Raw genomic sequence first — 71,420 nt, 5'->3', positions numbered from 1 at the left:
ACAGGGTCACCAGGAGCTCCCACCTGCCCCAGGTAGGCTGTCTGCTCTGTCCTGGGGAGGCCTCCATGGTGTCAGGTGGAAGACACAAGAGGTACTTGTGGGGTCTCCCTCACGCAGCACAGTGGCCAGCACCCACCTATTGACCTCATCACTCTAGATGGACAGGGGTTCAGGGGGTCCGTGGCATCTCCTGGTTCTCATTTCACCCCAGCACAGCCCACAGGGAAGTTGCTAAGCAACTCTGTGCCGGCTGCACAGAGAGGATGCGCATACACACGCCCCCCCCCCCCCCCAGCAGCCCACGGGGCTCTCTCGTGGTCAGGCCCCTCCCCGGGTATGGAGCTCACCTGGGCAGGCACCCAGCAGCTCACGGGGCTCTTGTGGTCAGGCCCCTCCCCGGGTATGGAGGTCACCTGGGCAGGCACCCAGCAGCCCACGGGGCTCTCGTGGTCAGGCCCCTACCAGGGTATGGAGGTCACCTGGGCAGGCACCCAGCAAGGCTGGACACACAGGAACCGTGCACATAGCCCTCATTGCAGAGCACCCCCAGCCCACCTGTTGGCCAGAACTGATACAAAGCACCTCAGAGCAGGACCTGAACTAACAAACAGCAGCTCCGGGACAGGTCTGTGACCCTGGGCTTCACTCTGCGGCCTCCTTCCACCGGGTCTTCCAGAGGCTTCCACTGCAGCTGGGGCACCAGGCCTCTGTCTCCACCCACCACCCCTGCTCTCCCTTACTCCTGGCTTCTTCTCATTAGGAGAGGGTCTTCTTGAAGTTGTCTCCCACTCATGGACCAGACAAAATGTTGAGAAAACAAGCAGAGTCGCAGCCCTGTGTCTATCCTGACCCTCAGGACCCCATACCTGTTCCTTGGAGCTGGCCGGTGCAGCAAGGCCCATTTTCTGCAACTCTGAGTCCCTGAGGGGCGAGGATTGGCTGACCTGGGCAGCCTGACCCGGCTGGCCCGCCCTCCCCAGGTGTGCCTGGGTTGAGGTCTATATAAACACCGCTCCAGGCAGCAAGAGTACCTGCAGCTGTGGCTGACGCCATATTCTCTGCCCCGTCAGCAGTGTCGGGGCTGGGCTGGTAGGTGGGAGTGAGGGGCTACGGCTCTGTGGGTGGCCCGGTGTGAGTGGGGCTCTGCTGGACTTTCTGCAGGAGTTGCCAGGCTGCCACCTGCTAAAGAAGAGGATGTGTCACCCATACCTGCCGCTGGAATTTCTCCCTGGGCAGAGGTGAGGAAGGAAAAAAGCAGTGGGGGCCGGGACAGGAGGGGTACCTCAGGCAGGGAAATAGAAAGCTTCCAGAAGAGTGCCCGGGGCCAGGACAATCCTGGCTGGCCTGCAGGCACCAAGTCAGACGGCGTGCTGTTGCTGGGGTGGCTCCAGGGCCCTTCCTCTAGGCTTTCAAGTCCTTGTACATATTCAGGTGTTTTACCTGGGAAGGGTGGGAAAAGTTCAGCAGCAGCTGGCCTGGAGCTCAGCTCACGTTTACTCAGAGACGTCTCGGCATGGTCCCCCAGCTTGGCAATGAGGACGCTCCTTGCGGGGGGCGGGGGGGGGCGGGCTGCTGGCTGCATGGGAGACGATTCCCCACCTCTGACCAACTTCAGAATTGTTTACCACTGGAGCAAGTGTTATGATAGGGGTTTTCATCTGTGTAACTAGTGGGTTCTTAATTAGCAATGTGAACGGTGACATCAGAAGTCCTGATTCAGGATGGAAATACTTACCCCCAACAGGTACAGGCATAAAAACCTGGGGACGCCGTGTGCAGCCGGCACCCTTAGGAATGGGCTTCCGACTGACCCCTCAATATTCTGGTGTCCAGCCACTGCTTTAGGATTTCTGGGGCCCAGTGCTGACTCTAAGGGTTCTGCAATCCAGCCTCTGTCAGCCTTTAATGAGACCCACACTTCCAGGATCCTACAGAGTAGGGTCTGTGTGACCGTTCTGTGGCTTCTGTAACAAATGACCACAAGTTGGGTGGTTTAAATCAACAGGAATTCATCCTCCCCCAGTCCTGGAGACCAGACATCTGAGATCAAGGTGTTGCAGGACGGAAGTCTCTCCGCAGGCTCCAGGAAAGGGTTCTTCCTGCCTTTTCCAGCTTCTGGGGGCTTCAGGCGTCCCCAGGCTTAAGGCTTCATCCCTACCATCTCTGCCTCTCTCTTCACGTGGCTTCTCCCCTATGTCTGTGTTTCTCCTCTTTTGTCTCTCATAAGGACTCTCTCAATTGGATTGAGGGCCACCCTAACCTAAGATGACCTCACTTCTAGTCTTTAACTACATATACAGAGACCCTTTTCCCAGATATGGTCCTGTTCACGTGTGCTGGGGGGGCACATCTTTTGGGGCCAGCATTCAACCCATTACCTGTGTATAAAATAACCCTGATTTTAGGAGATTACCAAGGTCCCATATAGACTGGCACAGACAGCAGCCACGTGGGTGAGGGTCTGGGGAGAATGAGGATCCTGGAATCACCTAGAAAGGATGAAGTCCTGGCTGCATTAGGTGAGCTCTTACACCACGGGGCCTGTGGAAACAACCACTCCACTCTGTCCGTGGAAGGGGACCCAGTGCCGAGTCCAGAAATGGTTATGTTGCAAAGCTGGCTCTTCTGGGATTTCATCATCGACAGCATCATGTAACCAATAACTGCGGGCTTGGAGGAGTCACTCTCTGGCACGTGATGACAGCACCGTCCCTTTAGGCTCATCCAGCCTAGAATAGGAATGTTTGAAGGAGAAGAGTTTGGGAGATTGCGAAGCTTGGTTGTCAAGGAAACTGAGCAGGTTTGTCAAGGAGACTTCTCCCTTACACTGAAGGCAGGGCTGGGAGAGCTGAACTCCAGGGATCTTTTAAAGTCGCTGCTCTGAAGCACCGTCACCTGAGAGGTGGCCTCAGCGTGAGCTGGGGTTTGTGAAAAGTGTGATGAGCTGAAGCCTGACTTTCTGTGACAGCTGGGGAGGGCTTTGTAAAGCACCTTGGCTTTTAAGGCAAAGTTTGTTGCTGGAACAGAGTCTCCCAAAACTGGGTTGAAGCTCAAGATGTCTCTGTCCCCTTCTTGTGAGAGTCCAGGGCAGGTGAGTGTCAGGTCCTGGGCTCTGCCCCCCTTGTTTCTCCTCCTTGCTGGTGGGGTGACCAGCTGGGCTTCATGCCCTCCATCCTAGGATGCAGGCTGGCCAAGGCCCTCACCACCTCCACCCTTTCCCCTTGGTAACACGAGAAACTGCACCCCAGCTGTAAGGGGTGGGAAGGCTGGGAGGTGCAGGGTAGCCATGAACAGGCAAAAGGGAAATGGTTTCTGACGGGCAGCTGAGCGGCTCTGCTGTGAGGGTCACCTGGACGCTAGCGCACAGACTCTGGGTCCTATGAAGCTTCGATGCTTTGTGGTTCTGGAAATCCTATAGGAGATGGTCCACAGCAGGTGAAGCTAATGCTCTCAGTGGAGCTGGTGAAGCCCAAGATCTGCAGTTCAGACTCAAGGTGCCAATGTACATACAGGACAAAACCATCTCGTGTGATTGGACTTCAGGCACGTTTAACATGAATGCAGTCATGTTAATGCCTAGCGTCTTCTGTCTTGTGCCTCCCATCAGGGACCCCCTCCTCAGTTCCTGGGGCTCCTGTAACTCAGGTACAGGGGGATGGAGAGTGGGCTCTGTCCCGTGTGAGCCCTGAGTTACCCTGCATGTGAGTCTGCTCAGGACCGCTGTAACAAATACCACAGACTGGGCAGCTTGAATAACAGACCTATCTCCCAGTCCTGGATGCTGTCTGAGATCAAGGTGTCTGCAGGCTGGCTTCTCCTGAGGCCTCTCTCCTTGGTGCTTAGACAGCCATCTTCTCCCCAGGTCCTCACATGGTCTCCCCCTGTGCCTATCTGTGTCCTAATCTCTCCTTGTAGGACATCAATCCTATTGGATTAGGATCCACCCTGAGTGACCTCATTTTTACCGTAATCACTTCTTTAAAAACCCCATCTCCAAATACAGCCACATCCTGGGGCCCTGGGGGTTAGGGATTCAGCATGTGAATTTGGGGGGACGCGACTGAGCCCACACCATCCTGCTTAGGAACTAACGTGTGCCTCGGTCCTTCCTTCCCTCCAGTCACACGAGGCGATGTAATGGCTCAAGGAGAGGCCACTCGTGCAGAGTTTGTGTCCCAGCCGGGGACCCCTCCTCTGCTCTCTCTGATCAGGTGTGACAGTGCCTGCCCCGTCCTGAGGTGAGCAGTTCTGGGCTTTCCTGCCATGTCTCCTGGCCTGCTGAGGTGCCCATTGTCAGGGAACCCAGGAGCCAGCAGCCTAGTGGGGATGCCGGGGACTCTCAGGGCCTTGGCAGATGTCTCTCCCGGCAGATGCCCTAGTGAAAGTGGGGAAACATTTGGGGGATTACAGGTGGGAGAGAGTCAGTCTCGTTTATGCTTCAGAAAGACCAGGTTGGGGTGGGATGTGAGACGCACCATGCGGGCAGGGAGCTATGTCAGGCCTGATGGAGGAACCAGGCACAAGATCGGGCTTGGGCCAGGGCTGTGGTCGTAGAGGGAATTAGTGTGGGAACTGGCCACAGGCTGTTGTCGAAATATCGGCTTCCCTGTGCGCCGAGGCCGAACAGAAATACGGAGACAGGGATTTTGGAGGAAGAGAGAGATGGCTTTATTTTTCTGCCAGGCAGCAGGGAAGACATAGCCAGCTAGCACCTCAAGAACTGGGCACCCCTCCTTGAGAATCAGGGAAGATTTTATATGTGGGGCTCTCGCAGTCCGGGGTATAGGATGAGGATCAAAGTAGTGAAGGTCTTGCATTCCTCCTTTACTTTGCATTATTTCAAAACAGTCATAGTTGGCGTCAGGCTGCCTGGTAATTGGGGTCCCGCAGTCTGGTAATTGCATCCGTTTGCCTCTGGTTTATCGGCCGGTGACCTTGTTTCTGAAATGAAAAACTATAGGGGGTGATTTGTTATGAGGGGCGTATAGAATTTAAGTGCTGGACATAATAAGGTTAGGGAGTGAGAGGCAGGGGATGTAACTCCCACAGAGTTAGGGGTGATGGGTGCCAAAGGTAAATTACGTAGTGTCAGGGAGTGAGGTTAGTTTTGTAAAGTACAAATCTAGTTACTACAAATGAGCGATAAAGTAAAACAAGGAGTGATGAACGCTTTCAGGCCAGGTTATGTTTCTTCTCTAGCCTGTTCGCTGTTCCTTTTGTTTTCCTTGTTCTCAGGGGAGGGAAAACTTCATTTCTATTTTTGCTGCAACAAGACTGGAGGAGCAGATGACAGTCAGTGGGGCACAAGGCGAGTGGGAGCCTGGGAAACCCCAGTGTTACTGAACAAAACTTGGGTCCGCTTACCCGAGTGCAGTAAAGCCAGTCTACTGACACCGGGTGAGGTGAAGGGAAGTGCAACTTTAATTGTACAAGTGCCAATACAAGGAGGCCAGGTGGCCTGTGCTCTAAAACCCCAAACTCCCTGAAGGATTTCAGCAAAGCAGTTTTAAAGGCCAGGTGAAGGAGGGGCGTCGCAGGGTATGTGATCAGCTGGTGCACAATATCTGGTTGATGGTGAGGTAACAGGCGGTTAACGTTGTAAATTCTTAGGTGCCAGAAGCTCTGGGACTACCTGTTCACGATCATCAAGTAGTTAATTTCTTCCACTGGGTGGTGGAGGAAGCATGCATCAGATACTGTTATCCAGGTACTCCAGAGAGGACCTACAGCAGAGGATATGGGGGAGGTGTCTGTCCTGGGAAGGCCCCATAGGGTCCTGCTCGGTTACAACCGGTGCCTGGGCTCAGCAACCTGGGAAGCTGGGGCTGCTCCTGGGTGTGGGGAGCTGTGGGATCCCAGTCCTCTGAGGGGCCTGTTAGCCCCCAAGGGAGACGGGGATGCAGTGGCTGGACAGAGGCGTCTGGCCTGGGAGAGGAGTCCAGGCTGGGAATGTCACTGGAATCATCGCAGGGAGGGAGAGGAAAGGCACAGTGGGGGCAGATGGGTCACAGCAGACTACGTGCAGGTGACTGCGGTCCTGTTGGAAGCAACTCAGAGCCAGAAAGGAGTGGCCGTCAGGGGCTCAGCTCCATTCTCTTGTTCCTTTGTAAAACCACTGTGTCAGAGTTTGAGACACCGCCAAGAGACGTCTGGGCCCAGTGCTGCTGTGGCTTCATCAAAGGGGCCCAGGGGGCACACAGAACCACTGCAGGCCCCACCCATGTCCTCAATGGGAATGAATCCCATCGGGGCTCCTGGGCTCACAGACTTGAGGGAACCTCTGTCCTCAGGACTGGTCTTCCTCCTTCCTCTCACCTGCTGGTCAGAGGCCCAGGAACCCCCAACCTGGCTCCACACCCAGGGCCTGGATTCAGAGGCCCAGGAACCCCCATCCTGGCTTCACCCCCAGGGCCTGGATTCTGGCACAGCTTAGGGGTAAGCAAGACCCTCATGCTCCTTTATCTGCTTGGGGGTGAGAATGTCTTAAATGCTGCAATTGACTGATTACGGAGGGCTGAGTGTTTCCAGCAGGTATGGGTGGAAAGATGGGGTGTGAAGTTCCTATGTCTGCAGGGTCTTTCCAGTGTGAAGATCTGCGCGTTTCCCCCGGCCAGTCAGCGTCCTCCCAGGAAGCCCAGATCCAGAATTATGAGAGCAGAGGCTCTCCCCTTCCTTACTTGTAACTTCCCACTCCCACAACAAGGAGCCTGGCTTCCACCATCTGCCATTTATCTGCATTGCTCCTTTCCAGGTTACATGTGCAGAGGTTTCAGAATTGTTAGCTACTACACCCTGGAAAGAACTTTGTAAAATAAAGCCCACTGTTTATATACGGTCCATTTTGCCTTTAGTCTACAGATTCCATTCATTTCCAAAGGTAACTTAGGTCAGCACCTTTTACCCCATCCCCTACAGTGAGTTGTTTCCATATATTTCTAATACAGTTAGATTCTGTCACATTATGTATTCCATCCTGCAACACTCCTACATCCTAAATAACTAAATTTGAATAGATTATGATTGGCCCCTTGGGCTATACACATCTGTTGGCTTAGACAAATGCATAGTGACAGGTATCCACCCTAGAGTATCACATGGACTACTTCACACCCCCCACCCCATGATCTGCTTATCACCTATGTAGCTTTGCCTTTCCCGGAATGTCATCAGTGGGGTCATACTGTGTGCAGCCTCCGCAGACTGGAGTCTTTCACTTAGCAGTATATACTGAGGATTTATCCATGTCTTTCCATAGGTTGATGGTGCATTCCTTTCTGCTGACTAGTATTCCACTGCATGTGGATGGGAGGAAAAACAATTTTCCCTCTACTTTTCTAGGGTCTTGGTTGAGGCCCCCCTGCCCCTGTAATAAATGACAGATTACCAGGAGAAAAGCAGAAGTTTAATAACATGTATACCTTCTGAATACAGGGGGGATACCACAGAAAACTGAGTCACTCCCTGAAATGACCAAAACCATCCCCTTAAATACCATCTTCAGCTAAAAACAGAAGAAAGATGCTGGGGAAGGGGGGAAGACCGGTTATGGCAGGTTATCATGCAAAGCACAGTAAACAAGGGTATGACTGTTTGCACATTTAAGTCAGGACTTCTCCATTGAAAAGAGTTACTTAAGATTTAATTATCCTTCTATTTTTGGTGCAAAGAGGGACATACCCTCATAAATGGAGATTTCTCTATTGTAAATGTCCTTCACAAAACGGCAATCTCAGTTTTCTGAGATTTTTAAAAACATAAATTTATTATTTTATTTTTGGCTACATTGGGTCTTCTTTGCTGCCTGCAGGCTTTTCTCTGGTTGGGGCGAGCAGGGGCTACTCTTCATTGCAGTGCGTGGGCTTCTCATTGTGGTGGCTTTTCTTGTCGCGGAGCACAGGCTCTAGGTGTGCAAGCTTCAGTAGTTGTGGCACATGGGCTCAGTAGTTGTGGCTCGCGGGCTCTAAAGCACAGGCTCAGTAGTTGTGATACACAGGCTTAGTTGCTCTGTGGCATGTGGGATCTTCCCAGACAAGGGCTCGAACCCGTGTTCCCTGCATTGGCAGGCGGACTCTTAACCACTGAGCCACCAGAGAAGCGCCCCCCCCCTTTTGTTTTTTAAAGCACACCAATAATTCTTATGCCAGAGAGACATATTTTGGGGTGGTATATTCTCGCCTTGACATGGATGTACCCCAATTTGCGTATGCATTCATCTTTTGAAGGATATCCTGATTTCTTCAAGTTTTTAGCCATTATGAAAGTGCTGCTGTGCGTAATTGCATCCTTGTTTGCATTTGGACACAGATTTTCAAAGCAGTTGCCTAAATACTGTAAGCATGATTGTTGGATCCCAACATGAGACTTGCTTACCTTTGGAAAAAACTGCCATATTGTCTTACAGAGTGGCTGCACATGCATTCCCCCAGCTATGAGGGAGAGTTCCTTTTGTTCCTCACCCTCTAGCAATTGGTATTGTCATATTTTTGGAGCTTAGCAGTCCTAATAGGTGTGCTGTGATATCTCATGGTTTTAATTTGTAATTCCCTAATGGTATATGATGTTGAGCTTGTTTCTGTATGATTTTTACTATCTGTGTATCTTTTTTGGCAGGTTGTCTGTTCAGATCATGCTGTTCATGTTCATGCTGAGAGGAGCCCTGTCTCCTCAGGACCTGTTGGGGCTTTGGCTTCTGGAACACGCAGGGCTGAGTCCGCGCTGATGGCCGGGCTTTGGGACAACCCGGGGTCAAGTCCACACTAACAGAAGCCGGGTCTCCTCAGGACCCACTGGGGCTTCAGTTTTGGGACACCGAGGGGTCCAGTTCACGCTGACGGGAGCCTGGTCTCCTCAGGACCTGCCGGGAGGTGATGCCGCTGAGGGAGAAGGTGAGGAAAAGTGGGGAGAAGGTTCCTGTGTGTGGCTGACTGCTGAGGGTGTCTGTTTTCAGAGGACCCAGGAGAGGAAGGGCTTGATGTGGAAAACTGGGTTTTTGGCCCCTTTTGTGTGTGGTGTAGACAGAGTGTAGTGTTGTTCTTTGGCGTGTGGCATCCGGTTTTCCCAGCACCGTTTATTGAGGGGACTATCCTTTCCCTGGTGTATGTTCTTGGCTCCTTTCTTGTGAATTAACTGATCACATACCTGTAGGTTGATTCCTGGGCTCTCTGCTCTGGTCCGCATGCCTGTTTTTGTGCCAATTCCACACTTTTTTGGGACTGTAGCTTCATAATGAAGTGTGAAGTCAGGGAGGGAGACGCCTCCAGCCCGTTCTCCTTCCTCAGGGTCGCTTTGGCTCTTCTGGGTCCTTTTCGGTTCCCCACACACCTTAAGATTGTTCTGTTTCTATGGAGAATGTCATTGGACTTTTGGTAGGGATTGCGTTGAATGTGTGCATTAATTTGGCTAAAATGCATATTTTTTTAATTAAAAAAAATTTGGGGGCCACACCATGTGGCATGCAGGATGCGGGATCTTAGGTCCCCAACCAGGGATGGAACCTGCACCCACTGCAGTGGGAGCGCAGAGTCCCAACCCCTGGGCCGCCAGGGAAGTCCCACCTTAGAATGCATATTTTCACAATATTCTTTTTACCCATGAGCACGGGGTATCTTTCCATTTATTTTTGTCTGTTCAGTTTCCTTTATCAGTGTCTTCCAGTTTTCAGTGTGCAGGTCCTTCACGTCCTTGGTTAAATTTACTCCTAGTTATCTTTCTGGATGCAACTGTAAGTGGGATTTTTTAAAAACTTCTTTTTCTGATGGTTCATTATCAGTGTATAGAATCACAAATGATTTTTGTGTATGATTTTTCTTTTTTTTTGTATCCTGTAGTGAATTCATTTTTTAGTTGTAACAGTTTTTGGTGGTTGAATGTGGAAAACTAGAATTCAGAAATCCCACTGTTTCAACTACATCCAGGTCATCCACAGCACCCAAGACATAGTGGCTCCCTATATAATCTTCCCACGGTTCCTCTTGTATGTGGACTCCTACAAGGGTGGTTAGCATCACCACTGTGGGTGAACTGAATCTGGGTAGGGCTTGGCCTCTATAACAAAGCTTGATGTCTGTATTTCTGGCTTGGTATGACATGGTTGTTGTTTTTGTTTGTTTGTTTTGTTTTTTATGCGGTACACAGGCCTCTTACTGTTGTGGCCTCCCCCGTTGTGGAGCACAGGCTCCGGGCGCGCAGGCCCAGCGGCCATGGCTCCCGGGCCCAGGCGCTCTGCGGCATGTGGGATCTTCCCGGAACGGGGCATGAACTCGTGTCCCCTGCATCGGCAGGTGGACTCCCAGCCACTGCGCCACCAGGGAAGCCCGACATGGTTGTTTTGATAAGTACTTTATTTTCTAGTAAATTTCAAGTGTATAAAAAACTTTAAATAGCAGTATAAAGTTTTCCACATTCACAAAATACTCCAGTTTGTTTTACCCTGTGAGAGTGGGAGGGCCACTCTCTGAGGGAACCAGCACATAACCCCCAAATTAGGAATAATGATGGTTTCCACATTATAATCCTATCCACAGACCTGCTTCAACTCTCACCAGCTGCCCCAGCTTTGTGGAAATGTATTTTTCCATTCGAATCCAGTTTTCTTTTCTTGGAACCGTCACTGGGGCTTTTCCTCACTTTAAAAACCTTGCTGGATTGAAAGTGTGCAAGATGAGCCTGATCTGGGTGGCTTTTCTGTGTGGCTTCTTTCACTTAGGATGTTTTCACTGTTCATCCGCATTGTAACATTGATCATTATTTCATTCATTGTTTCCATTGTGATTAAAAACTCATAACATTTACCATTTAAACCATTTTTAAAGCTTTTTTTAAAAATTATTTTTTTGCCTGTGTCGGGTCTTTGTTGCTGTGTGCAGGCTTTCTCTACTCGCGGCGAGCGGGGGCTACTCTTCCTTGCCGCGTGCAGCTCCTCATTGCGGTGGCTTCTCTTGTTGCGGAGCACGGGCTCTAGGCGCACGGGCTTCAGTAGCTGTGGCTTGCAGGCTCTAGAGCGCAGGCTCAGTAGTTGTGGCACACGAACTTAGTTGCTCCACGGCATACGGGATCTTCCAGGACCAGCGCTTGAACCCGTGTCCCCTGTATTGGTGGGCGGATTCTTAACCACTGTGCCACGAGGGAAGCCCCATGTAAACCATTTTTAAGTTCCATGGCATTAACTACATTCACATTGTTGTAAAAATATCCTCACCGTCCATCTCCAGAACTTTATTTTCCCCATGTGAAGCCGTAGCCATTTAACACGAACTCCCCTCACCCCCTGGCAACCTTATTCCACTTTGTCTTTGGATTTGACTTATCTGCATACCTCATACTAGTGGAATCATAGAACGTTTGTCCTTTTTGTGTCTGGCTGGTTTCACTTAGCATAATGACTTCAAGGTTCATCCACCTTGTAGCCTGTGTGAGAGTTACCTTACTTTTAAAGGTTGGATCATACTCCATTGCGTATATACTACGCTGTACCTATCCATTCATCTGTTGAAGGATGTGTTGTGTTGCTTCCACCTTTTGGCTATTGTGAATAATGTTGCTATGAATATGGGGTACAAATGTCTGTTCCAGTCCTTGCTTTATAATATTTTGGGTGTACACCCTAGAGCAGAATCAAGGGATGATACATTTTCCATGTTTTTGAGGAGCCACCATACAGTTTTCCACAGCGGCTGTATAATTTTACTTTATTCCTTTATATGACAGAATAATGCAACTTATGGATCTACCTTATTTTGCTTATCCACTTACCTGCTGATGGACATTTAAATCTTTTCTACCTTGGGCTCTTGGGAACAGTGCTGCTATGAATAATTGGTGTACAAGTTTTTGTTTGAGCACCTGTTTTTCATTTTTTGGGTATATATCTAGGAGTGGAGCTGTTGAACCACACGGTAATTATATTTTATATTTTTGAGTAAATGCTAAAGTTTTGTACACATAGACTGCACCATTGTACATCTCCACAAGTAACTTTTAAGGGTTCCAATTTCTCTACATTGTGGCCAACCTTTGTTATTTTTGTATTTTAAAATTTAGTTTAAAATTTATATTTATTCTAGTGTGTGTGAAGGGGCATCACATTGTGGCTTTAATTTACATTTTCATCATAACTACTGATGTTTGACATCTTTTCATGTCCTTGTTGACCTTTTTTTTTTTTCATTTTAACATCTTTATTGGAGTACAATTGCTTTACAATGGTGTGTTAGTTTCAGCTTCACAACAAAATGAATCAGTTATATATATACATATGTTCCCATATCTCTTCCCTCTTGCGTCTCCCTCCCTCCACCCTCCCTATCCCAGCCCTCCAGGCGGTCACAGAGCACTGAGCTGATCTCCCTGTGCTATGCGGCTGCTTCCCACTAGCTATCTACCTTACATTTGGTAGTGTATATATGTCCATGCCTCTCTCTCACTTTGTCACAGTTTACCCTTCCCCCTCCCCATAGCCTCAAGTCCATTCTCTAGTAAGTCTGTGTCTTTATTCCTGTTTCACCCCTAGGTTTTTCATGACATTTTTTTTCTTAAATTCCATATATATGTGTTAGCATACGGTATTTGCCTCTCTCTTTCTGACTTACTTCACTCTGTATGACAGACTCTAGGTCTATCCACCTCATTACAAATAGCTCAATTTCGTTTCTTTCTATGGCTGAGTAATATTCCATTGTATATATGTGCCACATCTTCTTTATCCATTCATCCGATGATGGACACTTAGGTTGTTTCCATCTCTGGGCTATTGTAAATAGAGCTGCAATGAACATTTTGGTACATGACTCTTTTTGAATTATGGTTTTCTCAGGGTATATGCCCAGTAGTGGGACTGCTGGGTCATATGGTAGTTCTATTTGTAGTTTTTTAAGGAACCTCCATACTGTTCTACACAATGGCTGTATCAATTTACATTCCCACCAACAGTGTAGGAGGGTTCCCTTTTCTCCACACCCTCTCCAGCATTTATTGTTTCCAGATTTTTTGATGATGGCCATTCTGACTGGTGTGAGATGATATCTCATTGTAGTTTTGATTTGCATTTCTCTAATGATTAGTGATGTTGAGCATTCTTTCATGTGTTTGTTGGCAATCTGTATATCTTCGGAGAAATGTCTATTTAGGTCTTCTGCCCATTTTTGGATTGGGTTGTTTGTTTTTTTCTTATTAAGCTGCATGAGCTGCTTATAAATTTTGGAGATTAATCCTTTGTCAGTTGCTTCATTTGCAAATATTTTCTCCCATTCTGAGGGTTGTCTTTTGGTCTTGTTTACGGTTTCCTTTGCTGCGCAAAAGCTTTTAAGTTTCATTAGGTCCCATTTGTTTATTTTTGTTTTTATTTCCATTTCCATTTCTCTAGGAGGTGGGTCAAAAAGGACCTTGCTGTGATTTATGTCATAGAGTGTCCTGCCTATGTTTTCCTCTAAGAGTTTGATAGTTTCTGGCCTTACATTTAGGTCTTTTATCCATTTTGAGCTTATTTTTGTGTATGGTGTTAGGGAGTGATCTAATCTCATACTTTTACATGTAGCTGTCCAGTTTTCCCAGCACCACTTATTGAAGAGGCTGTCCTTTCTCCACTGTACATTCCTGCCTCCTTTATCAAAGATAAGGTGACCATACGTGCATGGGTTTATCTCTGGGCTTTCTATCCTGTTCCATTGATCTATATTTCTGTTTTTGTGCCAGTACCATACTGTAGCTTTGTAGTATAGTCTGAAGTCAGGAAGCCTGATTCCTCCAGCTCCGTTTTTCATTCTCAAGATTGCTTTGGCTATTCGGGGTCTTTTGTGTTTCCATACAAATTGTGAAATTTTTTTGTTCTAGTTCTGTGAAAAATGCCAGTGGTAGTTTGATAGGGATTGCATTGAATGTGTAGATTGCTTTGGGTAGTAGAGTCATTTTCACAATGTTGATTCTTCCAATCCAAGAACATGGTATATCTCTCCATCTATTTGTATCATCTTTAATTTCTTTCATCAGTGTCTTATAATTTTCTGCATACAGGTGTTTTGTCTCCTTAGGTAGGTTTATTCCTAGATATTTTATTCTTTTTGTTGCAATGGTAAATGGGAGTGTTTTCTTGATTTCACTTTCAGATTTTTCATCCTTAGTGTATAGGAATGCCAGAGATTTCTGTGCATTAATTTTGTATCCTGCTACTTTACCAAATTCATTGATTAGCTCTAGTAGTTTTCTGGTAGCATCTTTAGGATTCTCTATGTATAGTATCATGTCATCTGCAAACAGTGACAGCTTTACTTCTTCTTTTCCAATTTGGATTCCTTTTATTTCCTTTTCTTCTCTGATTGCTGTGGCTAAAACTTCCAAAACTATGTTGAATAAGAGTGGTGAGGGTGGGCAACTTTGTCTTGTTCCTGATCTTAGTGGAAATGCTTTCAGTTTTTCACCATTGAGGACGATGTTGGCTGTGGATTTGTCATATATGGCCTTTATTATGTTGAGGAAAGTTCCCTCTATGCCTACTTTCTGCAGGGTTTTTATCATAAATGGGTGTTGAATTTTGTCAAAAGCTTTCTCTGCATCGATTGAGATGATCATATGGTTTTTCTCCTTCAGTTTGTTAATATGGTGTATCACGTTGATTGATTTGCGTATATTGAAGAATCCTTGCATTCCTGGAATAAACCCCACTTGATCATGGTGTATGATCCGTTTAATGTGCTGTTGGATTCTGTTTGAGAGTATTTTGTTGAGGATTTTTGCATCTATGTTCATCAGTGATATTGGCCTGTAGTTTTCTTTCTTTGTGACATCCTTGTCTGGTTTTGGTATCAGGGTGATGGTGGCCTCGTAGAATGAGTTGTGGAGTGTTCCTCCCTCTGCTATATTTTGGAAGAGTTTGAGAAGGATAGGTGATAGCTCTTCTCTGAATGTTTGATAGAATTCGCCTGTGAAGCCATCTGGTCCTGGGCTTTTGCTTGTTGGAAGATTTTTAATCACAGTTTCAATTTCAGTGCTTGTGATTGGTCTGTTCATATTTTCTATTTCTTCCTGATTCAGTCTTGGCAGGTTGTGCCTTTCTAAGAATTTGTCCATTTCTTCCAGGTTGTCCATTTTATTGGCATAGAGTTGCTTGTAGTAATCTCTCATGATCTTTTGTATTTCTGCAGTGTTAGTTGTTACTTGTCCTTTTTCATTTCTAATTCTATGGATTTCAGTCTTCTCCCTTTTTTTCTTGATGAGTCTGGCTAATGGTTTATCAATTTTGTTTATCCTTTCAAATAACCAGCTTTTAGTTTTATTGATCTCTGTTATCGTTTCCATCATTTCTTTTTCATTTATTTCTGATCTGATTTTTATGATTTCTTTCCTTCTGCTAACTTTGAGGTTTTTTTGTTCTTCTCTAATTGCTTTAGGTGCAAGGTTAGGTTGTTTATTCGAGATGTTTCCTGTTTCTTAAGGTAGGATTGTATTGCTATAAACTTCCCTCTTAGAACTGCTTTTTCTGCATCCCATAGATTTTGAGTCGTCGTGTCTCCATTGTCATTTGTTTCTAGGTATTTTTTGATTTCCTCTTTGATTTCTTCAGTGATCACTTTGTTATTAAGTAGTGTATTGTTTAGCCTCCATGTGTTTGTATTTTTTACAGATCTTTTCCTGTAATTGATAGTCTCATAGCGTTGTGGTCAGAAAAGATACTTGATACAATTTCAATTTTCTTAAATTTACCAAGGCTTGATTTGTGACCCAAGATATGGTCCATCCTGGAGAATGTTCCATGAGCACTTGAGAAAAATGTGTATTCTGTTGTTTTGGGATGGAATGTCCTATAAATATCAATTAAGTCCATCTTGTTTAATGTATCATTTAAAGCTTGTGTTTCCTTATTTATTTTCATTTTGGATGATCTGTCCATTGGTGAAAGTGGGGTGTTAAAGTCCCCTACTATGAATGTGTTACTGTCGATCTCCCCTTTTATGGCTGTTAGTATTTGCCTTATGTATTGAGGTGCTCCTATGTTGTGTGCATAAATATTTACAATTGTTATATCTTCTTCTTGGATCGATCCCTTGATCATTATGTAGTGTCCTTCTTTGTCTCTTCAAATAGTCTTTATTTTAAAGCCTATTTTGTCTGATATGAGAATTGCTACTCCAGCTTTCTTTTGGTTTCCATTTGCATGAAATACCTTTTTCCATCCCCTTACTTTCAGTCTGTATGTGTCTCTAGGTCTGAAGTGGGTCTCTTGTAGACAGCAAATATATGCCTCTTGTTTTTGTATCCATTCAGCCAATCTGTGTCTTTTGGTGGGAGCATTTAGACCATTTACATTTAAGGTAATTATCAATATGTATGTTCCCATTCCCATTTTCTTAATTGTTTTGGGTTCGTTATTGTAGGTCTTTTCCTTCTTTTGTGTTTCTTGCCTAGAGAAGTTCCTTTAGCAGTTGTTGTAGAGCTGGTTTGGTGGTGCTGAACTCTCTCAGCTTTTTCTTGTCTGTAAAGGTTTTAATTTCTCCATCAAATCTGAATGAGATCCTTGCTGGGTAGAGTAATCTTGGTTGCAGGTTTTTCTCCTTCAACACTTTCAATATGTCCTGCCACTCCCTTCTGGCTTGCAGAGTTTCTGCTGAAAGATCAGCTGTTAACCTTATGGGGATTCCCTTGTGTGTTATTTGTTGTTTTTCCCTTGCTGCTTTTAATATGCTTTCTTTGTATTTAATTTTTGACAGTTTGATTAATATGTGTCTTGGCGTATTTCTCCTTGGATTTATCCTGTATGGGACTCTCTGTGCTTCCTGGACTTGATTAACTATTTCCTTTCCCATATTAGGGAAGTTTTCAACTATAATCTCTTCAAATATTTTCTTAGTCCCTTTCTTTTTCTCTTCTTCTTCTGCAACCCCTATAATTCGATTGTTGGTGTGTTTAATGTTGTCCCAGAGGTCTCTGAGACTGTCCTCAGTTCTTTTCATTCTTTTTTCTTTATTCTGCTCTGCAGTAGTTATTTCCACTATTTTATCTTCCAGGTCATTTATCCATTCTTCTGCCTCAGTTATTCTGCTATTGATCCCATCTAGAGTATTTTTCATTTCATTTATTGTGTTGTTCATCATTGTTTGTTTCATCTTTAGTTCTTCTAGGTCCCTGTTAACTGTTTCTTGCATTTTGTCTATTCTATTTCCAAGATTTTGGATCATCTTTACTATCATTATTCTGAATTCTTTTTCAGGTAGACTGCCTAATTCCTCTTCATTTGTTAGGTCTGGTGGGTTTTTATCTTGCTCCTTCATCTGCTGTGTGTTTTTCTGTCTTTTCATTTTGCTTATCTTACTGTGTTTGGGGTCTCCTTTTTGCAGGCTGAAGGATCGTAGTTCCTGTTGTTTTTAGTGTCTGTCCCCAGTGGCTAAGGTTGGTTCAGTGGGTTGTGTAGGCTTCCTGCTAGAGGGGACTAGTGCCTGTGTTCTGGTGGATGAGGCTGGATCTTGTCTTTCTGGTGGGCAGGTCCACGTCTGGTGGTGTGTTTTGGGGTGTCTGTAGACTTATTATGATTTTGGGCCGCCTCTCTGCTAATGGGTGGGGTTGTGTTCCTGTCTTGCTAGTTGTTTGGCATAGGATGTCCAGCACTGTAGCTTGCTGGTCGTTGAGTGAAGCTGGCTGCTGGCGTTGAGATGGAGATCTCTAGATTTTCGCTGTTTGATATTATGTGCAGCTGGGAGGCCTCTTGTGGACCAGTGTCCTGAAGTTGGCTCTCCCACCTCAGAGGCACAGCACTAACTCCTGGCTGCAGCACCAAGAGCCTTTCATCCACACGGCTCCTTAATTTGGGATGATTCGTTGTCTGTTCATGTATTCCACAGATGCAGGTACATCAAGTTGATTGTGGAGCTTTAATCCACTGCTTCTGAGGCTGCTGGGAGAGATTTCCCTTTCTCTTCTTTGTTCTCACAGCTCCCAGAGGCTCAGCTTTGGATTTGGCCTCGCCTGTGCGTGTAGGTCGCCGGAGGGCGTCTGTTCTTTGCTCAGACAGGATGGGGTTAAAGGAGCCGCTGATTCGGAGGCTCCGGCTCACTCAGGCCGGGGGTAGGGAGGGTCACGGAGTGCGGGGCGGGCCTGCGGCAGCAGAGGCCGACCTGACGTTGCCAGCCTGAGGCACACCGTGCGTTCTCCTGGGGGAGTTGTCACTGGATCCCGGGACCCTGGCAGTGGCGGGCTGCACAGGCTCCCGGAAGGAGGGTGTGGATAGTGACCTGTGTTCGCACACAGGCTTCTTGTTGGCATCAGCAGCGGCCTTAGCGTCTCATGCCCGTCTCTGGGGTCCGCCCTTTTAGCCGCGGCTCACGCCCATCTCTGGAGCTCCTTTAAGCAGCGCTCTTAATCCCCTCTCCTCGCGCACCAGGAAATAAAGAGGGAAGAAAAAGTCTCTTGCCTCTTCGGCAGGTCCAGACTTTTCCCCGGACTCCCTCCCGGCTAGCCGCGGTGCACTAACCCCCTCCCTGCAGGCTGTGTTCACGCCGCCAACCCCAGTCCTCTCCCTGTGCTCCGACTGAAGCCGGAGCCTCAGCTCCCAGCCCCTGCCCACCCCGGCAGGTGAGCAGATAAGCCTCTCGGCTGGTGAGTGCTGGTCGGCCCTGATCCTCTGCGCTGGAATCTCTCTGCTTTGCCCTCCGCACCCCTGTTGCTGTGCTCTCCTCCGCGGCTCCAAAGCTCCCCCAATCCGCCACCCACAGTCTCTGCCCGCAAAGGGGCTTCCTAGTGTGTGGAAAGCTTTCCTCCTTCACAGCTCCCTCCCGCTGGTGCAGGACCCGTCCCTATCCTTTTGTCTCTGTTTATGTTTTTCTTTTGCCCTAACTAGGTACGTGGGGGGTTTCTTGCCTTTTCGGAGGTCTGAGGTCTTCTGCCAGCGTTCAGTAGGTGCTCTGTAGTTGTTCCACGTGTAGATGTATTTCTGGTGTATCTGTGGGGAGGAAGGTGATCTCCGCGTCTTATTCTTCCGCCATCTTCCCGGAAGTCTCCTTGTTGACCTTTTGTATGTCTTGCCTGGAGAGCAGTCCATGCAAGTCATTTGTCTGTTTCAAAATTTTTATTGTTTGTCTTTTTGTTGATGAAGTGTAAAAGTCCTGGGTATATTCTAGGTAAAGAGTCTTATCATATATAAAATGTGCCAATATTGTCTTCCATTCTGTGGGCTGTCTTTTTACTTTCTCAATAGCCTCTTTTGATGCACAAAGGTTTGTAATTTTGAAGAAATCCAATTTATCTATTTTTTTCTTTCATTTCTTATGCTTTACTGTCAAATCTAAGAAACCATTGCTAAATTCATGGTCAGGAAGATGTAATTCCTTGGTTTATTTGAGAGTTCATTCAGTCATCCCTCAGCGACCACTAGGCCACGCTTTAGGCCTGAGGTTGAGTCAGTGTGAGGGTTCAGCGGTCACAGTCTAGGGTTATGGGTCATTGTTGGAGAGTCATGGTAGAGGGTTGTAGATAAAGGGTCAGGGTCGGGGATTAGAGTTTAGGGGTCAGGGGTGAGGGTCTAGGGGTCTGGGGCTAGGGTTGTTAGGGGGTTATGGTTAGAGGTTAGGGTTCTTAGGGTAAAGGTTAGAGTTAGGTTTGTTTAAGCACAACTGGCCCTCATTGCCCTCCCCTCTCCTTCTCTCTGAAGCCTCCAGAATGGATAGGACTTGCCCAGGATTAAACAGGAGTCAGGAAGCTGAGGTCAATAACTGTTTTTCTGGCCTCCCTTCCCCTAGTCCTGGGCTCTGAGAGAAGAATGAACTGTCTGTTCTTGTCTAGGACTGTTTCTTATCCAACTCACCCTCTGTCAAGGATTGGGGAGGGTGTCAGAAGCCATGCATGGTTTCCTTCTGCCCTCCTACCCGGGAAGGGTGATGCTGGCCCTACTGTGCCTGGGCAGCCCCAGGTTCCAGCACAGCCCAGACAGGAGGGCACTCAGTGGACATGTGTGGATTTATACAGGACTGGGTGCAGTGACCTGCCAGCCCCCAGATGCTGCCTTCTTAAGGGCTGGTGGGGCCCTCCTGGCACTGGAGGCATCCTTTGTCCCATCTGAGTAGGCATGAATAGATGATCAAGTCTCAGGCAGATCATCAAAAAATCTAGAAACAATAAATGCTGGAGAGGGTGTGGAGAAAAGGGGACACTCTTGCACTGCTGGTGGGAATGTGAATTGGTTCAGCCACTGTGGAGAACAGTATGGAGGTTCCTTAAAAAACTACAAATAGAATTACCATATGACCCAGCAATCCCACTACTTGGCATATACCCTGAGAAAACCAAAATTCAAAAAGAGTCATGTACCAAAATGTTCATTGCAGCTCTATTTACAATAGCCAGGACATGGAAACAACCTAAGCGCCCATCATCGGATGAATGGATAAAGAAGATGTGGCACATATACACAATGGAATATTACTCAGCCTTAAAAAGAAATGAAATTGAGCTATTTGTAATGAGATGGATAGACCTAGAGTCTGTCATACAGAGTGAAGTAAGTCAGAAAGAAAAAGACAAATACCGTATGCTAACACATATATATGGAATTTAAGGGAAAAAAATGTCATGAAGAACCTAGGGGTAAGATAGGAATAAAGACGCAGACCTACTGGAGAACGGACTTGAGGGTATGGGGAGGGGGAGGGGTGAGTTTTGACAGGGCGAGAGAGAGTCATGGACATATACACACTAACAAACGTAGTAAGGTAGATAGCTGGGGGGAAGCAGCCACAAGGCACAGGGATATTAGCTCGGTGCTTTGTGACAGCCTGGAAGGGTGGGATGGGGAGAGTGGGAGGGAGGGAGACGCAAGAGGGAAGACATATGGGAACATATGTATATGTATAGCTGATTCACTTTGTTATAAAGCAGAAACTAACACACCATTGTAAAGCAATTATACCCCAATAAAGATGTTAAAAAAAATAAATAAATAAATAAAATAAAAAATAAAAAGAAGGATAATTAAAAAAATAAATAAAATAAATAAATAAAATTAAAAAAAAAAAAAAAAAGTCTCAGGCAGGACAGCCCTTGACCTCTGACTATCCAGGCAGGCATCTGTGGTCCTCTAGCTCAGTCCAGCCTGGGCATTGTCAGGCCCTCATGTATAGTTACAGAGCTGACCATGATGCTGGGAAATTCAAGAGCTACCTGGGAAGTGTAGACATTCCTTTGAGAAGTTTCAACTACCAACATCCATGTGGTTGAGAAAAAGGCCTCCCCCTCACAGCCTCATAGGCTGCCAAGAGAAGTAATAATCCTCTAAACATTGGAGTGTGTCCCTGACACAACAACCATACAGCAGACCATGTCCCTGCAATTCTTTGTCCTTTCAGTCATTAGAAACTTTTGACATTCATATTCATTAAGAATCAAAGATATGGGAACAACTGGACCTCCCAATGGGAGGTTTACACTGACGCTGCATTGTCTTGGAGAGCCATATGCAACCGTGTGGCCTCTGGAAAGCCTGCCAATTATGGGTTCCATGGCATGGAATAATTCTTGAGCCTCCCATTACTTCATTGCACAAGAGTTTTCTTACCACCCTAGCATTTGGTTTCTTCACTTAGTAAAGGAGAGAGAAGAAACTGGAAAAGGAGCAGTATTGTTTTTCAGGGATGGGCAATTAATATGGCCAGGGAGATGGCATAACTCAAGGGCTCCTACCTCTCAGGGGCAGGAATGAGGTCTATGTGTCTTCTGAGGGCACATGGGCTGTTCTAGGCCAACCTCTGAGATGTGAGGACCTGATGCCCAAGGAAAGAGACTTGAGTTTACCACCACCAATGATCCTGACTTTTCAGCAAGTGAAAGAATTTCTTGCAGTCTTGGGAGGGACAGTAAGAGCACTGGATGAGTAGCTGCAGCCCCTGACCCTAAGTGAACCCCTTTCTTCCTTTTGTGTCAGATTCTATGCTGTGCAGTGAGCTGTCATTGACTTAGAATCTGTGGCTTTCTCCCAGCCAGCATCTGTTCTCATGCCCAAGTGCCTCATTTTCCTTTGGGAATTACATCTCACCGGCTTCCAGTCCAAACAGTTGCAGAAGGATGACCCCATGTTCCACCCAGCTCGAAGATGGGTTTACAACCCACATCTAGCCAGTCCCATTTTCCATCTTCTGGTGATGGGTCAAGGATGAGAATGCCACCCAAGCCAGATCAAAGGCATTTAAAGCCATGATTTTCTTGGAATCCAAGAAAAGGAGAAACTCTTTCTCGGAAAATGGATGGTGAGTGGTTGTCAGCCTAGAATTGCTGTTGGCCCAAGGGCAGTGAGAGAGCCTGTGCCTGTGAATGGGGTCCCCCAAAGGCACTGAGAAGGACAAAGTTTTGGAGAGAAGCAAGGTCACACTGAGATAGTGTGAGCCACTGGACCTGCCAGGTCCAAACCCATTCTTCAACTTGCCACTTGCAAGTATTAATTTATTTCTATCCTTACAATAAATACTAATTTATTTTACTTCAGTAAGTGTGTCCAGTCGCTGGAAAAAGAAAAATTCCTAGTTGATACATCTGAATCAATAATCCCTGATCCTTCATCAGGTGTCCTCACTGGGTAGGCATGGCTGGGGGAGATGAAGACACTGGTTGGGGTCAGATATTAGTGGAGCTGCCCAACAGCTCTGTCCCTGCTCCTTCCCTGTCCTGGGAGAGGGAAACCCTGGAACAGTGATAGGATAACTAGTATGGGGAAGAGGTTCCTCAGTGGTTAATTGGTCTTTTTCTATTTTCCTTAATTTAGTGTTCATTTTGGTAATGTGTTTTTACAAAGAAATCACCCGTTTCCTCTAGATTTCCAGTTTGTTACAGTAGGTTTCTCTAATTTGACGTTTAATTTTTCCTGTCTAATTTTCTACAGAATCATGACAAATAATGAACAAATATTGATACTCTATTATTAACTGAAGTCCCTATACATGTTCCCTTTGTTATACCTTTCCTTGTTCCAGGATCTCAAAGGTCATGGGGTCATCATATCTGTTTAGTCTCTACTGGGCTTTGACAGTTTCTCAGATTCTCCTTGTTTCCATGACCTTGACAATGTGGAGGAGGACTGGTCAGGTATTTTATAGACTGGCGGGCACTGGGATTTGCTTGGTGTTTTTGTTGTGGTTAGACTTGGCTTTGAAAAAGCAGATCACAGAGGTGAAGTGCTTCCTCTTCACTATATATCAAGAGGACAGGCTCTTAAGGGCACTTCTAACTTATATTCTTAACTTTAGTCACCTAGCTGAGGTACTGTTTGTCAAGTTTTCCCACAGTGAGGTTAATTTTTTCCCATGTCCATCCTGTGTGTCTTGTTTAGGAGAAAGTCATAATGCAGAAGCCACACTTGAGGAGAGAGGGGTTGGCTTCACATCCTTGATGGACAGCTGAGTGTCTATATGAATTGTTTAGAAGCTTTCTGCATAGGAGATTTCTATTCAACATCATTCATCAAAAACTATGTAACTTATTTTTACCAGTTTGGACACATGAGTAATTATTGTAAACTTTTGGTCATAAGCCGGCACTACATTATTAGACTGCTTAGTTCATTCTTGCTTTGGCTGTTGAGAGCTTTTTCCATTTGTCCCTGTTTTCATTTTCATAATTTTTCTTTTGTGGTTTTTAAAATTTTTGGTACTTCTTTACTTTCTGATATTTTAAGATTATCCTGTTTCATATATTTACTGTCTCAGTCCTAGCATCAGCCCTTTCTTCAAAGAGCCCTTGTTCCTTTTATTAGAGACTGGTATTAAAAACTTACATGTGGGAGCTAAATATGCTCGGCTGACAGTGCATGGAAATATATGCATGTATCCCAGCCTGTGCATATACACATAATTATAAAGATTTCCATGTGGAGCTATGTGTAGTCTAAAGATAGTTTATACTGATTTCTCCAACTGGATCTGTTATGACATGGATATTGTAACCTTCTCCCTTTGTTTGACTGTAATATTCCACTCCCGTGGTAAGAAACCTGGCTTCCACCATTTGTCATTTATTAAATTCAGTGCTTTATCCATTCGATTACTGAATTAGTAGTTTCAGTACTGTTAGCTACTACCCCTCATGGGAAAGAACATAGAGTCCACTATGTATGTATGGCACATTTTGTCTTTGGCCTACAGAGTTCCAGTCTTTGACACTCCCGTATCCTAAGTAGCTAAGTTTGAATAGATTGTAAATTACTTGTTGGGTTGTAAAAATCTATGGGTGTAGCCAAATGCATAGTGACAGGTATTCACCACTAAAGTATCATATGGACTATTTCAACCACATATTCCATAAACTGTTTACCATGTCAGTTTTGCCTTTTCTAGGATGTCATATAAATGACGTCATACAGTGTGTAGCACTTCAGACTGGATTCTTTCGCTTAGCAATGTAAGTGTTAGATGCATCTATTTTTTTTTTTTTTTTGCGTGGGTTGATGGTCCATTCCTTTATATCTCTGAATACTATTGCATTGCATGTATATGAGAGGAAAAATAATTTTCCCTCTACCCTTCTATGTTCTTTATCGAGATCTCCCTTGTAATGAAAAAGAGACGAACTGGAGAAAACAATCAGAAATTTAATATATACCATGCATACCTCCTGTATACTTGAAAGATACCCAGGAAAACTGAGTCACTCCCTGAAATGGCTCAAGCCATTACCTTAAATGCTATCTTCTGCTGAGAACAAAAGAAAGATGTTAGGGAATGGAGGAAGCCATTTAAGGGATGTTATTAGGCAAAGCACAGTAAACAAGGGTATGGTTGTTACAGAGATTTACATCTTGGCCTATTTCATTGACAAGTTTTTTTTTTTTTAAACATTTATTTGGCTGTGCCGGGTCTTAGTTGCAGCCTGTAGAATCTTTAGTTGTGGCATGCGGGCTCTCAATTGCAGCATGCGGGATCTAGTTCCCTGACCAGTGTTTGAACCCTGGTCCCCTACACTGGGAGCATGGAGTCTTAACCACTGGACCAGCAGGGAAGTCCCAACAAGCTTTTCTTTTTTCCAACAAGCTTTTCTTGATATTTAGTCATCATTCAATTCCTGGTCCAGAGAGGGACATACCCTTACAAATGGAGATATCCTTAATAAATGTAAATTTACCTCATAAAAAAGGGCATTTTCTACTTGGTTTTGAAAGATTCTCCTGGGTCTGCTGTTTCTTAAATTAATCAGTCCAAATAATCCTTTTGTCAAATGAGCATATTTTGGGGTGGTGTATTCTGCTCCCCTTGACATGTATGTGTCCTAATTTGCTTATGAATTCATCTACAGAAGGACATCCTGATACCTTTAACTTTTTAGCCATTATGAATAGAGCTGCTGTGCATTACTTGATGCTGGTTTTTGTTTGAACACAGTTTTTCAAAGCAGTTGTCTAAATACAAGTGGTACACTTCTTGGATCCTAAGGTGATACTTTTTAGATTTGGAAAAAACTGCCAAGCCGTCTTGCAAAGTTGGTTGTACATGCATTCCACCAGCATCTTGAGTATATTCTTGTATGCTTATTTACTGCCTGTTTATCTTCTTGGGCCAGATGTGTGTTTCAATCTTTACCAGATTTTAATGGCGTTGTTGGCATAATTTGAGTACAAATCCTTTATCAGATATGTGTTTTGGAAATAGTTTCTTGCAGTTTGTGGTTTGTCTTTCGGTTTTCTGAATAAGGTCACCAGACACAAAGTCATGTAGATTTTCTTTTTTTTTCTAGGATTTTTATAGTTTGGTAATTTAAGTTTGTCTATGGGAAATTTTGAGTGAATTTTGGTTTAAGTTGTAAAGTTTGTGTCTACATTCATTTCATTACATATGGTTTGTAATTAATTGTTCCTTAACAATCTTTTGAGAAGATACAGTGAGATACTTGGTTCCATTTCAGTTTGGATTTCCAAACTTAGTATACACAGCAGAACTGCCTTCCGGATGAGGCCTCTGAATTTGTGAGTGTGGCACTCCCAGCACTTCTCTGATGTCCCACAGGGGACGCCGAACCCACCTGTCTGACCCTGGGGGCACAGGTGCACCCTGCCCACAGACTTTGCTCTGTAACAAGCAGACAGGAGCTTTGTCTCCTGTCAGGGCTTAGGTTTCTGGACTATGAGGCATTGTCCACACTGACAGGAGCTGGGTTTTCTCAAGAACCACTGGTGAGGAGACTCCACAAGAGGAAAAAATGAGCAAGTGTGGAAAATCTTCCTGTGCAGCTGACTGCTGGGTGGGTGGGGTGCGTCTTCAGGGCACTCAGGAGAGAAAGGGTTTAATGTGGAATACTGTGCGCTTTTAGTTAGTTTTGTGTGCAGTGTAGATGGTGACCAGTGTCGTTCTTTGGAGTCTGGTGTCTAGTTTTCCTGGCACTGTTGTTTGATGGCTTTGGGTAGAATAAACATTTTAAAAATAGTAATTTTTCTGATGCATGAGCATGGAATATTGTTTTCTATTGTGTCTTCAATTTCTTTGTCAATGCTTTATAGTTTTCTGAGTATAGGTCTTTCATGTCCTTGGTTAAATTTATTCCTAAATAGTTTGTTCTTTTTGATGGAATTGTAAATGGGATTGTTTTCTTAATTTTTCTTGCTGGTCGTTCATTATTAGTGTATAGAAACAAAACTGATTTGTGTATATTGATTCCATATTTTGCAACTTTACTGTATTTATTTATTTTTGCGGTACGCAGGCCTCTCGCTGTTGTGGCCTCTCCCGTTGTGGAGCACAGGCTCTGGACGTGCAGTCTCAGCGGCCATGGCTTACGGGCTCCGCGGCATATGGGATCTTCCCGGACGGGGGCACGAACCTGTGTCCCCTGCATCGGCAGGCGGACTCTCAACCACTGTGCCACCAGGGAAGCCCTGAATTTATTCTTTAATATATTTTTTTCAGTAATGTGAAAAATTGCAATACTAAAATCTCACTGTTTCTACTGCATCCCAGGTAATCCACAGGAACCAAGAGATGGTAGCTACTAATATACTCTTCCCACGGTGCCTCTTCATACCATGCGGACTCCTACAAGGGAAATAAGTATCACAACTTTGTTTGAACGTGGTCTGGGTAAGTCTTGGCCTCGATAACAAAATTTGATGTCTGTCTTATCTGATTTTCTGGCATGGTACTGACATGGTTGTCTAGAAAAGTAATTTACTTTCCAGTAATTTAAAATGTACAGAAAAGTTTCAATAATGGCCAAAAGTACTCACATTTGCCACTTCACACAAAATGCTCAGTGTGTTTTGCCCAAGGAACCAGCACATAACCCCTAAATGAGGAAATCCTGATGTCCACATTATAATTTAATACTCAGCCCCACTTCAACTTTCACCTGTTGTCCCAACTGTATGAAAATGTCTTTTTGCATCCTGATCCAGTTTTCTTTTTCTGGAACCATTACTGAGTTTCCCCCTCATTTGGACAACCTTGATGGATTTGAAGCAGACAAGATGAGTATGGGATCTAGGTGGACTTTTCTCTATGGCTTTTTTCATGAAGAATGTTTTTAATGTTCATTTTTTGTAACAAATATCAGCGCTACACTTTTTTTCATTGTCATTAAGAATACAAAACATGACTTTAGCATTTAATTCATTTTACGTATACAGTTTTCTGATATTAACTACCTTCATATAGTTGTACAAACAAGTTAACTAACATGTGTACCTCCTGTGTGCATGGGAGATACCCAGGAAATTGAGTAACACCCTGAAACGGCCCAAGACATCACCTTAAATACCGTCTTCATCTAAAAGGAAAAGAAAGGAAGGCTATAGTTGTTTTTTCTACATTCATTTGATTGTATATGGTTTCCAATTGATGTTGTATAACTAGTTGGAGAGAAGTCATGGGATAGTTGTCTTCATTTCAGTTTGAATTTCCAAATTTAGTGGATTCTGCAGGCTTGATACAACGTTTACAAACTTCATATTGGAACAGGACATCCCATGGTGTAACTGGTATTAATGGTTTGTTCAACAATTAAAATTCTGTGTGATATGAGTTCATCCCGGAGTAATCCAGGTTAGTTTCTGTTATACATTTGTCCCAGGCTGAAAGGACAAGAGAAATAAGGCCTAATTTATAAAAGTGCCTTCAGACTAATTGATACTGAAGTATAGTTGACCTACAATGTTGTGTTAATTTCTGCTGTACAGCAAAATGATTCATATATATATATATACATACATACATATTTTTCATATTCTTTTCCATTATGGTTTATTACAGGGTATTGAATATAGTTCCCTGTGCTGTACAGTAAGACCTTGTTTATCCATTCTACATATAATAATTTGCATCTACTAATCCCAAACTCCCAATCCATCCCTCTCCCCTGTCTTCCCCTTGACAACCACAAGTCTGTTTTGTATATTTGTGAGTCTGTTTTTGTTCTGTAGATAAGTTCATTTGGGTATCATTTTATAATCCACATATAAGCGATATCATATGGTATTTGTCGTTCTCTGTCTGACTTACTTCGCTTTGTATGATAATCTCTAGGTCCATCCATGTAGCTGCAAATGGCATTATTTCATTCTGTTTATGGCTGAGTAATATTCCATTGTATACATGTACCACATCTTCTATATCCATTCATCTGTTGAGGGACATTCAGGTTGCTTCCATGTCTTGGCTATTGTGAAGAGTGCTGCTGTGAATGCTGGGGTGCATGTATCTTTTCGAATTATAGTTTTGTCTGGATATGTGCCCAGGAGTGGGATTGCTGGTTCATATGGTAATTCTATTTTTAGTTTTTGAGGAACCTCCATACTGTTATCCATAGTGGCTGCATCAATTTACATTCCCACCAACAGTGTAGGAGAGTTCCCTTTTCTCCACACCCCTTCCAGCATTTATTTATAGACATTTTAATGATGGCCATTCTGACCACTATGAGGTGATAACTCACTGTAGTTTTGATTTGCATTCTCTAATAATTAGCGATGTGGAGCATCTTTTCATGTGCCTATTGGCCATCGGTATGTCTTTGGAGAAATGTCTATTTAGACCTTCTGCCGCGGTGTACTAACCCCTTCAGGCTGTGTTCACGCCACCAACCCCAGTCCTCATCATTGGGGAGTGGGCATCCTGTGTACGGGTTAGGATTAGGGCACGGGTTAGGGTAAGGCTTCGGGTAAGGGTTAGGTTTAGGGTTAGGGTTAGGGAACAGGGATGGTACGACAACAGTTTAGGGTTAGCGTACGTGTTAGGGTATGGGTTAGTGTTAGTGTATGGGTTAGGATTACGGGATGAGTTTGATTTTTTTTTTCTTTTTTGAGTTGTATGAGCTGTTTGTATATTTTAGAATTCGGCTCTTGTTGGTTGCATCATTTGCAGGTATTTTCTCCCAAAGAGTCACACAGGTTCTAGAACAACTGGATTCCCACATGGAGAAGAATAAAATTTGGACCCTTACCTCCCCCCACCCCATATACAAAATCAACACAAAATGGACCAAAGGCCTAGATGCAAGAACCAAAATTATAAAACTCGTGGAAGAAAATATGAGAGTAAATCTTCATGACCTTGCATTTGTTCATGATTTCTTAGATCTACTACCAAAAGCACAAGCAACAAAAGACAGATGAATTGGACTTCCTCAAAATGAAAAACAGTTGTGTATAAAAGGAGCAAGGAATAAGGTAATCCACCATCCAAAATGGCCCAAGATGTTTGCAAACCATGTATATGATGAGGACTGTAGCCCACCAGCCAAGCCCTTGGTGGTCCAGTGGAGTGTCTGTGTGGCCCCTCCCATCCTCGGTGATCAGGGGATTTCAGGCCCCAGAGCACCCGCGGGGTAGACACCCTCAAGGAGTGAGTGCTGGATGGTTTTGAGCCCAGATTCACTCCCATTACTGCCCTCAAAGGCTGAAGGCTTCAGCATGCCTCCAGAAGGACACAGAGTATTTGCAAGTCTTTGAGAACCAAGAGAACAGTCTTCACTTTTCTGAAAAGGGCATCTTATTATTTCACAGCATGACCATTTTCAATCTGGCTGTCAGGGGTGCCCTCCCACCTTCTTTATTTCTTTATTTCTCTGAGAGTGGCCATGGGGGGTTGGCTGTCCCCAGTCCCCACACCAGGTGACAAGGCCAGTGGGGCCAGACCCTGGTGGTCCTTAGCTTCGTTGGAGACTAACCCAGACTCTCAGCCTGCGATTGAACGTGGACACCCCTGCTTCTCCCCAGCACCGATTCTCATCTCCTCTATCTCTTTTCCTCTTGCTTTTCAGTCTCAGATTTACCTGATGGCCACCACTCACTGTTCCCGCAGAGCCCAGAGATTTCTCCTTGAAGGAAAGGTTCTGGAAAACCAGAGGGATTTATTTAAAGAATGCAGCTGATTCCCGCCTTGTGCTGACACCCAAGAGGGTGCAGAGAGTGAGTGTTTTCTCATTAGAATTTTAAATTCTCCAAGTAATAGATCATTGGGGGGTGGGCATCCGGTGTTTTACAGCTTATTCTAATAATGTCATTCCTAAATTTTAATATGGTAAATAATTTAAATCATTAATATTCTGGGGGGGAGATCCATTAAAAAAATGTTAGAGGCTGCAGCAGCAGCCTTAGCGTCTCATGCCCGTCTCTGGGGTTTGCGCTGATAGCCGCGGCTCTCGCCTGTCTCTGGAGCTCCTTTAAGCGGCATTCTTAATTCCCTCTCCTCGCGCACCAGGAAACAAAGAGGGAAGAAAAAGTCTGTTGCCTCTTTGGCAGGTCCTGACTTTTCCCCGGACTCTCTCCCCGGTAGCCGCGGTGCACTAACACCCTACAGGCTGTGTTCACGCCGCCAACCCCAGTCCTCTCCCTGCGCTCCGACTGAAGCCGGAGCCTCAGCTCCCAACCCTGCCCGCCCCGGCGGGTGAGCAGACAAGCCTCTTGGGCTGGTGAGTGCCGGTCGGCACCAATCCTCCGTGCGGGAATCTCTCCGCTTTGCCCTCCGCACCCCTGTTGCTGTGCTCTCCTCCGTGGCTCTGAAGCTCCCCCACTCTGCCACCCGCAGTCTCCGCCCGCAAAGGGCTTCCTAGTGTGTGGAAACCTTTCCTCCTTCATAGCTCCCTCCCACTGGTGCAGGTCCCCTCCCTATACTTTTGTCTCTGTTTATTCTTTTCTCTTTTGCCCTACCCAGGTACGTGCGGAGTTTCTTGCCTTTTCGGAGGTCTGAGGTCTTCTGCCAGCATTCAGTAGGTGTTCTGTAGGAGTTGTTCCACGTGTAGATGTATTTCTGATGTATCTGTGGGGAGGAAGGTGATCTCCGCGTCTTACTCTTCCGCCATCTTCCCCCTCTCTAGGGACAGTATCATGTCTCAAGTTATGAGTAGTGTCAAGGCCTTAGTTAGGGACCGTTTCAGGGCCTTAGTTAGGATTAGCATCAGAGCGTTGGTTAGGTACAGTGTCAGGGCATGCGTTAGGAATAGTGTCAGGGCCTTAGTTAGGGACAGTGTCAGGGCCTGAGTTAGGTTTAGAGTCATGGCCTTAGGGACAGTGTCAGGGCCTGATTTAGGAGTAGTGTTAAGACCTTAGTTAGGAATAGCATCAGAGCCTTTGTTAGGTATCATGTCAGGGCCTGAGTTATGAGTAATGTCTGAGCCTTAGTTAGGAACAGTATCAGGGCCCGAGTTAGGAATTGTGTCAAGACCTTAGTTTAGGGCCAGTGTTAGGGCCTTAGTTAGGAGTAACATCAGCACGTTTGTTAGTTACAGTGTCAGGGCCTGAGTTAGGTGTAGTGTCAGGGCTTTGGTTATGACAGTATCAGGGCCTGAGTTAGGAGTAGTGTCAAGGCCTTAGTTTAGGGCCAGTGTCAGGGCCTGAGTCAGGACTATCATCAGAGCGTTTGTTAGGTACAGTGTCAGGGCCTGATTTAGGAGTAGTGTCAGGAACTCTGTCAGGGACAGTGTGAGGACCTGAGTTAGGTGTAGTGTCAGGCCCTTATTTAGGGACAGTATCAGGTCTCGAGTTATGAGTAGTGTCAAGGTCGTAGTTAGGGACAGTTTCAGGGCCTTAGTTAGGAGTAGCATCAGAGCTTTTGTTAGGTACAGTGTCAGGGCATGCATTAGGAGTAGTGTCAGTGCTTTAGGGACAGTGTCAGGGCCTGGATTAGGTGTAGTGTCAGGGCCTTAGTTAGGGACAGTATCAGGGCCTGAGATAGGAGTAGCGTCAAGGCCTTAGTTTAGGACCAGTTTCAGGGCCTGAATTAGGAGTGGTGTCAGGGCCTTAGGGACCGTATCAGGGCCCGAGTTATGTATAGTGTCAGGGCCTTAGTTAGGGATAGTATCAGGGCCCGAGTTAGGAATTGTGTCAAGGCCTTAGTTTAGGACCAGTGTCAGGGCCTTAGTTAGGAGTAGCATCAGAGCATTTGTTAGGTACAGTGTCAGGGCATGAGTTAGGAGTACTGTCAGGGCCTTAGTTAGGGACAGTGTCAGGGCCTGAGTTAGGTGTAGTGTCAGGGCCTTAGTTAGGGACAGTATCAGGGCCTGATTTAGGAGTAGTGTCAAGGCCTTAGTTAGGGCCAGTGTCCAGAACTTACTTAGGACTAGCATCAGAGCCTTTGTTAGGTATCGTGTCAGGGCCTGAGTTAGGAGTAGTGTCAGAGCATTAGTTAGAGACAGTGTCAGGGCATTAGTTATGTACAGTATCAGGGTTTTAGTTAGCATAAGAGGCACGACATTAGCTATGGACAGGGTCAAGTTAATATCTAGGGATAGTGTCAGGAAATGACTTAGGTATAGTGTCTAGACATTAGTTATTGAGAGTGTCAGGGCCTTATTTAGGACCAGCATGAGGGCTTCAGGTAGGGACAGCTCCTGGACCCGACTTAGGGAGAGTGACAGGGCCTGAGTGAAGCCTAACCTCAGGGCCTTTGCTAGGGACAGTGTTAGAGCATGATGTAAGAGCTGCATCAGGGTCTTAGTTCAAGACATGATCAGGGCCTGAGTGAGTCACAGCATCAAGGCCTCAGGGATAGCTTCAGGGCCTGTGTTAGGGACAGCCTCAGGGCTTTATTTAGGGACAGCGTTAGGGCTGACTTAGGGACAGTGTCAGGACCTTGGTTAGAGATGGGTCAGGATATTAGCTTAGGATAGTGTCAGGACTTTAGTTATTACCGGCAGCAGGGCCTATATTAGGGACAGCTTCTGGGCCTTAGAGACAGTGTCAGGGCCTTAGGACAAGTCAGGGCCTTAGTTAGGGACAGCATTAGGGCTTCAGGTAGGATAAGAGGCAGGACATTAGCTAGGGACCGAGTCAGGTTACGGGCTAGGGATAATGTCAGGAAATGAGCAAGGGATAATTTGAAGACCTTAGTTATTGAGAGCATCAGGTTCTTATTTAGGACCAGCGTCAGGGCCTTAGCTAGGGACAGTGTCAGGGCAAGGCTTAGGAGCAGCATAAGGGCCTCTGTACGATCAGCATGAGGGTCTTTGTTAAACACATTATCAGGGCCTGTTAGGGACAGCCTCAGGGCGTCACTTAGGGACAGCGTCAAGGCTAACTTAGGGACAGTTTCAGGACCTTAGTAAGAGATGGGTCAGGATATAAGCTCAGGATAGTGTCAGGACTTTAGATATTAATGGCAGCAGGGCCTTAGTTAGGGACAGTGTCAGGGCCTGAGTTAGGAGTAGTGTCAGGGCCTTAGTTAGGGACAGTGTCAGGACCCCACTTTGGGGCCTCACCTTGTGCTTTGCCCAATAACCTTCCTTAACTGGGTACCCCCTTCCCCCAACATCTTTCTTCTGTTTTTAGCTGAAGATGGCACTTAAGGTGATGGCTTGGGCCATTTCAGAGAGTGACTCAGTTTTCCTGGGCATCTCCCAAGTATACAAGAAGTATACACGCTATTAAACTTCTGTTTTTTCTCACTTATTACAGGAGGGCCTAAGCCAAGAACCTAGAAAGGTATAGGGAAAATTATTTTTCATCCTTATCCATGCAGTTGAGTACCATGCAGCAATAGCAAAGAATGGACCATCAACCCACGCAAAGGCATGGATGAATTTTACGTATGCATTGCCAAGTGAAAGAACCCACTCTGAAGAGCCTACACAGTGCGACCAATTTACACAACATTCTGGAAAAGGCAAAACTACACAGATGGTAATCAGTTCATGGGGTGGGGTTGGGGTAGAAGTATTCCATGCAATTCTTTACTGACACACACCACTATGCGTTTGTCAAAACCCAGAGATTTTTTTTCCAGCCCAAAGAATAAGGTAGGACGTCCAGTTGGTGTCAGAGTATCGGTCATTGGTGTGGGAAAAACTGCATGCACACCACACGTGCATTTGTGAGGCTTGAGAAACACCAGCCACAGTTCTCAAAGGTTATTAATCCCCTGCAGAATGTGGAAATGAGAATTAATCAGTGGCCCTTCCTCTCTAGTCAGTGATGGACACCAGGACTCTGCATGTTTGACAAGTGCACCAGGGATCCTTATGAGTGAAACTTGTGAAAGCATGGCTGACAAGATAAGGACCAGTTCTTAACATGGCTCAAATCTCATCAGGTATGGCCAGTGGGGTCATTTCAGTGTTACTCATACTTCCCTTGAAGAGAAGCACCAGCATTTCCTTTATGGGACACATGCTGGTCTGCTTTACTGTCTTGTCCACACATGGCTTTTTTACTGGAACCTTTTCATTCCCAACTTTGCCCTCCTGGACTTTATCTCATTCTATAGGAATCTGCTTACTTAGGCAGTCACCTTCTGAAGAAAAGACTTTTTTTTTTCTAAATTCAATGTATGGCTTGCAAAGTGAAGTAAGCACCAACCGCTATGGGAAATACCCTAAGAGACTTAAGGGCATGAGGCTACCTGGGATCCACAGAACTGTCCCAAGGCCTCTGTCCAACTAAGTGACACTCAGAAAGTGATCAGAGGATGCGTAGAGGTGTCTCACTTAGGGTCCAGGGATTAACTACCAGTCCTCCAAGCTCCCTGTATCTCCCCTTTCCCGTATTATATAGCCTGAGATTCCCACCTCCTAGGTTTGGGGACATGCATCTGTGCATATTATAGGAAAAGACTACCCGGAGCAGCAGAAGAGGGAATGCTGAGAAAAAGAGAAACTGCTCATGGCTGCTTAAACCTGGGAATTCTTGAGCTCTAGTTTTAGGTACAGAGGCATTTACAGAAAGAGCTCTTCAATGTAATTAGAGCGGTAAGCTGAGCTCGGGGGACATGAACTCAGCCCTAGAGACATGGAGGAGCAATGAGCAGAGCTGCTCCCCCTCCTCTATATGAAACCCAGGGTAGTTCCAGTTCTACTGCCTAAGAAAAAGATATCTTCCAAAATTTAAATTGATTTTGGTTCACATGTTAATATGAAATAAATGTTAAACTTGGAGAAGATGGTATTTGTTCTATCAACCAAAAAATAATGCAGGAGGCTGCAAACAACAAAAGAGTTTATTTTGGGGGGTCTTAAGAATTGCAATTCAGGAGACACAGACTTGGTAACCCCAGAGGAGTGTTCAGGAGAACAGCAAGAGTCAGGGGCTTATAAAGACAAAAAGCCACAAAGTTGTTAAAACTTGCCTGGTGAGAATTGTAATTAATGCTGATGAGAGTCAGAAATTATTTGTCCTTGGGAATCACAAGTTGTTTTAGGGTAAGGGTGCAATACGTAGATAGGCTGTTATGAGTTTCTGGCAGATGTTCTGGATGACTTCATCAGGTCAAAAGGTCAGATTCCATCCAGGCTGAGAGATGCATTAGGTCACACTTCCTTAACGGTCTCCTGGCTCCATTTTAGAGAACTCTCTCAGCAATACTGACTCCATTTTGATTTTCCTTTCACAGTTCTGGGAAAATCAGAAGTGTGTCTTCTTTTGGAAAAATCTCTGTAGCGTGAATAGTTGGGATCTGATCTTGCCAAATTCTAGCCAGCATGAACTTCAAATTTTCCAAAATAAATAGATATTAACTTAAAACATTCTTTTTCTATTATTTATTTTATATGTATTAGTGTATATATGTCAATCCCAATCTCCCAATTCATCCCACCCACCACCCCAGTCGCTTTCGCCCCTTGGTATCCATACATTTGTTCTCTACATCTGTGTCTCAATTTCTGCTTTGCAAACCAGTTCTGTACCATTCTTCTAGATTCCACATATATGTGTTAATATACGATATTTTTTTTTCTTTCTGACTTACTTCACTCTGTATGACAGTCACTAGGTCCATCCACGTCTCTACAAATGACCCAATTTCGTTCCTTTTTATGGCTAATATTCCATTGTATATATGTACCACATCTTCTTTATCCATTTGTTGATGGGCATTTAGGTTGCTTCCATGACCTGGCTATTGTAAATAGTGCTGCAATGAACACTGGGGTGCATGTGTCTTTTTGAATTATTGTTTTCTCTGGATATATGCCCAGTAGTGGGATTGCAGAGTCATATGGTAATTCTATTTTTAGTTTTTTAAGGAACATCCGTGCTGTTCTCCATAGTGGCTGTATCAATTTACATTCCCACCAACAGTACAAGAAGGTTCCCTTTTCTCCACACCCTCTCCAGCATTTGTTGTTTGTAGATTTTCTGATGATGCCCATTCTAACTGGTGTGAGGTGATACCTCATTGTAGCTTTGATTTGCATTTCTCTAATGATTAGTGATGTTGAGCAGCTTTTCATGTGCCTCTTGGCCATCTGTATGTCTTCTTTGGAGAAATATCTATTTAGGTCTTCTGTCATTTTTTGATTGGGTTGAAGACAAACATTCTTTGCTTGACCAAACTTCATGCTCCTAAAGCTTCTCTTATGCCCATCTATGCACTTCCTTGTAAAATCCAGTTTTAGCAAGAATGCTGCTAACTCAGTTCAATGAGAATCCACCACCCTCGATATCTGCTCAGGTTTCTCATTCTCTACTATTCCACAGGTGATGTCTGATCACCATGGAGTGTCTTCTGAAAGAAACCTGCTCATCAGTTTAGCCAGAATTCCCCTTACCCATGATGCTTCCTCTTAGTAATTTTCTATCCACTGACCCCGCCCCTGCTCATTGGCTATAAATTCCCACTTCATCCTGTATTTGGAGTTCAGCCCAATCTCTCTCACCCAATACAAAATCCCACTGCAGTGGTTCCTATACCAATTGGGGAGATAGCCCACCCCCAGAATAAAATCTTCCTTACGATGCTTTGTCGAGGAACATTCAATTAACTGTCAAGTTAAGAAGAAAACTTGATAGTTAATTGAATTAAGAAGAAAAAAGGGGATTTTTATTTGAACCAAACTGAGGATTATAAGTCGGGAAGCAGATTCTCAGAAAGCTCTGACTGTTAGAACTCTAGGACATAATCAAGTACATTTTTGAGACAAACGATCATGCATCAAAATGACATACTGATATTTTACAGAAAGTTCACCAAGGATACATAATCCAGGTAAGCCCATACAAAGTGAGCTGCAAGTCATCATTACCCCCTAAAGGGCTGGGAAAGAACATTATTGTTTTAAGAAGTTACATTGCTAGCTTAAGAAGAAAGAAAAAAAAATTGATCTTTATGATTGAGCAGGCACCCCCATCTTTGAGGAGCTCTGGTTAACACGTAATGCATATGCACACAGCACGTTATGGAGGGAGGAGGTCCAAACACAGAAAATTTTATGTTTAATTTTTTTCTTGTCCCGCCTTAAAATATAAATTTATTTCATCAGCTTTAACAAGTATTACTGAAGTTTTTTCTTTAACACTAACATTCTTTCGGATAGCTGTGGGAATATAGATAAGGAAAATGGGAAAATATTTAGAAATTAACAACAAATTATGTGATGCCATCCACGCTTGGCCCCATGAAGTCCCCGATACTGAGCCCAGGGCGGCGTCTCTCCTGAACCGGGAGCAGAAATGGAAATCATGGTCTCTCTGGTTTCCATCGCCAGCACAGACAATTCCAGCCCTTGCTAAACTGAATAACCCAACCCAAGCGCAGGAACCACAGACGTTGTTCGGGATCCCACCACGGACCACTTGGACCCAGCGAGGTCCCCGCCCGAGGCCGAGTCGCGCCCCGAGCACTCGCAGGACACGAGTCTCCAGGCGCGAAAGGGGATTTCGACCTAAACCGTTTTCAACATGTTAACAGGGAAACATCCCAGCATTTACCACGAAAGGGCTCACAGCTCTAAGCTCGTACCTAGAGTTGTCCGAAACACTTAACTTGAAGCCCCGAGGAAGCAGCCCGGCTCCCCGGACACCAGCCGAATCAAACGCACACAAACGCTGAGGCTGGAGGTGTGTCCGGCCGGGGTGGGGCTGACCCGGAAACGGCCGGGAGCTGGGCGGGAAGGCTCAGGCCTCGCCCACGCTCACGCTGCTCCGCCCCGCCTCTCCCTGACTAAGGCCCCGCCCCGCTTGCGTAATTTCCTGCCGACGCGGAAGCGGATTTCGGGAGCGAAGGTCCCGTCGGGTGAGTGAGTCCCTCGGCTCTGAGAATCAGAGCCGCGCTCCACAGCCCCCTCCCGACCGCATCCTTCACACGCAGGTTCTGGGGGTCCCCGTTCTCGCCCCTCCGGCCCGCGTCGCCCTGAGACTCGGGATGCCGGGCGCTCGGCTGCCGGGTCCGAGTCCGCGTCCGTTTCCGGTCAAAATCGCTCCGAGGCCGTCCCCGTCAGGCCTTTCTGCCTTCGGTCTCTTCACCTTCTCCCGGCCCGACCCGCGCCGTGTCAGGTCCCCACTCGCGACGTGGACTCTCGCCCTTCGCGCCCCGCATCGGCCCCTCGGGGCAGCCCGGGACGCCGCGCCCTCCCGCGGCCCTGGGACTCCACAGACCCCAGTGTTCTCCTGAGACCACCTGCCCATCCTGGGCCTCCTGCGGCCTGGCCGTGCCGCTCTCTGCCCTTGGCGGTCACCGCCTCAGAAAGGCCCTAGAGCCCCGGGCTGGGGGCAGGGGATCAGTCCTGTGAAGTGACACCCCGTGTCCTTCTGTCCCAAATCCTATCCGCTGGCGATACCGACCAACGTGTGTCCACGTTCCCGATGTCTCACGGGAAAGTGTGCTCTTCTGGGCAGAGCATCTTTGTTCCACCCCTGTGGATGTCGAGTGGGCGGGGGAGGATGAGACAGAACAAGGAGACCACTTTTTAATTTATTGCTCTGTGAGCTAGTTTCCAACTAAATATATGCTCTTTTCAAATTCCCTTTGTTTTTTTGTTTGTTTTGCAAATATTGAATGATAGGCTGGATGGTTCTAGAACTTTGTTCTCACAGACCTCATTTGTTCATGATGAATACATTATTCAGAGCTATTTCCACAGCTGAACTTTTGTGTTTTCCAATGCCGATAATTAAGTGTTCTTAATGTTATATTTTTTGATATATTCATGGAAATGTATATTTTGGTATTTATTATGGAAAAGAGAAATTAAATGATTTTAATCAGTATGATTAGAAACATGACAGAGAACTTGCTCTTGCTCGGGAGAATTAAATATGATCTGGAATCTTGAGGGGCAGGGGTGAGAATGGTAAGCCTTGCCACTATGCAGTCCAGACCACCCCATGCCTGTGAGGCCAGTAATGGTTACTCTCCCCTGTTCACATCTCTTCCTGCCCCCAAACACACACACATAGTACAAAGGCAGCTGGTAGGGAAAGACCAAGAGTTTTTAAACTAAGCACAGAGCAGTTATTTCTCCAATGAGGAGATGACACTTGGCTCTGGGAAAGGGGCTGGAGGAGAAAGGGCAATGCAGTTTGGATGTTAAGGAATGGAAGAGAGTCTGGGAGGCTCAGGAACAGGAGAAAAGGAGACCTCTGCCCATCCTTACTTGGGGATCCTGTGCTCAGCAGGTACTAGAAGACACTGTGAGGATGGTGACTTGAAAGGTAGGGTCACACTAACTCACATTCCCATATCTGCCATGTGATGTGTGGGCTTTACAGGGTAGAAGGGTGTATGGAGTAAAGGGCAGAGAAACTTAGCTGTTGGTCTCCATGTAGGAGTTTATCGTCCCTGCTCCCTGATAGTTCAGCAGACAGCAGAGGACTATTTTTTCCAAATGTTGAATTTCTCCCTATATATGTGGTTGTGGCCAGGAAGGGGATAAGTTATTTGAAGACCTGAATGGCACATTCTCAACACTCAGGAGTGACATCTTGCCTGAGAGAGACACTCGGAGGAGGAAGAAGATGAGGAGTCAGGAATAAATCTTTATCTGGAAAAGGTCATATTATCTGTTGATTGTTCTGTCCTCTCCTTCCTGAAATGCTGTTTTTAGGATGTGCTAAAATTTGACTCTCAGATATCCTGCCTAACACATTTCCTCACTCACTGATGGCCTCTCCTATCTCCAGACCAATTCTATCTCACTGTCAACCAGTGACATGGAACTTGTGAAGTGGCTCCATTTGGGGAATCGTTATGAGAAATGCTGCATGCCCAGACATTGATTAGAGGCAAGGACTGGGCACCATAGTGTCAGTAAGATTTGCCAGTAGGGATTGCATAGTGACCAGATCTGGATGTACTATAGACCAAGATTAAAGAAACTGCACACATTAGTACTGAATTAATGTCAGGAATACCTAAAAAATCATGGAGAAGAGGAAATTTGTTCTACCTGATTTTGTAATATATCTGAAGCTTAACAAAGTGAATCTGTGTATTTGGCCTCAAAATATTAATGATTTGCAATAGAAGGGAGAGATTAGAAACTTAGCCATGACAAATTAAGGTGGCATTTCATCCACATAATGTAGTATATTTTATTCCGTAATTGTTTAAAAATAGAATCAACCCAAATGTTTAATAGTAAGAGGATTTTAACACTGTTCACATCACATCCGTTCCAGGGAGACTTTGGTGTTCATGGATTTGTAAAGAATTGACTTTTCTACAGATATTTGAGGGTTCCTCCTCTTTGGGTATTTGGGGTTTCATTGCTGGGCCAAGAGATGGTACTTTTCATTTTGTAATAGATTCTGGCACGATTCCCTGTACACACATAATACACAACAAGAAATCCTCATCCATCATCAACTCCTGAGGTTAACCAGGAGTTAACCAGGATTCATTTTAAATGTATTTATTATTTTTTTTAAATTTATTTTTGGCTGCGTTGGGTCTTCATTGCTGTGTGCGGACTTTCTCTAGTTGCGGCGAGCGGGGGTTACTCTTTGTTGCACTGCGCGGGCTTCTCATTGTGGTGGCTTCTCTTGTTGCGGAGCACAGGCTCTAGGAGCACGGGCTTCAGTAGTTGCGGCACGGAGGCTCAGTAGTTGTGGCTTATGGGCTCTAGACGCAGGCTCAGTAGTTGTAGTGCACAGGCTTAGTTGCTCCGCGGCATGTGGGATCTTCCCGGACCAGGACTCCAACCCATGTCCCCTGCATTGGCAGGCGGATTCTTCACCACTGCACCACCAGGGAAGCTCCTCATTTTATATATATATATATATATATATATATATATATATATATTTTTATATACATATATATATAGTTATAGATTTGGATAAAATGACAACTCTGTTTTTAATTTCCATTTTACTAATTACTTAAGAGACTGAATGATTGTTGCTTTTTATAGACATGTATATGTAAAATGAATTTTTCTACTTACTTTCTGCTTATATTTTATAGTTTATAGTTTAATTATACACACACATATATGTGCACACTCTGGTCTGATAACACTGATGAAGTGAAACCAAAATCCTTCCTTCATGTCCTTTGCTTTTTTTTTCTTTCCTTTGCAAGGTGTCACCTATTTCATAGTATAAAATATTATGTTCATTTAGTCATAATATATTGTTTGTTTCAACTATTTAATTTGAATTATTTTAAAGTTTCACATAATATAGGTTCAGATGTAATTTGACCTGTCTCTATTTTTTTTTTCCCTTTTCACAATTATTTTGGCTGTATCCTCATCCCAAATCAAAATTGAGACAAAATTGACTTTTAGGATAATTCTCATTTTTTATGTGAAATATCACATATGACTTTGGGGGTGGTGTATACTTGTTTTACAATGTTGTGTTTCAGATGTACAGCAGAGTGGTTCAGTTGTACATGTACATATATACATTCTTTTTTAGATTCTGCATATGACTTTTAAATCTGAGTTGCACCAAATTTCTGCATTATTGAGAGTTTTTTTGTCACCATGTCCTCTAGTCTAAGAATTTGGTTTGGCAGGCTTTATTCATGTCGTATTTATGTCCTCAAAAGGTTTTAAAATTTCTTTACATGGGTTTGCAAATTTATTTCAAGTGAGAGTCATAATATTTTGCTGTTGTACATAGAGACTGGCTTTTGTGTGTTTACTTAGTTTTTAAATTATTGTTACGAAACAGGAAATATTGATTTCAGTATATTAAGACTGGATTTGTTCTCTTTCAGAAATATTAGGTATGATAGTTAAAATGGATTCCCCAATTCATTTTTTTGTTTAAAATCATATCTTCTGAGAATCACCACAGTTTCAGCTCTTTGATGCTATTTTTTAATTTCCTCTCTCCTCTCTTTTCTTGGCTCTGATTCAAGCACCCAGTGCACTGATTTCTAGGATACTTCCTACTTCTATTTCCTTCTGATAATAAGTTTAGTTCTCTGGTAACCTGTCTTTAGGTTTATATAGAAACACCATATTGTAACTTAATATTTATGTTTATTAAATTAATGCATTAAGTGGAGGCAATAATCATGTCATTGTTTTGCTTTACTGTATGCCCAGCCCGTAGCACTAAGTCTGACTTGTAATTGGTGCCCAACAATATCTGAGAAACAACAAAAAATTGTTTTGTTTATGTTTCCTTTTCTTTTTCTTTCATATCCTTCCACCTCCCCCACCATAATTTCACTACCCACACCCTGTGCCAGACAAACATCATCCAGTTCTTAAAACTCATTAAACCTTTCTGAATTACTTAACTCCATTCTTCAACAAAAGGCTCATTTACAAACACAAGTCTTCCTGTCACTTTCTTGCTTTCAGTTCTCCAGTGGATTCCCATTAGCTTTAGAAGAAGGACCAATCCAATTACAGTGGCCTTTGGGCCCTGAAATCTACTTGCCTGACACCCTCTCCAGGTCTTCCCGTCACTCACCTGCCTTCCAATGTGTTCTCATTTTCTGGGGTACAACACATTCTATGATGTGTCCATGATTTTATACTTGTTCCTAAATCAGAAAGAAAAAACAAACTTCTGAACCTATTTCCATTTCTGCAAAACTGCCTCAAACTTTTTGCCCAACTGAATTTTTAAGGTGTCATAAATAATGTGTGCATTTCTAGAGAGCTTCCCCACCTCCACAAATGAAACACTTTAGTATATGTTCACAGAGTATCCTTGTCATTATTTCTTTTTTTCCCCTTATTTCTTTAATCTGTTCTAAGCTAGTATTTTAACTCCATAAGGACAAGTGATCTCTCTGCTTTATTCATCAGTATGATTTCACTCCCTGCTATGGTCTTGGCTCTGAGTTGACATGAAACATTCATTTGTGGCAAAGGGAGATCATCACTTACCTCAAATATGTTGCAGTAAATGGGCTGAAAAGACATAGACCATCTCAGAAATACATGAAAATCAAATCGTTGATAAAAAGTAATACATACTAAATCCTTTTTTTTTACTGTCAGAAGAGTATAATTTTAAAAAAGAAAATTACAAAGAATTTCTTATGGGATCAAGTATTTCTTATGCCTATATCTAAAATGAAAATATATTGCTTGATTTTCCTTCAGAAATAATATCCTTCTATAAAGTAATGTCTTAAGATTTTTAAGTGTTTAATTTCCTTTTTAATATCAGTTTTTTAAAATATGCTACTTAGATGAGAATTCCTTGGTGGTCTAGTGGTTAGAATTCAGGCTCTCACTGCCATGGTCCGGGTTCAATCCCTGGTCGGGGAACTGAGATCCTGCAAGTCCCACAGCACAGCCCCACCCCCCAAAACAAATCCTATTTAGAGACAGAAAGTAGAATGGTGGTTTCCAGGCATTAGGAGGAGGGGGGAATAGGGAGTAGTTGTTTAATGGGTACAGAGTTTCCGTTTTACAAGATGAAGAGAGTGTTGGAGATGGATGGCAGTGATGGTTGCACGATATTATGAATGTATTTAACACCACTGAACTATACACTTAAAAATGACTAAGATGGTAAATGTTATGTGTATTTTACCACAATAAAAATAATTAAATTCTGTCTACAATAAAATCAGTCCTGAAACTGATCATTTATTCTGGAAATCCTTAATATTATGAGGATTGTAGGGTTTTGCAGTTTTTAGGACATGAGCTAGATCTGACTTGAAGAGACCTAACACTGGATGAGCTTTTTCTCACTTGGTAGTAAAAACGAAAGATATTTTCCTTCGGTAGATATTTATTCAGCACAAACACTTACACTTCTGTAGAGTCACACTTATGTCCACAGCCTGAGAAAATGATGGTAGATTACAAATCCTCCTACAAATAAAAATAAAGAGCAGGAAGGGGTCTCTTGGCTGCAGATTCTCAGTACTGCCCAGAACAACCAAAATCCATAAAACCCTGAAGTCTCTGAGAAAAGGCATGAAGTTTGCTTTTGAGACTTTTAGAAGAAGCAGAATTAAAGGATATAATTTGTTGTCCTTAATTTCATCTACAGGGTTTATCTAAAGAGGCATTTCTTGATACATTTATCTTGATTGGGACCCAAGTTAATCAGATTTGTCCTTTGGATTACAACACTGATGAGGTTGCCAACTGCATTAAAAGAGAGTTCACCATCAAAATGATGCATTTTCTAGAAAGAGAAAGAAGCCCTGAACTCTGGAATGTTGTGTCAGCATCCTCGATAAATATTTGGTTTCACTGGATTTTCCATCTGTTTGGGTTCTGGTGAGTACAGGAGATCATTTTCACCAGGAGGGATAGTCCTCCTTTATTTTGTAAATGATTTTTTGTGAAGAGAAATGTTCATTTTGGTAAGAATTCAGTGACAGGATCTCTGAGGAATTGACATTCAAACAGATTGAAGGAAGTAAGTATGGGGTAGGAAATTGTGTTTGTGGATCTGAGTAGAAATGAAGGTTAATAGTGAACAGTGTAGAAGTAGTAGCAATGCTAAATTGTATTTGTGATGTTCTGAGAGAGCATATAAAATGTCAACCCAGGCTTCCCCAGTGGTGCAGGGCTTCCCTGGTGGCGCAGTGGTTGAGAGTCCGCCTGCCGATGCAGGGGACGCGGGTTCGTGCCCCGGTCCGGGAAGATCCCACATGCCGAGGAGCGGCTCGGCCCGTGAGCCATGGCCGCTGAGCCTATGCGTCCGGAGCCTGTGCTCCACAACAGTAAGAGGCCCACGTACCGCAAAAAAAAAAAAAAAAAAAGTCAACCCTTGGATGTCTGGTGGAGACATTGAAAAGTTTAGAGACTAGATAAAGAGTAATACTTGGGGAAAGTGGGAGATAATGTCCTGAGATCTATTTCCTTTCTAGTGTACGTTAGTTTCAAAAAAAAAAAAAAAAAAAAAGAAGCAAACTCAGAAATGAAATTCAGATATGAGTTTTGTCACTTTCAATTTAGAGAAAGTAATGGAAGAAATTGAAGCAATTGAATAAATATGTGGGCATACCTGGGCAGTGTACGTAAGTAGAGAAGGATGAAGGAGTAGGATGGAGTCTTGAGGTCTTTCAACAATATTGTTTGAGAAGTTCTTGGCAAGTGATAAGGAGTTAGAATGACAAGATTCCTTTGAAGACTGTAGACTGAGATGTTAGAGAAACCTAGGAAAAAGTATATTCCCAAAAAGAGGTCATGTTATACTTTTTATTAAGCTCTAGGTAAAAGCCTGAGGCACATACGTTGGATTTATTTATGCAGATATTATCGGTACGATAAGTCAAGTGGTGACTGGGATGTGAGGATTTGGCAACTGCACCTTCATCTTTTAGTTTGATTGTAAAGGCAAGAAGGGAAAAGTAGGGATGGATTGAGGCACCAGAGGGCTGGAACGGAGCTGGAGAAACTGCTAGTGCACAGAGTAAGAATGATTCAACCTAAGAAGTTCCACAGTGGTTACTAGAGGTGGGGACACATGTGACATGAATCAGGGATCCCTATGGTTCGGAATTCGGAGGGGATTGGACAGTTCTGAACACCAGGGTTTAATTAGCATACAAAACTCAATGGTTTTTCACATTCTGCTCTCTTAATTGAAGGTATTTATATCTTCTTTACTAGCAACAATAGTCATAGCCTTCTTGCATTTGATCCTGGTAGAGGAGAGCTCTAGCCCTATTTCTCTTAGAGCACATTGCATGTTTCTTGTGGTTGTCCAGGGGGCTACTTCCAGGTGAAGCATTGGGGCTTCATGATAAGTGAATATGGAGGTTGTGAACAGCTAGAGTCTAATGACTTTTTTCTTCTTCCTCAGCCTTGCCGCCTGTTGCTTGGACTGTGTGTAAGTGAAAACCCAGAAGTCAGCTGGCAGCTGAGCTAGTTACAATGGAATCACAGGTAAGTAGGAAATTACTCTTTCTACTGGAATTGCATCTCTATTTTCAGTATATGGACATATTTCTCCTACAGGCACACATGTTCTAAGCACACTCGAGAGATTTTTCAAGGATCTGAGCTTCAGTTAAGTTTCCCCAGAATTCTGGAATGGTCATGTTGGATCAAGGACTCATCAAGTGGTAACTCCTTCCCAGCATCACACTAAGATATTCCAGTCTCTACTAATGCTGTGTATTCATAGAAGAGATGAGAGAGGTTTTCTTTTTCTCATCAAGACCATGGCCTAGTTGGCAAAAAAAACAAAAATTAGTCATTAACCACTTTATTAACTGTAATGAACTTAGGATTGAAGTGAATACTGGTGATGAAGATGAGTGAGGAGGAAAACATTACAAACCAATAGAGTCAGATGTTTCCACAGGTGAGGTCAGTCAATCCAGTGTTACAGGTGCTGGGGGAGGTCTCAGAGCCTCTGGCTTGAGCTGCTGAATCAGTTATCCTTTATAATGAACACCTAAGTTTTGTAGAGATAAAAGCCTACACCTGCTGATCCCAAGACCTGTATGAATTCTAGTCAGTTGTGCAGAATCCTGGATGTTGCTTCAGTATTCTCTGCCATTTCATAAATAATAAACTTAAAAGTTATATTTAAGAAATATTTGCTAGATAGTTAGTACTTTACACATTAGCTCATTAGATCTTTCAGAACTCATGAAGATTATTAAACCATTTCACTGATGAAGAAACTGAGATCATAAAGGGGAATAATCTAACCATAGCCATGCTTTTTTTTTTTTTTTTAATATATTTTTGGCTGTGTTGGATCTTAGTTGCTGCACATGGGCTTTCTCTAGTTGCAGCAAGCAGGGGCCACTCTTCATTGTGGTGCGCGGGCTTCTCATTGCAGTGGCTACTCTTGTTGTAGAGCATGGGTTCTAGGTGCACAGGCTTCAGTAGTTGTGGCATACAGGCTCAGTAGTTGTGGCACACGGGCTCTAGAGCACAGGCTCAGTAGTTGTGGCGCACAGGCTAGGTTGCTCCGCAGCATGTGGGATCTTCCCAGACCAGGAATCAAACCTGTGTCCCCTGCATTGGCAAGCAGATTCTTAACCACTGCACCACCAGGGAAATCCCACCATAGTTGTGCTTTAAAAGTGGCATATCGTGGATACTTCATCCCTTGTGAGAAGCCTTTAAAAGATTTACTTGAAATTGGTTGAGAAGACTGTTTTCGATATAAGTTTTCAAGTGGAAATGTTATAATCATGATCTGGAAGCCGTAATCAATTTGTTGGGAAATCTCCAGGGTATATTACACCACACATCATGTGTTATCTCTTTATAATGAAGTTTTATGTATCTAGAGTGTGTATGTATCTGTAGGTATATCTGAAAGTCAGATGTTCATGTCAACACTGAGAATGATGTGATTGGACCCAAAATACCGTTTGAGATTTCTGTACACTCGACCCCCACCTCCTTAGTGCTTGACACCTGTACCATCCTCCCCTGGCAGAGATGGCCCTATCTGAAACAATGTCCATAATATTTTAGGAATCAGTGACCTTCAAGGATGTAGCTGTAGACTTCACCCAGGAAGAGTGGGCCCTACTGGACACATCCCAGAGGAAACTATTCAGAGATGTGATGCTAGAGAACATCAGTCATCTGGTCTCAGTTGGTGAGTCTCTTACTCTTTATTATGTATGTATTCATTCATTCAACAAGTATGCAGAAAAGCTTTCCCATTTCTTACTCTAAACTCTGTCTTGATCCTTTCATAACTCTCACAACTACCTTATCACAGTTTTCTTTACTTCTGACTTACATTTAGTTTGTCAGTCCCACTACAGTATAATCTTCCTAACATAATTTTGTGTCGTTCTTGCTACTCAATCTCTGATGCTCAAACAGTGGTGGAAATTATTTTTGTATGGGTGAGTAAATGTATTGATTTTTTAAAATGTATTTCACAGCAAGGACTGGTTTGATCAGATCACAGTGTTAAAAATAACAGATATATTGTTTTCCACACAGAACTTAGATTTTTGTGGTGTATTTATTGGAAGTTGTATTTATTGGATTGTTTTTGGAGGCTGTATTTTTTGAATTCTTTTTGGATATAATATTAAAACACCGTAGAATGAAAATATTGCAGATTCCACAATCTGTCTTTGAACTTGGGCATGGGCATTAGCTGTGATAGGTTCTTAATGTCCTTGGGAACAAGTTTAAGAGCTATCATTTTGCTGGTCAAAGAGTACACATGTTGTTTTCAACGTACTCTTCTCTGTGCTGACCCTCAGAGGTTATTGTATTCTTCCTCATTAGTCTGCCCTGTACTGATGCACTGTTAATGAGCACAGAACTCAAAATCCATATATCTTTCTCCTACAAACAGGCAATCAGCTCTACAAATTAGATGTGATTTCCCATTTGGAGCAAGGAGAGCAACTTTCAAGAGAAGAGTTAGGTTTTCTGCAAGGCCAGAGTCCAGGTGAGATCCAAGAAGCTGTGCTTCAATAGGAGGAGGAGCCTGGTCAGTGAGTGAATAGGCCCTAAGAAATATCACATGAAGATATCTAAGTTTAGTGATATTTTAAAAATTTAGACAATATCATAGAAAAATTTTTCACATGATGTCATACCTTGCAGGTATCAATTTTCTATTCACATGTTTTTCTGCCTTTGTCTTTGGCTTTAGGCAAGGTGAAATTTATATACTCACTGGAGCTAATAAACATTCACAGAAAGTCCCTTTTCATGGTCCTGTTTTATGAATAGGATCTTCTCTTTTCCTCCTCAACTTGCCATCTTCTTTTTTTTTCTTCCTCTTAAGTGTTTGTTTATTTATTGGCTGCCCTGGGTCTTCGTTGTGGCACATGAGCTCTTCATTGTGGTGTGGGGGATTCTCTAGTTGTGGCACGTGGGCTCAGTAGTTGTGGCTCCCAGGCTCTCTAGTTGTGGTGTGGGCTCTAGAGTGCATGGGCTCAGTAGTTGCAGCACACAGGCTTAGTTGCCCTGTGGCATGTGAGATCTTAGTTCCCCAACCAGGGATCAAACCTGCATCCCCTGCATTGGAAGGCAGATTCTTAACCACTGGACCACGAGGGAAGTCCCCACCATCTTCATTTTATTTTTCTCATGTTTCAGTCCTGAGAATGACAATTGTTATAGTCCTATAATGTGTTTCTTGTCTTTAGAATATTCCATAATTTGATGTGCTTTCGTTTTTTTCTTTTCAGACTATTCCTTAATTTGACATTCTTTGCCATCTGTGTGTCAGTATTTGAAACATACACAAATGGGCATTGGGTCTCTTCACCATTTTAATTCCTAATACCACTATAGAGATTTTAATTTTCCAGTCATTTCAGGTAGAGAAGATGATCTGAGAAAACAGGAAATGATATCCATGCAACATATCTACAAGAAAGACACATCTGTAATCAGTGCAATGGTAAGCTTCACGGGTGTAAACGTGTTCTTCCAAATGAAGACCTAGGAATTGAATAAGTTGGGAATTTGGCACACTTACCTGATTTAATTATTGGGATCATGGGCTCCCACAGGAGAAAATTTTAGTTAGTTTGGTTTTAGGGAAGAAACATTAACCTGTAGTCAAAACCATAACTTGAGGTCTTATATAAACAGACAATTATATAATCGTGGCTTATATTCCTAATCACTGAAACATAATAATGTCTTTAACATCTGTATAAACAGATGTCTCTGCAGTTGGGTTACTACAAAAGATAAAATCTATGCTTGCAAGAGAGTAATATCCCATGTTTATGTAAATAACATAGGGACAATTTTTTTTTTTTTTTTTTTTTTTTTTTTTTTTTGCGGTACGCGGGCCTCTCACTGTTGTGGCCTCTCCCGTTGCGGAGCAACAGGCTCCGGACGCGCAGGCTCAGTGGCCATGGCTCACGGGCCCAGCCGCTCCGCGGCATGTGGGATCCTCCCACACCGGGGCACGAACCCGTGTCCCCTGCATCGGTAGGCGGACTCTCAACCACTGCGCCACCAGGGAAGCCCACATAGGGACAATTTTAACTGGAGTCTGTCACTGAATGATTACTCTAGAATTTATATGTAGAGGAATGAATGAAGGAATGAATAAATGTGGGCAAACCTGTAACAGTCTCATTTCCTTTCAAAAAGCAGAGATCTCACAGTCAAGAGGATCTTTTGGAATGCAATGATTTCAGAGAAAAATTTACTGAAATCTTAACATTGACTCAATATGTGATACCTCAAGTGGGAAAGAAACCCTTTATCAGCCAAGATTTTGGAAAAGCCATCAGTTACTTGTCATCCTTTGACATACATAAGCAAATTCATGCTAGAAGTAAATCATACGAATGTCATCAACGTACAAATGCCTTTATTCAAAGTTCTGCCCTTAGGCAGCACAATAATACTCAAACTGGAGAGAAAACATTTGAATGTCATGTATGTAGGAAAGCCTTCAGTAAAAGTTCTAACCTTAGACGACATGAGATGATTCATACCGGAGTGAAACCACATGGATGTCATCTGTGTGGGAAATGCTTTACTCATTGTTCTGACCTTAGAAAACATGAAAGAATTCACACTGGAGAGAAATTATATGGATGTCATCTGTGTGGGAAAGCCTTCAGTAAAAGTTATAACCTTAGGCGACATGAGATGATTCACACTAGAGAGAAACCAAATGAATGTCATCTGTGTGGGAAAGCCTTCACTCATTGTTCTGACCTTAGAAAACATGAGAGAACTCACTTTGGAGAGAAACCATATGGATGCCATCTATGTGGGAAGACATTCAGTAAAACTTCTTACCTTAGACAACATGAGAGAACTCACAATGGAGAGAAACCATATGAATGTCATCTATGTGGGAAGGCCTTCACTCATTGTTCTCACCTTAGAAAACATGAGAGAACTCATACTGGAGAGAAACCATATGAATGTCATCTATGTGGAAAAGCCTTCACTGAGTCTTCTGTCCTTAGACGACATGAGAGAACTCACACTGGAGAGAAACCATATGAATGTCATCTGTGTTGGAAAGCCTTCACTGATTCCTCTGTCCTTAAGCGACATGAGAGAACTCACACTGGAGAAAAACCATATGAATGTCACTTATGTGGGAAAGCCTTCAATCACTCTTCTGTCCTTAGAAGACATGAAAGAACTCACACTGGTGAGAAGCCATATGAATGCAATATATGTGGTAAAGCCTTCAATAGAAATTATAACTTTAGATTGCATAAGAGAATTCACACTGGAGAGAAACCGCATAAATGTTATCTATGTGGGAAAGCCTTCAGTAAATATTTTAACCTTAGACAACATGAGAGAACTCATGCTGTAAAGGTAGTAAATGTGGAAGATTCACCACCCATAGCTTCAAAGTATAAACACTATTGTGGACTCCCACAGTGAAGAAATACTATGTTTATATTCAGTGTATAAGAGCCTTTATTCGTTCTTATTACTCCACTCAAAGTTAATACAAAGTGGAGAGAATCCATATGTATGTTACCTATGTAACAAAACATTTAGCAGTGGACTCAGGTGGGAGAACTGAAACTGCAAATGGAATGAATGTGGGAGAATCTTCATCCTCAGCTGTAACTGTTAAACTAAATGGATAAATCACATGTCAGAGAAATTCTATGTCTGTAATCAGTGTGGAAATGCCTTGAGTTATAAATTATCCTTTAAATAAATAAACTGCACAAGAGAGAAATTCTAGACCTGTAATCACTGTGCACTCTCGTTTAACTTAGCACCACCCTTAGCATTCATGAGAAGATTCAGTGTCGGGTAACTGCTAAGAAAAGAAATAAGTGGAAATAAATTAGTACGTGAAGGAGATTGAAGACATTTGGAATATCCCATTTCTGGAATGCCTAATATGTTTACACTTATTGATGTAATGACAAAGTACTGCCCCTCCTAGTGATTCATAAAACACCCAGAAAAGCTGGGAGATCAGAAAGAAGCCAAGATAATCTGATCTTGCCCATATTCCCGTCACAACAGCCATGAATCCACAAATCACCAACTGGGAGTGATACCCATGAGTCCCAGCCCCTCCCATATACAAATACAGAAGGCTAAGAGAGAAAAAGTTGCAGCTTCTTTGCTGCCAGGGTAACAGAAGGGCTGGTTCTTGGTACTCATTTGAACATGACTAATATCCGTGTTCCACAGGTGGCAAAACTGAGAACACAGATGCTTATAATTCATTTATCCCATGTTTTTCTGGGGGATACATATGGACTCAAAGTGAAGGGATGGGAAAACATATTCCACATAAATGGAAATCATAAAAGCAGAGCTAGCTACACTTTTATCAGACAGAATGGACTAATTCAAAAACTGAGTTCATGAAGAGGATGTAACATTTGTAAATATACAATATAATACCAAGACTAAGTGCACAAAATATTTTATAACGATGGAATAGAGGAGGTCTTCCAAAATAAAAGACAACATGAAGGAAAGATTTATATTTTATCATATAAAAATTATAACTAAAATGGATCAAAGTGCAGACATGTGTACATGTATAAGTCTGTGTGTGCACAATAAAACTACAGAATATAAAACAGTATGTAAAATTACATGAAAAATTGGCCAAGTAAGAAATTTAACTTACATGTACATGTCTATGAAATAAAATGCATTGATAAATTTTATTCAGTAATCAGTGATGTGGAAAGAGACAAACAATACTCATTTTTCCACATACATAAAAAAAAATGTAGTATCAAGTCCTATTTAAAGCTGAGTGAAAAGCCCACATTCTGGTTATGGGTGAGGATATTGCAGCTTTAGGTAGGGGGTAGCTTGCCAAAATCTGTCAAAATATGAATGCACCATAACTTGAACCAGCAACCAAACTCCAACTTGCCCGAATCAGGGAACACTCTGACATCTGCAGATAAGTCATTATGCTCAGAAACAGCCACAAAAAAATTCTTTACAAATCAAGGAACATCAAGGTCTCCTTAGGATAGATGTAGTGTGAGCTATTTTAGACATTTAGGTTGATTGAATTTTTAAAAAGCAGGGAATAAAACCCACCCCATCATGTGGCTAAAATGCAGTCTTAATTTTCACTGTTACCAGCTTCTGAATTCTCCATTTTATTCTAAACAATATTTTGTGGCCAAATTCACACTGATTCACGTTAAGGGTGGGATGTGTTATAAATTTAGGTAGATCAAGTTTTCCATTATCAACCTTGTTTTCCAGCTATTCCTGCAGATTAATAAAAAGTTTGCAGTTCCTTTAATACCTTATCCATAGAGAATTTACAGTGCATCCAGATGTTACCCCTGCTGTGCTATCTCATTTAAACTATAGTGCTCATTCCCCATTCAGGTCACATCTGAGTGTGAAGTCCTTCCTATGATTATTCCCCTAATGGAGCCAGTTCACAAGTCATGGTAAGATGGAATCTATCCTAAGATGGAAGAGGGCTCAGGGAAGGCCATGAGTGACTGTGAGCAAATGTGTTGGTAAGATACATGAGAGAGATTAGCAGGTCCTGGAGAAAAAACAAAAAAATGTTTTAGGAAGAGAAGGTAACAACCAACAGAGAGGATGATTCCTAAGAAGCATTCCTGACTCCTCATTTCAAACGAGCTTTCTAAGGCAAGATCTAAGTCACTCCTGGGTGTTTGAAAATATGCCTTTCAGCATACCCCCTTCCTGTGACACAACCATACAGATAAGGAGGAATTCACTTGTGGATATGACAGTCGTCTGCTGTCCACTAAAACACTGGGAATTCAGGGTCAGTAAACTATGTGGAGCCTGCAGTTTGGTTTTCCCGTCCTTCAGAAAGTCCTCCTATCCTGATGAAACCCACATATTTCTTGGCAGCAGTGGGTGTGTGGGAGGGACTGACCTACCCTTGAAGTTGGAGACATCGAAGACACTTCTAGTACCTGATGACCATAGGATTTCCAGGAAAGGGTGGGCAAAGATTTTCATTTATCCTAATTCTAAGCTTCCCAGTGTCCCACCCATTCCTAGCTCCTTCATCCCCTATAGCATTCTTTTCATTCTCCAAGCTCAGTTCACATAGCCACGTGTCCCTTCCAAATGGGAGAGGTATTTATGTTCTATGCTTAGTTTTAAAAGTCTTGGTCCTCCCCTACCCAACTGACCAGGAACTCTGTGCATGTGTTGGACAGGCAAGCAAGTCAGTGGGAGAAGCCAGTAGAATGTAGAAACCACTAGCCGCAGAGGAATAATGTAGCCTGAACGGAATAGGGCAAGGTTTACTTTATCACTCCTACATCTAAAGATTATAGACCATATTTCATACTCTCAAACAAGAGTAACTTCTGTGGTTTTAATCATAATTATCTCAAGTATTTAACATCTCTTTTCTAGAACATTACATTAAACTATCAGAAAATATACAATTAAGAACAAACTACCATCACTGGAAATCAAGAAGGAAAGCCAGCTATGTAAACACCTCTATGCAGTGTATTCATCCTGAACAGATGGGCGTTGTTGGAACAAAATTCAGGTACAATTCAGTCAGTCTTTGAACACTTACAAAGAAAGGATAAAGGGCGCTTACAGACTTTTAGTGGGAAACTTTAGTTTACAGACCACTAAGTTAAAAGATCACATAAGGGAATTGATGAAAATTATTATTAGACAAATTGGTTAAACAAGATTTTGACTGTTAATACAAAAAAAGTTTTGTCGATATGCTTACCAAGTGCATATTGAAATAGAATAATATTTAGTAAACTCAAAAGAATATTTTCAGCATACAATAAAGAGTGGAAAATGATTGCCATAACCTGAAAGTGACACAATAAATTTAAGAGAAATAATTTTTAAAACACTGTAATGAATTTGAGATCTGTCATTCTTTTACTCTCTTCATATTCTGTCTTACTCCATCTCTCTGCTGATACCCTTTTTGTCTGTTTTCATTTAACACACTGCTTCTTGCCCAGGTCACCGTCTGACTCTTCTCATATCTAGAAAGTCCATCGGACCAACCTGTTCCTCCATCTTCTATGTTACCCTCTCATTTTCTCCCTCCCTGACTCACTGTCTCCCTGGTTCTCCCTTTGTCTCTCTTCCCCTTCCCCCTCCCCTGCCCTTCACCTCCACATTCACAAGGGTGGAATAAAGATGCCACCTATGCAGGAAGAGTTCACATCAGGAATGTAAACATACCCTGGCAGGCACCGCCAGTGAGATGGGATCTGGGACAGAGGACACGGGTGTCACAGGACAGGGTCAGTCACCTTTCCTAGCCAGGGCTCAGGAGTGCCAACTAAAAATCGGCACATGTCATCTGCCTCTATAAGGACTAAGTCACAGACCTCTACAGCTGCTGACCTTCAACACCCCCTGAAAGGAGATCAGGATGGAGATGAGGAAGGAGGCACCCTGTGTTCTGGGGAAAACTGGCAGAACAAGTCTTCGATAGCTGTTCCGCTTCTCGCGATGAGCAGCCAGCCGCTGCCAGAAGGTGTGCTTGACTGCACGTACCGCCTTCACTGCAATCCTTTATAACACTGACCTTCCCCTACTTCTGTGGAGCGGTTTCTCAGAGCTATCTGAAGTGCCGTCTCCCGGGCTATTGTCCTAATTTTGCCCCAAATAACACAGCTCACAACTCTCACCTTGTGCATTTTTTTTCAGTCGACAGGGGCTACCCAGAGGCAGTGACCGCGAAGGGGAGACCTGTGGAGGTACAGGGCCCAGCTCCATGAAGACAAGGAGGATGAGGTTAGTCCTCTCCCAAGGACTGAGGTCTGCAGAATCCTAGGGCCAGGGAGGGCATGGCATCCTGGGGCTGCATAGAGGGCCAGGATGGGTGATGGGGGGTGAAGGGTGAGAGTCCACGTCTTGAGTGGGGACCTGGCACAGCATGAGGCAGGAGACGGTAAAGAGACCAAATGCGGAAAGGTTGGCAGGGACCTTTGAGTGCTTTTAAGCAGGAAAGGAAATGACCCAAACTCTGCTGCCTGGCCTCCAGGCGTTTCAGGATGAGGCATTCTTCCTGAGGGCGGGACAAGGGGGTGCAGTGCCTGTGACAACTGCAGGGACCCACAGACCCAGGGGTTAGACACTTCAGACACGCCTCTTGTCATAGGAGTCAAGCAGTATACTTCTGCCTCTACAAATTGTCCATTCCCCCAACCCGCCTGCCATGTCAAAGCTCCTGTGTCCATGTTTACATGCAGTGGGTGTCTGAGTGACGACAGTGTCTCCCCACCACATCTCTGAGACTCTATTTCCTTATGTGGGAATGAAGTCCAATGAAAGCTGAAGGGTAAAAGGAAGTGACAGTGCTTTGAAGTATAATTTAATTGGTTTTCTTTACTGTTACTAGGATTAAATTTTTTTTCCAGGTATTCCTTTGCAAAGCCCCCTCATTAAAGAACTACTCCTTTGTAGGGAGAGATTCAGCCATACCTAACACATCTTGGTGAGAGTCAGTCGGATGGCCTGAAAAAGATATGGCCTCTCTAAAACATAATTCAGTGCACATAAGGGAACCTATTTCCACATTCCTGGGGTGGCGGGGGAACTTTCCTCCTCAAGGTACCCCTGGTCCTAGTACATGTGACCATCAAGTGACCTGAGGGTACTCACATGTTAGGGACCCTCAGCTTGAGATGTTTGCTGTGAGTTAAAGTACAGAACCCTGGTGAAATGAAGCAGTTCATATGTTTGGTTTAGACAGATACAATAAGGGAGATTCCAGTTCCCCTTCATGGGGACATGAGCACATTAGGGGAGTTAGTGAATAGGGTGTTTCCCAGTGTTGAAAATGTTTGCAAGACTTTTGTCCTACTGAGATTCTACTGAGATCATCAGGATGCTTATGCAGCAACTCTTGTCTCATTTTTTTCATGATGAATTGTATGTTTATTTTAATATTCTAACAATGCCATGTTGGAAGTGAAGAAAGCACAGCCATCCAGGAGTGGAAAGTGGGGAATGAAGAACATAAACACAATGAGTGTTGGCTGATAACCTTCACATCCAGCCTCAGATACACACTTTAGAGGTCCCAGAGCTCCCATCATAGGGAATCCCAAGTCATTTCCAAAGACAGACCTTCATGAACAGGGCAACACAGAAATACCCACATACCCCATATTGCTGTGGTTCTCCACCACCACATCTCTCCAGGGGTCTCTGAGAAAGGATCAGAATGTCTAGTTCTTTGTGAGGGAAGTTCACAGTCAATATTTGAAGTTGGCTCCTTCATACTCAGTCAGGAGCCCTTTCCTTCTACTATTCATAGAGGAAGAATGAGCTTTCCAGATGAAGGAAAGAATGGTAGATGGCTTTTGAGTCATCTTAAGTGTCATAATTCCAAAAAGCATGTACCGGGTTCTGAGTCTTTCCTGTTGTAGATGTTAGGCCACTGTTTCTCATAAGATGCCTTCCTGTCCGAATGAGGACTAAGGGCAGCTGGGGGTGTGGGGATCAACAGGCCCTGAGAGCCGAGTCTTTAGTAACCTCACCTTACTCAAGGTCCCTGCAGCGCCCACTGCTGTGCACAGGGTACCAACTTGCCTCCGCAGAACCAGACACTACCCCAGAGACAGGCTCCCCACAGCACCTGTCTGACTGCGGGTCCTGCTCAGCAGGCTGCACACGTGGGGAGGACCTCCAATTAGCACTCTCCCCTCACAGGTTTAGTACCTGCAGCAGCAACCTGGTTCTTTCACTGACTCTAGACTCTAGACCCCTGGACCAATGACGAGGTCTCAGAACACAGCAGAATTTGTAGCACAGTATCATTCTTCCATCAACTCTGAAATTTCCCCTAGATGTCCTTGCTTGCCTTCCACCCCCCATTTCCACTTCTTCCTTCCTTGCATGCAATGAATATTACTAACTGCCAGGATGTTGAGGATTAAATTACATAATGTATTGAGGTCCCCAGCACAGTGCCTTGTACACATTGGAGCCTAACAAACCTGAGAGCACCCAGGAGATGCTCAGTAAAGCTTGTTTTAGTGAATTGATGCATGTTGTTTCTCAAACACAGTCTTGCTCAGACACTGCTGATTTCTCTATTCTTCTCTCAATTTGATAAGGTCAACAAATAGTATAATTTGGGGGAGGGGGAGGTAATGGGTGATATTGCTGGAACCAAATCTATTTGTGCTTAGAAATGATGTTGTGTCCCAGCATTTCCATTTTTAGGTTAAAAATAAAATTTGGGGGGCTTCCCTGGTGGCGCAGTGGTTAAGAATCCGCCTGCCAATGCAGGGGACACGGGTTCGAGCCCAGGTCCGGGAAGATCCCACATGCCGCAGAGCAACCAAGCCCATGTGCCAGAACTACTGAGCCTGCGCTCTAGAGCCCACCAGCCACAACTGCTGAGCCTGCGTGCCACAACTACTTAAGCCCGCGCACCTAGAGCCCATGCTCCGCAACAAGAGAAGCCACTGCAATGAGAAGCCGGCACCGCAACAAAGAGTAGCCCCCGCTCGCCACAACTAGAGAAAGCCCTCATGCAGCAACGAAGACCCAACGCAGCCAAAAATAAATAAATAAATTTATAAAATAAAATAAAGTTTCATTGGTCCCTCCCAAACTTCCTGAATCATAATTTCCTAATGTTGAACCCCTGATCTCCAAGAGATGTGCATGTATATTACAGCTTAAAAAGCAATATTTACTTAAATAATTCTCAACACTGCTTTCCCATTGGGAAACCTTAAGTAATTGTAAGAAATACCATCACTCCAGAAATTATTTCAGTTGTTCTGAGGATGAGCCTAGCATCAATACTATTTTAACAAAACCTTCACGACCCCTTTATTTGCAGATCAAAGAACATTTATTAACCCTCAGGTGATTCAAATATCAGGTTGCTATCTATATTGGATCTTAAAATTCTTTGACTCTTGTGGTCTTCAGAGGATTCCAGAAAGGAGAAGTTTTTCTGTGCTTCTCTAGACTTTTAATTGCCAGAAATTAAGACCCACGACACTCTGTTTCTGTTGTTGTTGTTTCAAAATTCATGACACAGTGATGAGGCAGGAGTACCGCTATCTCCACTGCTGGAAATGAAGATGCAAAAAGGTTGTCTTAGGCTGCTCTGAGCCGCTGACTCTAAGCTAAATCCCCAAGGATGTCCCGGAAAAGGTGGTGCTAGAATGGAAAGCAGGAAGACAGCAACACACCAGCAGGAACAAACGTAAAATTTTCTCAACACACCAGCAGGAACAAACGTAAAATTTTCTCAACACACCAGCAGGAACAAACGTAAAATTTTCTAAGTCCTCCAGGAAGCCCTGCAAGGTTCGTGTAGGCATGTGTTACCCTCTGCTGGCCTGGGCACATTGAAAATGGGATCTACCAACAGCCCCTCTGAGATATGAAAACCAAGATGTCAGACTTCAAAGGAGCTGATCAGAACAGAAGGTAGAAGGGCACCCAGATGGCAAGGGCTGAGACTGTGCTGGACATATAAGGTATGTTGTAGGTGAGGCTTCTCCTTGCTGGGCACGGATCTGGTTCCTGTCTTTGTAGGGGTTGGTGTAACTCCAGTGTCCAGGGATGGGCAAACCCTGGACCAAAGCCTCTTTTCCTCTCTCTGGTAGTTCTCTTCTCCTAAGTGTCTCACAAGTTCCCAAGTTCTCCCATGCTCTCCTCAGGTTGGTTTTCTTTTCCCTCCTGATGTTCGTCTTTGCCTTGCAGAGCAAGTTTCCTAGCACAAACCTAGAACTAAGACTTCAAACTACCCAATGGACCCAATGTCATTATCTTGTTATTCAGTTAGAGATGTCTGTATTCTTCTATCTCCTTAGGTGTATTATTATTATACTTCCTCATATTAATGTCATAAGGATAATAATCACTATAGTTATTTATTATTATTAATTTTCTTATTATGGATTTTCGTGTGTGGTTATAGCTACACAGCATTGACTAGTGATTCTCTACTTAAGAAAGATGTCTGATTTTCAGAAGATGATTGCCAAGGGTTCTCAAACAGACACACATTCACAGTCTCCCATGCTCCTTGCCATACCACTTAGTATCTTTTCAATAAGCAAAACCCTTATTTTTCAATTCCAGCTCCAGAAGCAGGGACAAACCTGTGAGTAGGTGAGTTCCAGATGAGGATTCCATTGATCTTAGTGAGGCCTTGCTCACTTTACAACAGCTCTTCAGGGACCAGGAATCTCTTTTTCCATCTGAAGAGACCCAGGGAAGTATTCCTTGACCTGCTAGAGAAACCACAAAGATTTGTAAGTCAACTCAGGGATGCAGAAACCATTCTTATCTTCCTGAAAATGTTGTAGAAGGTATCTCAACCTGACAGAGCATTGTCAGAATTTTCTATGTCACTTCAGGAGGTCCAAAGTACCATTGCTGAAAACTGAAGAGCACAGAGGATGAGCCACACCTGCCAGAGCCTCTGTAAATATTCTAAGTCCTCTTGGGTGCCCAGAAAAGCCAGGGACTGAAATGGAAGGCAGGGAGAGTGAAACACACCAGAACAATCAATTGGAGAACTTTATAAGTTCTATGTGGCTACAAGGAACCTCTAGTGCCTGCTTGTGTCACACCTTGCCAGCTGGGAGCTCCAATAGTAACATCCTCCAAGAGTCCCAGAATGATATATATGAACACAGATGTCTGGACCTCAAGGGGCCTGGGTTGATCAGATGGCAGAAAGAAAGCTAGGCACTGAGAACTGAGATAGCACTGGGAGCTTAATGTATGTTACTGGTGGGGTTACTGTATCCTGGATGTAAATCTGGGGTCAAGTTTTGTCAGCCCATTGACCTGAATCCTGATATCTGGTGGGAATATTTTTCTTTAAAGTATGTATTTATTTATATATTTGGCTGTGCTGGGTCTTAGTTGCGGCACGCAGGATCCTTGTTGCGACATGCGGGATCTTTTAGTTGCAGCATGCAGGATCTTTAGTTGCGGCATGCAGACACTTAGTTGCGGCATGTGGGATCTAGTTCCCTGACCAGGGATCGAACCCGGGCCCCCTGCATTGGGAGTGTGGAGTTTTAGCCCATGGACCACCAGGGAAGTCCCTCTGGTGGGAATCCTATGACTGGTAGGCTCCAGACCTGTGTCCTCCACCTCTGCTGGGGAGATCCCTCTTCCCAGGGTTGGTACAGGAGGTCCCTCATTGGCCCATATTCCCCTTCTTTGGTTTTTACTTCCCTCCTGTTCTCATCTGTGACTTTCAAAACACATTTTATTGTGCAGACCTAGGGTTCAAACTCCAAAATATTCCATGATGTCCAATAACAGTATCTGGTCACTTAGGTAGGAGAGTCTGTATTCTAGTCTACAATCTCCCTAGGTTTCTAATTATTATCATTTTTATAGTTACTACTTTTATTATAATTAGGATAATCATCATTATCAATGTTGTTACTCATTATGATTTTTATTATTATGTTTTTTATTATGCATTATTTTTGTGGTGGTAGTTATACAGCACTGAGCAGAGTTTCTCTTTTCACCTAGGTGTCAGGTTGACTGAAGATAAGGGAAGGTCCCTCAACATACCTACATACCTACACAGTCACAGTTCTCCCAGGTTCCTGCAGTAGCCTTTTTTTGTTTTTAAGTGAAACACCTTCATCAGTTTTTTTTTAATAGTATTTTTAAATTAATTATTTTTGGTTGCATTGGGTCTTCATTGCTGTGCATGGGCTCTCTCTAGTTGCGCTGAGTGGGGGCTACTCTTCGTCACGGTACATGGGCCTCTCACTGCGGTGGCTTCTCTTGTTGCAGAGCAGGGGCTCCAGGTGCACGGGCTTCAGTAGTTGTGGCACGCGGGCTCAGTAGTTGTGGATCACGGGCTCCAAAACGCAGGCTCAGCGCACGGGCTTAGTTGTTCCACGGCATGTGGGATCTTCCTGGACCAGGGATTGAACACATGTCCCCTGCATTGGCAGGCGGACTCCCAGCCACTGTGCAGGCAGAGAAGTCCCCCTGCAGTAGCCCTTGAGGCCTGTTTGTCAGATGAGCCTTTTGAAATATTAGAAGTCTCCTTCCAGAGGCAAACCCCACCTGGACATCTGGAAAATTTTACAAGTCTTATTGAGGGCCCCCAAACTGTTTTGCTGGCCTTAAGGACCCAGAAGGCTGTCTTAGACTAGCCAGAGCCTTCACATAATTTTCTAAGACAATTCAAAGGCACAGGAGGTGCTGTTACCTTCCTGGAAAAGCTGCAGAGGGCATCCTTGCCCACATGAGCCTCCTCAGAATTCTAAAAGTCAGCACAGAGGCTGGAAATCTGGCTTTAAAAACAATTGAGGCTCAAGGGAGGCATCCTAGGCCCCCCTGAACCTCTGGGAATGTTCTACATCCCCTTCGGTGTCCAAGAAAAGCTGGTGCTGGGGCTTCCCTGGTGGCGCAGTGGTTGGGAGTCTGCCTACCAATGCAGGGGACACGGGTTCAAGCCCTGGTCTGGGAAGATCCCACGTGCCGCGGAGCAGCTGGGCCCGTGAGCTACAAATACTGAGCTCTGCACGTCTGGAGCCTGTGCTCCGCAGCAAGAGAGGCCGCGACAGTGAGAGGCCCGCGCACCGCGATGAAGAGTGGCCCCCGCTTGCCACAACTAGAGAAAGCCCTTGCACAGAAACGAAGACCCAACACAGCCAAAAATAAATAAATGAATAAATAAATTTAAAAAAAAAAAGAAAAAAGAAAAGCTGGTGCTGGACTGGATGGCAAGGAGGGGACAACCTGTCATGTGACCTACCATCAAATTTTCTAAATTACTCAATAAACTCAGTAACAGCTTAGGCTGCTACTGTCGCCCCTGCTGGTTGAGGAGCACTGGCTGAGATATGTGAACTGAAATTTCTGGACCTGAAGAAGCTAGGTAAAGAACAAGAAAGGCAACCAGGCCATCATGAGGACTTAAAGTGCCTAGTAGAGGGGGCCTTTGAGCAGCAGGTGGATCTGGGCCCTGCCTTCTTTGCAGGGACCCAGGCCATCAGAAAATTGGCTCAACCCCTGAAATTCCATGAGGTTCCTGTGGCTGGTTGGTTCTAAAACAGGGTCTCTCTATGTCTGCCCTATAGGGATCTCTTCCTGGGGTTGGCATGGGAGTTCCCAAGATTGCCCGTGTCCTGAATATTATTACAATAATTCCTTATCATTATTGTTGTTGTTATAAAACGTTGAATAAAGTTTCTTGATCCGTGAAGAACTGTCTCATTTCCTGAAGATGACAGAGGGTTCCCAAAGCACACACCGCTGCTCTCTGGCTCCCAGGTTAGCTCCTCAGTCACTTCCCCCAGGGAACTTCCAGAAACTTTCCAAATACACTGCCAGATGCCTGGACTGGCCTTTTTTTTTTTTTTTCCCTCAGGAGAAACTCAGGGAGGGCATCTTGCCTGTCTGAGCCCCTGGAAAATATTCTAAGTCACCATAGGTCCAGCTTTGAAATGGTTGCCTATTTGAAGTGGATGCCTCAACAATCAAAGCTTAACTCAGGCACTTTTATTACAAAAAAGAAAAACCAACTGTCACAATATACATTACAGACATTTAAATGAACAAAAATAAGAGTTGTCTCGAATGACAGATTGTTTTCCAGATGAATATTTATGCCTTATCTTGCTTTTACTTATTTCAAAACCAGCATTTCAGAATAATGACTACATATAAATAACAGTGCATTTCATTTTTTAAATAAGAAAAATTAATATTGTTACTATGACTTAGTTGGATTACACACGAAATCAACATGACTAGGTAGTCTAAAACATCATTCTTGAAATAAGCAATATTTACAATAAACAAAAAATACACCATTGGCAAACCATTAATTTAATTTAATTTAAACCTCAATTAACGAATATCTACATTAAATTTGATAGTTTCCTTACATTATTTCTCCTGTTCGACGGAAACTATTAGCTCAATGAAAGTGAGTTCTGCTGCCCCCCAGTGATCTCTTTCTGTCATAGAACCTCCAGATGTAGCATGGGCCTACTTACACCTTGGTTTTGATGTAGCATAAGTGATTTAGGACTTCCGGGTACAGAGTTGTAAGAGACTAATTTTGTGTTACTTTAAGTCACCGAGTCCATGGTCATTTTAGAGTAACAGTAGGACATTATCCATGGAAGAATATCAATACAATCAACATTTAGATGGAATACAGTATGACCGTGAGCAAGGTGCCTTGCTTTAAAACAGGTTAGGGAGCTACAAGCAGAATTGGGAAGAGCATAAACAAATAAATCAAATCACATACGTTGCTATCTTTATGTTTATTTGTTTCTGATTGTTACAGATTATGATTTTGATAAGAATAAATAAAATAGTCCTTTAATATCTTGGTTCTATTTTAAAAAGTGTATTGGTGCAGACATCTTCCATCAGAATTACTGTATGTTATATTGTGTACAAGTTCACAGAAAATGAATTTGTCAAAACTCAATTTACCAAATATAGCAAATTTCCCACTCACCAACCTCACTGATTTACCAAAACGTAATTTGTGTCAAACATAAATACATTTTAAGGAGATTTCTATTTGGAAGGGATGATTTTTTTAACACAATTTAAGGTCAGCTAGGTATTTCATTTGTCCAGTTACCACCGGATTTAATAGATCCAGTAAAATGAATTTGTTGAGTTTCAGTGTGGTTTAGTCTTCTAATGAGTTAACATTCATTTAGAGATGTATACATTAAGATGTTGTGTACATGTATACATACATTCACAATATTATTCAGCCTTTCAAAAGAAGGAAATATTGCCATTTCAACAATGTGGATGAATAGAGCTGATGTTATGCTGAGTGAAATAAACCAGACACAGAAAGACAAATACTGCGTAATATCACTTATGTGTGGAATTTAAGAAAGTGGAACTTACAAAGACACAGAGTAAAATGATGGTTTTCATGGGCTTGAGGTGGAGGAAATGTGGGGCTTTTTTAGTTGTAAGATGAATAACTTTTGGAGGTCTAATGTAGAGCATAGTGATTATAGTTTAAAATACTGTATACATGAAATTTGCTAAATGAGTAGATCTCAACACACACAAAACAGTAAATCTGTGAGGTGATGGATAGGTTAATTAGCTTGATTGAGGGAATCATTTCACAATGTGTATGTATATCAGAACATCACATTGTACACTTTTAGTATATACAGTGTTTGTCAATCACACCTCAATAAAGCTGGAACAAATAGTTTGAAAAAAGGAAATAGAGAACAGTATGGATCCTCTTGCTGCAGATTCTGTGCTGTAGTAATAATAACAATGAAAAACCTCAAAAACAGTGAAACCTCTGGGAAAGAGCAGGAAGTTTGCTTCTGAGACCTTTAGAAGACGTGCAGAAGTAAAGGACTTGGTCAGTTTTTAAAAGTTGTATCTACATGATTTACCTAAGCAGGGGGATATATTTTGTTACTGGGAATGCTTGATTGGATTTATCTTGACAGACACTCAAGTTATTTAGGGTGTGTCCTTTGGGTTACATGGTGAGAGAGGTTAGATGGTTGATGGGATTATAGTTTATGAGGTTATATGATTGATGAGGTTATCAACTGCATAAAAAGAGAACTCACATCAGAGCAGTGTTTTGTGTAGAGAAAGAAGTTCTGAGCTCTGGAGTGTGGTGACAGCAACCTCAGGAAAGACCTGGCTTCATTGGATTTTCCATCCATTTGATTTCTGGTAAATAATGAAGATAATTTTCACAAGAAGCGACAAATGTCATTTATTTTAAAAATGAATTTTAATTGAAAAATGATCACATAATCTGTCTACAAGAATTTGGGGTAGGCCCCTTGAGGGTTGGTTCGGTTGTTATGGACATGGAAATTTTCTAGATTAATCATTTCTACGTCGTGGTCACAGGGAATTGTACCTAACCTTAGAATTCAGGTAATATTTTTTTGCAGTTATACCAGTGGAGAGCACAGTAAATAAATAAACAAGTTGCCTAAATGAATAGTAGAATTATATTTAACACAAAGGGGAGGGAAAGAGGAAGGCTAACTGCGGTTGAGATTTAGAAAAGGGATCTTTGGGGAGTTAACATTTAAACCAAGACCGAAAGAAACTGTGTATGGTGTGAGGGTGTATGTGTGGATGAAGAATGCTAATGGGTCTCCGTGTAGGGATGAGAGCAATACCTAATTGTATTTGTGTGGTTCTCTGAGGGCATGTAAAAGATCAACCCCTTGGGCTTCCCTGGTGGTGCAGTGGTTGAGAGTCCGCCTGCCGATGCAGGGGACACGGGTTTGTGCCCCAGTCCGGGAAGATCCCACATGCTGCGGAGCGGCTAGGCCCGTGAGACATGGCCGCTGAGCCTGCGCATCCGGAGCCTGTGCTCTGCAACGGGAGAGGCCACAACAGTGAGAGGCCCATGTAAAGAAAAAAGATAAACCCCTAAATGTCTGGTAGAACCATTAATTAACAATGCCAAATAGAGGAGTCTGATTTACATCTTCGTTTTGGTAGGGGAGGCAATGTCCTAAGACATATTTCATTTTAGTAGCACGTGACTATGCAATTGGAGTTGGTAGGTCAGGATTCCATAATCCCTGGATCAGTGTCTTGATCAGCAGAGGTAGTAAAAGTTCAGACAGACATGAGAATCCCTGGTCTTTCTACTGAAGTGAGTAAATGTGGATTAAACAGGCAGGTATAGCGAGGAAGGTGGGGCTGAATACAAAGTGGATAGGTGGATGGCAGGTTCCCAGGTGGTAGGAGAACCTAGGTGGGGAGTGATTCTGTGAGATGAGCTGAAAGGGGAGAGCCTGGGATTCCAGGGTGGGGCCTCTGAGTCCTTCCCTGAGAGGTGATGATTCCTGGTGAAACCTAGGTATGGCATGTACCCCTCATGACAATCCTGCTGAGACATTTGAGTTTGGAAACAGACCAAAATTGTAAGGCCAGATGACCCATTTCCAAGCCGTGCAATTTTGTCACATTACTAAAGCTCTGTAAACCCCTGTTCACAACACTGGTTCCCTCAGTAAAGGATTCAAAATCAGCAGGGTTATCGTGAGGCTCAATGAAGCCTCTCTAAGGAACTCTGCAAGCAGGGATCTCATTTACTAAAACTTTTCCTTTTTCTCTAGACCTAGGAACAAGGAGGTGTGTTGAAACTCCTGCAGAGAGGACCATGAGAAGGGTGCACAGATCTCACACCCAGGCCTGAAAGATGGGGAACTGCCTCAAATCCAGCATCTTGGATGACAGCTCTGTTCCTGAGTCTCCATCCCGCTGGGTGGGCCCAGGCGGGAGGAGACGCTGGGATCAGGAACCACATCCGGAACAAGTTCCAAATCCCATCCGTCTTCCAACACCCAGCTCGCTTCACCAAGCAGCACAGCTGATGGAAGAGGAACAAGTGAGGTTAGCTCAAAGAATCAGCCATAAAGAGCACCTGCCTCAAGGAGTGTACGGAACAGATAGATTTGAAGAAAAGATCCAGGAGGAGTGTGTGATTTGTTGGTTGGAGTTTGTGCGTGGGGACTCCATCAGATCTCTGCCCTGCGCTCACTTCTATCACCTGAACTGCATCAATGAGTGGTTGACCAGGTCCTTCACCTGCCCCTACTGTCGCAGGCCCGTGGATGTCACACAGCCTTCATCCCAGGACATTAATTGAGCCAGGATCCCTTGTTTGATTTCAAGTGTCCCATCATTTTTAGTGATTTTGATATTTTGTCATCGTGTCTAAGTAGCCAGGGATTAGGAGTTAAAATCATGCCCAAAGATTTCCTAAAAACTCCTGTCATGTTGCAGATGATGGCAAACAATTTATAATGTTTTAGAAACTTAGGGAGATAATAGCATGTAAAGCCTTGACCAAGTGTTCAGAAGTGTAATTATATCTTAGCATTTTTCCAGTACATGGGATGTGTACCATGTTGCAGCAGCTATACATGTTGTATTGTGTCTGTTGAAGATTAGGGAAAAGAAAATGGTTACTTTTCCTAAGTGATATAACTTTCTTCTCCCCAATCCAAACTGGCATTTGGACCAAGGTTTTATGAAAAACTACAATTTATACAACTGAACTAAAATGAAATCCAATTATATATGAGTGAATAAATGAAGAATCTTATTTTCAAATAACCCTCCTAAATGGTCTTATCTTTTTTTTCTCCATCATTTTGAGACAATTAACTTTTTGTCTTGTAAGTCCAATCAAGGGGAACAGTGTCCCAGGGAAGAACAGTCCTGAGTAGGTTTATTAGCTGTGTAATTACGATGCGTTCATGTAATTTAGCTGTGTTTGTGTAAAGGGATAATAAAATAGTTTTCCATCTAAAAGTCAGAGTTGAGGGAGTGATATTGCTGGAGACCCCACATGGACGAGGGCATTAGAATGATTCAGGATGAGTGTATGCAGAGGTTTGACTTGGATTTGCAATCATGATTTGGAATCATGGAGTGAACTGAACTTCTGATCACTGTGGGCTAATAAGCATACACACCTCCGTGTTTTCCACATTTTTATCTCTCAAATGGAGGTGTTCATATATTATTAATGAGCAAGAATAGTCATAGTCGTCTTCCTTGTGACCATAGGCAAGGAAAGCCCTCCCCTTCTTTCTCTTAGAGCATACTGCATGTTCCCGGTGATTAGGGCCACATCCTCATGAAGGACTGATGTTTATGAGATGTGGGTCTGGAAATCGGAAAACTGGGGTCCCATGGCTTCTTTGTCCTTCCTCAGCTTTGCCTTCTTGATGCTTGTACTGGCGACCCCTCCCCTTTCACCCTCTCTCCTAGTTCAGAAGAACGTGTGAGTCCCACCCAAACCACCCAGACCCTGGGTAAATGCCTGCCACAGCTCTCAATGCTCCATCTTGTGCAAACTGGTCCCCTCAATTCTCTTCCTCCTCTCTCTTGGACCCCGACCCTGTGGAAGCAGAGGGAGGTTAGGTGACTGGACACCCACTGGGCACACAGAATCCTCTAGTCCACCCTGAGCCATATATGTGGGACATTCTCTCCACTGAGGCTGTCCAACCAGTGCTGAGAGTGAACAAGAGGAATCTGGCTCCAGGGGATAATTGCACGACTTTCTCAGACCTCCTAGGACTATAAGCCATTTGTGATGTCCTGTTCCAAATACACCCAGACAAAGGCACTTTAGGTTTGATTTCCCATAGCAATCCTCCCAGGATCCGCACAAACATTACAACTCCCTATCCAATCTTTGGGGATAAATCTCTGATGACTGTGTATGGAGTGTCTTCTCTTTTCTCTTCTTTAAAATTTCTTTTTTCTTAATTTAACTATACTTGATTTACAATATTGTGTTAGTTTCAGGTGTACAGCTTCACATTCTTTTCCATTATAGGTCATTACAAGATATTGAATATAGTTCCCTGTGCTATACAGTAAATCCTTGTTGTTTATCTATTTTACATATACTGTAGTGGTGTGGGTCCTCTACTCCTAATTTTATCCCATACTCCTAATTTATCACTCCCCCTCCCCTTTCCCCTTTGGTAACCATAAGTTTGTTTTCTATGTCTGAGGGTGTTTCTGTTTTGTAAATAAATTGATCTGTATTATTTTTTAGATTCCACATATAAGTGATATCATATAATATTTGTCTTTTTCTACCTGACTTACTTCACTTAGTATGATAATCTCTAGGTCCATCCATGTAGCTGCAAACTTCACTATTTCATTCTTTTTTATGGCTGAGTTTTATTCCATTGCATATATGTACCACATCTTATTTATCCCTTCATTTGTTGATGGACACTGAGGTTGCTTCCATATCTTGGCTATTGTAAATAGCGCTGCTATGAACATTAGTGTGCATGTATCTTTTCAAATTAGTGGTTTGGGGTTTTTTGGACATATACACTAGAATGGAATTGCTGGGTCATATGGTAGTCGTATTTTTAGTTTTTTGAGAAACTGCCATACTGTTTTCCACAGTGGCTGCACAAATTTGCATTCCTACCAACAGTGTACTAGGGTTCCCTTTTCTCCACATCCTCGCCAACATTTTTTATTTGTGTTCCTTTAGATGAAAACCATTTTGATAGGTGTGAGGTGACATCTCATTGTGGGTTTGATTTGCATTTCCCTGATGATTAGCGATGTTGAGCAGCTTTTCTTGTGCCTGATGGCTATCTGTATGTCTTCTTTGGAAAAATGTCTATTCAGGTCTTCTGCCCACTTTTTAATCAAGTTGGGTATTTTTTTTGATGTTGAGTTCCATGAGCTGTTCATATATGTTGAATATTAACCCCTTAACAGACATATTATTTGCAAATGATTTTTCTCACTCAGTAGGTTGTCTTTCATTTTGTCGATGGTTTCCTTTGCTTGCAAAAGCTTTTAAGTTTACTTAGATCCCATTTGTTTACTTTTGCTTTTGTTTCCTTTGTTTTAGGAGGTATGATATGATATCAAAAACTGTAATTGTGAGGGGAGGAGAGTATATATAAGGATTTTTAAAATGCATTTGGAATTAAGAGATCAGCAACTTAAAACAATCACGAATATATATAGACTGATATCATATACCTATTATTTATTATCAGTATTATAATTATTTATATTTATACCATTCTGATTATTGTCAAGTAAAATCAAATCCAGAGTTCTATAGGGAGAGACTTTAAATAGAAAGAAAGGTTATTGCAGGAATTCCCTGGTGATCCAGTGGTTAGGACACCGCACTTTCACTGCCATGGCTCCTCAGGTTCAATCCCTGGTCGGGGAACTAAGATCTCGCAAGCTGTGCTGCACGGCCCAAAAAAGGGAAGAAAGAAAGAAAAGCTATTGCAACAGGGAGAACCATCTGATTGCAGAGATCAGCAAGCATCTCAAAGTCAAACCAAAAAAAGATTTTCTTTCACATGGTAAAGGGGGTAAGTGGTAAGGGGAAGTTGGGCACTAGGCGGAGCTTAAGCCAACTGCGTGACCAGTGTGGTGTGGAGGGAAATATGTCTTGCCATAGCCCATCTATCCAGGCTTCCCATGTCTCCAACCCC

The 71,420-nt window shown here is 43.4% G+C and overlaps 2 protein-coding genes and 1 long non-coding RNA gene across 11 annotated transcripts; all 3 read left to right on the top strand.

Annotated features, from left to right (window-relative positions):
* Nucleotides 1-26,896: 26,896 nt before the first annotated feature.
* On the top strand, nucleotides 26,897-30,247 carry LOC116746744. The gene is made up of 3 exons (XR_004347859.1): nucleotides 26,897-27,026; nucleotides 29,517-29,608; nucleotides 30,202-30,247. It is a non-coding gene; the product is annotated as an uncharacterized LOC116746744 (long non-coding RNA).
* Nucleotides 30,248-30,295: 48 nt separating this feature from the next.
* On the top strand, nucleotides 30,296-52,183 carry ZNF596 (zinc finger protein 596). 9 transcript variants are annotated; one of them, XM_032618391.1, is made up of 9 exons: nucleotides 30,296-30,349; nucleotides 33,897-34,057; nucleotides 34,343-34,466; nucleotides 44,570-44,802; nucleotides 46,337-46,419; nucleotides 47,974-48,100; nucleotides 48,821-48,916; nucleotides 49,788-49,879; nucleotides 50,587-52,101. In XM_032618391.1, exons 5-9 carry the CDS (start codon nucleotides 46,408-46,410, stop codon nucleotides 51,850-51,852), a joined length of 1,593 nt encoding a protein of 530 aa, XP_032474282.1. In that variant the 5' UTR covers nucleotides 30,296-30,349; nucleotides 33,897-34,057; nucleotides 34,343-34,466; nucleotides 44,570-44,802; nucleotides 46,337-46,407; the 3' UTR covers nucleotides 51,853-52,101. The 9 variants fall into 9 exon arrangements, with proteins under 9 accessions (XP_032474282.1, XP_032474286.1, XP_032474287.1 ...); XM_032618395.1 differs by lacking the exons at nucleotides 30,296-30,349; nucleotides 33,897-34,057; nucleotides 34,343-34,466 and adding an exon at nucleotides 38,344-38,384 and having other exon boundaries at nucleotides 49,797-49,879; nucleotides 50,587-52,183; XM_032618396.1 differs by lacking the exons at nucleotides 30,296-30,349; nucleotides 33,897-34,057; nucleotides 34,343-34,466 and adding an exon at nucleotides 38,349-38,384 and having other exon boundaries at nucleotides 49,797-49,879; nucleotides 50,590-52,183.
* Nucleotides 52,184-67,588: 15,405 nt separating this feature from the next.
* LOC116746743 (RING finger protein 11-like) lies at nucleotides 67,589-68,526 on the top strand. The gene has a single exon (XM_032618401.1). It carries the CDS (start codon nucleotides 67,610-67,612, stop codon nucleotides 68,057-68,059), a length of 450 nt encoding a protein of 149 aa, XP_032474292.1. The 5' UTR covers nucleotides 67,589-67,609; the 3' UTR covers nucleotides 68,060-68,526.
* Nucleotides 68,527-71,420: the final 2,894 nt, after the last annotated feature.

This window comes from Phocoena sinus, chromosome 21 (genome assembly GCF_008692025.1).
Source record: "Phocoena sinus isolate mPhoSin1 chromosome 21, mPhoSin1.pri, whole genome shotgun sequence".
Taxonomy (NCBI): Eukaryota; Metazoa; Chordata; class Mammalia; order Artiodactyla; family Phocoenidae; genus Phocoena; species Phocoena sinus.
Note: the sequence above shows the minus strand (reverse complement) of the source record. Positions and strands in the feature narration are given on the sequence as shown.

Excerpts from the sequence above, each read along its gene's own strand:
- ZNF596 (XM_032618391.1), top strand. Across the intron at positions 48,101-48,820 it reads CAGTCATCTGGTCTCAGTTG|GCAATCAGCTCTACAAATTA; the intron begins GTGAGTCTCTTA and ends TCCTACAAACAG. Across the intron at positions 48,917-49,787 it reads TCTGCAAGGCCAGAGTCCAG|TCATTTCAGGTAGAGAAGAT; the intron begins GTGAGATCCAAG and ends TTAATTTTCCAG.
- LOC116746743 (XM_032618401.1), top strand. The coding sequence starts at position 67,610 with ATGGGGAACTGCCTCAAATCCAGCATCTTGGATGACAGCTCTGTTCCT.